Here is a 70,408-nt window from a genome sequence, read left to right on the forward strand (position 1 = left end):
GGAAACTCCTGGGGATCTTGGTCCTTTGCCTGTTTTCTGGAGGTGAGCTGGGAACAGAGGCCCGGAGTGTGATTTGGGGTGACGGGGAACAGTCAGGATGAGGCTAGGCTGAGATGGATGCGTAAGGACAGGGAGATTCTGGGAGATCCTGGGAGATGCATGTGAGGGGAAGAGTTAAGGGGACAGAGGTGATGTGACTAGGTGCATTTTAGCACAGAATAAACATTTTGCTGGTTTGGCTTTAGCTCCACGTGGCAATTTAGATCAGCATTCAGGTGTGCAGGCAAGTGTTCATCAGAGCTGAGTTCTCTGTTAAGGGGAGAAGGTCATTGTAGGGATGGGATCTGGGTGCCACATGGGGGTATACAGCTTTGGGACCTCAGACATGTATAGGGGTCCTCCCAGTGGGGTGTCCCAAACAGGGTTGGAGGGAGCTTATGTGGGGGAAGGGAGGTCATGTCAGTTTAAAGTTGGTCTAGTCAGTAGTTCAGGACAGGGTTTTATGTCATTTTAAGATTGTGTTGGTATTCTGCAAATGCGGGGAGAGTTACTTTTGAGTTTTGTTTGTTGGATCAGTTCAGGCTGTGGTCCATCGCAGAGAGGCGATGCTCCTGGGGTCCTAGCTGCCAGGAGAGGAGTGGACCCTCACAACCTCTTATCTTCCTCCTTCCTCCTCTACAGGCATCTCAGGCAGTGGAGACGACCCTTCTCCCTCATCCAGAGAGATCTCAGAGGAGGAGGGCCCTCCACCATTGCCTCAGGGCCCCCCAATCCCTGGTGACCCCTGGCCAGGGGCACCCCCTCTCTTTGAGGATCCTCCACCTCCAGGCCCCAGTCGTCCCTGGAGAGACCTGCCTGATTCTGGAGTCTGGCCTCCTGAACCCCCTAGAACTGATCCCCCTCAACCTCCTCGGCCTGACGACCCCTGGCCCGCAGGACCCCAGCCTCCAGAAAACCCCTGGCCACCTGCCCCTGAGGTGGACCACGGATCTCACGAAGAGCCAGACCTTGACCCACCCAGGGAGGAGTACAGATAACCGGGCGCCAGAGGCATCCTGGACCCCTGCTCTCAAACCCATCTCCACTCTTCTGATTCCCCTAGAATTCTCCCCAATTTAGCTTAACTCCTTAATTCCTTTCCTCATTCCTTCAGTTTTATTCTGAAGATGTTGTCCATATTTTCTGTCCCCTCTTAAGATGGGTATTTAAGCCCCACTTTCCCTCTCCTTTTTTCTCTGACAGCAGAACATCCCTACCTCTACCTCCACCTCCTCTTACCCAACCCTGGAACTCAGGGGCAGGGCTGGCAGCACTATGTTCTCTCTGCTGCCACCTGCTGGCCAACCACTGGGAACTATCAGGAGCCGTGGTGCTTCCATGAAGTGGAAAAATAAAAAACCATGTTTTCTTAATTTTGACTCTAGGCTGCTTCTTTGCCAATGAGCAGGTCTTTGCATGTTCAGATGCACTTGTCACAGCCACAAACCTACAGAGATCTGGAAGTCATCTGAGTTCCTGTCTTGCCCATATGCATAAGGATGGGGACTCAGCAGGAAGGTTGGAAATGCAACTATCAAGAGTTACAAGGAAATTCAGACCCATTCTGAGATCCCTATTTTGGAGAATGAGAAACCAAGTTAAGTCTCTCTTTAACTAGTTGATGGTTTGCCTACTCTAAGTGAACATAATAACTCTCCATGGGCTTTCATGGGCAGAACCAGGTTTTAAGGGGGATCAATTTCCACAAACATATGTGTTCCTTCGTAAAATGAATCTTCTTGAAAACTGTGTTTTCCACCTGCTTCTATTAACTGTTCTCCCGCTAGACAGAGGAAGGCTGAGCTCTCTCACCCACTGTGAACTGGAGTTCACAGTGCTCTTTCTGGAGCTGGTAAATGGAGTCAATGGAAAACAAGAATCAGCCCTTTCCATCTCATTAAGATGTGTTTTCAGTAAAATTTACTTTTTTGTTTTTCGTGGTTTTTTTTTTTTACTTTTTTGTTTAGTCACTGTCAATCTTTGTTCAGTTCAGTTCAGTTGCTGAGTCATGTCCGACTCTTTGCAACGCCATGGACTGCAGCAAGCCAACTCCCAGAGCTTGCTCAAACTCATGTCTATGATGCCATCCAGCCATCTCATCCTCTGCTGGCCCCTTCTCCTCCTGCCTTCAATCTTTCCCAGCATCAGGGTCCTTTCCAATGAGTCAGTTATTTGTATCATGTGGCCAAAGTACTGGAGTTTCAGCTTCAGCATCAGTCCTTCCAATGAATATTCAGGACTGATATCGTTTAGGATGGACTGGTTTGATCTCCTTGTTGTCCAAGGGACTCTCAAGAGTCTTCTTCAACATCACAGTTCAAAAGCATCAATTCTTCGGTGCTCAGCTTTCTTTACAGTCCAACTCTCACATCCATACATGACCACTGGAAAAACCATAGCCTTGACTAGACGGACCTTTGTCAGCAGAGTAATGTCTCTGCTTTTTAATATGCTGTCTAGTTCCATCACAGCTTTTCTTCTAAGGAGGAAGAGTCTTTTAATTTCATAAAAATTGTTGTAGTTTTGATCAACTGCATCTTTTAATAATTCTAATTTTAAATCCAGGACAGAGTAATTGTTTTTAATACTTATAGTCTTATGGTCACACAAAGTAAATTTAAATTTATGTACATATTTTTGTTAGAGATATACAATAAAAGACTTTCCAAAAATACACTAAAATACAAAAAAAGTGGTGCAATGGAGAAAAAAATATTTCATTAGGATAAAACTATAAGGGAAATGAAATGGAAAGAGAAACTAAAAAGAAAGATAAATGAGAGAAAAAAAAAGATAAATGAGGTAAATTTGCTGACTGGCTAATGGATTTGTTCACTTATTAAAAGGGTGTTAATGAACATGAAAGGGCTATGTGTCATATTCCATCCACTAGATTTAAAAGAGTGATATGACTTTCTAAATATATAAGCATTAACAATTCCCCAGAAAGTGTGCCCTTTCAAGTATTTAAACTTAAGATTAAAAATGTTAGTTGTTGACTTTAAAATGGGTAAAAGGTACATAGTTTCCCCAAATCCTTTCAGAGTGGATTTGCGCAGGAAAGCTGGAAGGGGGGGGGCCTAGAGATACCAAAGACCTAGGGTCAATCAAGTGGCTGGCTGGGTGGGATTGAAGAGGGGCTAAAAGAAATGAGGGTTCCCTGACTTTAAAATCCACCCCTTAGGACTCAGTTTGCTTATGTGATAACTCCCATCAAAACCTATATGTGATTGGTTTGAAAAACAAAAACAAACAGGAAAAAGACCATCTAAATGGAGAGTTTGGAAATAATCTTAAAACTGGTAAGAACAGTAGAGGCGAGTGTGTAATTTTATCAGCTTCAAAGTAGACTAGATTCAACCCATTCATTCAATCATTACCTCATACCCTCAATATATCCTCCAATGTTAGGTGCCACAGGGTAATACAACGAATAAAAATATACATTTCCCACTCTCAGGAAGCCAAAATTAGGTCAAGGGAGACAGAATCTACATGCAAAGTTAAATAACAATGTCACAGACTGTAAGGGTGCACTAACTTCATAATTACATGAGTAAACATCACAGTAAAAAGCCTTGGCAGTAAACGCCATGAGTTCAGAACAGAGTCGCCCTGGAGGAGCTGGAGTGGTCACCGGAGGCTTCCAGGAGGAGGCCCCGAGCCGGGCGCGGCAGGAAGGCCTGGTGCCAGAAGGGAGGACCCGCCAGGAAGGGGCGGGCGCGGGTTGCCCGCGCAGGAGCAGGCGCGGAAGCTCGGGCCTCGCAGCCCCACGCCCACTCGCTCCAGGAGCCGCCCTGAGCCTCTGCCCGTGTGCGTGCTGTTTCCGCTGCCTGGATTAATCCTCCTCTCCCCACCCAGTTGCGTTTATCTTCCGCGACGCCTCTCCCACGCTGCTCCCGGCCCTCAAGCGTGCCCCGTCTCGGGCCAGCTAAGTTCTGCGGTGCAGGTGTGCCTGGGACGATCCCAGGGGGCGGGGTTTATTGCCATCTCCCCTCCCCTCCCAGGCTCTGACCCCCTTGGGCAGAGACTGTTCCGCGCATTTCTTCTCGGCCCATCTTGGTGCCTACTGCCGGTGTGTTGTCACTGTCAGCAGCCCACCTGTGCCTGGAAACCTTTCTCCCCGACATCGTTCCGCTCTCCCACCCCGCAGCCCTTAATGGATGACAGATAAACACAGGAGTATCAATACTCTAGTCTTCTGAGCCCGGGTTGCCCTCCATGAGACTTCGCTTGGTTCCACGCAGTTGCTTGGCTTCTTCCCTTCCTGGTCCCACTTTCCCACTCCCTTTCTCGCCTAACCACCCTTATAACTTTGCTTTTTTTTTTTTTGGCTGAGCAGCCAGTCCTGTGGGATCTTATTTCCCCCACGTAGGATGGAACCTAGCAAGGGGATCCAACCAGTCCATCCTAAAGGAAATCAGTCCTGAATATTTATTGGAAGGACTGATGCTGAAGCTGAAACTCCAATACTCTGGTCACCTGATGCGAAGAACCGACTCATTGGATAAGCCCCTGATGCTGGGAAAGATTGAAGGCAGGAAAAGGCAGGAAAAGGGGACGACAGAGGATGAGATGGTTGGATGGCATCACCGACTCGATGGGTGTGAGTTTGAGCAAGCTGCAGGAATTGGTGATGGACAGGGAGGCCTGGCATGTTGCAGTCCATGGGGTTGCAAAGAGTTGAACCCGTGCCCCTTACAGTGAAAGCGGGGAGTCTTAACTACTGGACCGCCAGGAAGTCCCCATAACTGTTCAATAAATCCTTTTTACTTGGATTTTTATTTTAGGATTTGCTTCTGGGACATCCTACCTAAGACACTTAAGGTTTGCTACAAATCCTTGCAGCTACTTTTTACTGCGCATGTGCAGTAGGGGCACTGTTGCCTGAGGCTACAGATTCTCTCACTTAATTTGCACAATAACCCTATAGTTATCACCGTTTCTCAGAAGAGAGAAACAAAGGCCCAGAGAAGTACAGTGACTCATGCAAGGTCACCCAGTGGTAGGGGTTGGGGGGTGAGGTTGGGGGAAATGGCAAAACTGGGATCTGAACTGAGGTCTGTCCTGATTTTAACTACATTATCCCATCTCTTTAGTCATCTGTCTAACTCCCTGGGACTGCATGAGCACTTAATATGTTGTATTAGGGTTCTCCACATAAACAAAACCAATAGAATACACATGTTAAGTGAAAGTCGCTCAGCTGCGTTCGACTCTTTGTGACCCCATGGACTGTAGCCCGCCAGGTTCCTCTGTCTATGGAATTCTCCAGGCAAGAATACTGGAGTGGATTGCCATTTCCTTCTCCAGAGGATCTTCCTGACACAGGGATCTTTCCTGGGGGATTGAACTCAGGTCTCCTGCAACATGGAGATTTACTATAGGAATTGTCTCTTCGGATTATGAAGGCTGAGAATGCCCGTGATCTGCCGTCTGCAAGCTGGAGGACCAGGAGAACCAGTGCAGCAATTTAATCACAGTCCAAAGGCCTGAGAACCAGGGAGCCAATGGTTTTAAGTCCCAGTATGAGTGCAGAGGCCCAAGAATCAAGGGGTTAATGGGGGTAAATCCCAGTCTGAGTCCAAAGACCAAGAACCAGATGCCTGAGGGCAGGAGAAGATGGGAGTCCAGCTCAGAGAGCAGAGATGCCCTTCCTCCTCCTTTTTGTTCTATTCTGCCCTCAGATGGATGCCCACCGACCCTGATGAGGGCAGTCTTCTTTACTCAGTCTACTGACTCAAATGCTAATGTCTTCCAGAAACACCCTCACAGATGCACCTGAACTGTAAGGTTTCATCACGTCTCTGGGCATTCTTTAGCCCAGTCAAAAAAAATTTTTTTTTCAAATATATTAATTTAGCTGCCAGGTCTTACTTGCACCCCATGTGGGACCTAGTTCCCTGACCAGGGATCGAACCTGGAGCTCCTGCGTTGGGAATGCAGAGTCTTAGCCACTGGACCATCGAGGAAGTCCCCTGGCCTAGTCAAACTGACACATAAAATTATATCATCACATACATGTTTTATGAATGGCTGAATTCATTAGTGAGTGGAGAGTAGATGAAAATGGTGAGAGTGTGTGTGTGTGTACATATATATATATAATTTTTTTTTCCTGGCTGGCTGCACCATGCAGCTTATGGGATCAGTTCCTCAACCAGAAATTGAGCCCAGCCGTGGCAGCGAAAGCGCAGAATCCTAACCACTAGGCCACCAGGGAACTGCCCGAGTGAAGGGTTTATAGCCTGGAGAAGAGGGCGAAGTTGTGGGACAGGTAGGTTGAGGGGAATTAGAGAAGGTCTCAGTGCCCGGCTCAGGAGCTCATATCTGAAAGCCTTTCTCCTCGGATAGAACTGTGTTCTTTGTAGGGAGGTGTACATACCTGGCTGGTGTAGGGTGGCAGCGAGGTATGGAATGGAAGGGAATAAGGAAGTCTGAACCCCTCAAACTGACTCTCAGCAACTTCCCAAGCCAGTGTAGTGAAGTTCGTTGGGAATGGAAAGAGAAAAACATTCTTAAAACAGAGAAAGTGTGAAAGTGAAGTTGCTCAGTCGTGTCCGACTCTTTTTGCGACCTCATGGACTATATAGCCTGCCAGGCTCCTTCATCCATGGAATTTTCCAGGCAAGAGTACTGAAGTGGGTTGCCATTTCCTTCTCCAGGGGATCTTCCCAATCCAGGGATCCAACCCGGGTCTCCTGCATTGGAGGCAGACACTTTACCATGTGAGTGGAAAAACTGAGTCCCTGGAAAGGATCTCAGGCTCTTAACATCGTTTCCACATGTTGGTTTCCATGTCTTTCTCACCTTGTTAAGTGTGAGTTTCTTGAGGGCAAGGATTGTGTCTGGTCTGTCTTTGTATGCCTTACTTTTCTCCTAGTACTTGGCCCACGAGGTGTTCAATAAAGCAAATTATTAGCCCCATTTCACAGATGAGGAAACTGCTGACAGAGGTAGCTCACCTTCTAAGACAACACACGTGCTAAAGTCAACACTGGATGTAGGCTCTAAACCAACTTTTCCTAATTTGACCCAATAGGTGGATGAGTGGGAGAATGAAGGGAAAGCAAGAAGTAATTGGGGATTGTAATTCTTGTTACTAGGCAGAAGATATTGTCACCTAAAAATGCTGTGTTTATTAGCTGGGAGGAGGCCTGAGTGGGACTGGATGGTATGGAATATTAACACAGGGGAACCCATTGTGCCAGCTTATCCATTCAAATTAGACAATGCTGATTCTTCCCCACCTGCCTTGGCTGACCTCACCTAGGAGTGAATGCAGTGGGGACACTATTACATCTTATGTCAACATGGAGTCATAGAACTAAATAATAGAATAGGATCAGAAAATCAGAGAACAATGGCTCAGTACCTTGGACATGGTAGGTAGTCAGTAAATGCTTAGCCAATGAGAGAAAAGAAACTAGAACTAGTATCATGGTATAATCTAATTATAGAAGTTGAGTTACCTTGAGAAAGCATTGGGCACAGCCTTTGGGCAGACAAATGATGTCGTTGGACTAGACAGGAGAAATGGCTATGTGCTCTTCTTTGAAGATCTGTAGGCTGGAAATGCCAAACCATTCATTTGTTTATCCATTTGCCCATATAAGTTCAGTTCAGTTGTTCAGTCGTGTCTGACTCTTTGTGACCCCATGAACCGCAGCATGCCAGGCCTCCCTGTCCATCACCAACTCCCGGAGTCCATCCAAACCCATGTCCATTGAGTTGGTGATGCCATCCAACCATCTCATCCTCTGTTGTGCCCTTCTCCTTCTGCCCTCAATCTTTCCCAGCATCAGGGTCTTTTCACATGAGTCATATAATGGTTATTTATTGAGCATGAACCGTGTGAGGTGCTAGGTGATGGTGACAATCCCAAGAAGTTTCAGTCCTCCCTGCCTTCAAGGAGCTTTGTGTCTCAAGAGGAAACTAAGATGTAAATCATGACAATAAAATGTGATAAAAGTTAAATTAATAAGATACAAGCCCAGAAGGGAAGTCCTAACTCCTCTGCCAATTTCATGTTTCACTCATTTGATTGAAGACTTGTTTTGATCTAGTTCTCTAGGTAGAAAATCCACCTGCCAATGCAGGAGACACAGAAGATGTGGGTTCTATCCCTGAGTTGGGAAGATCCCCTGGAGGAGGAAATGGCAACCAGCTCCAGTATTCTTGCCTGGAGAATCCCCATGGACACAGGAGCCTGGTGGGCTACATTCCACAGGGCCGCAAAGAGTTGGACACAACTAAGCACATTCCTCTTCCTCCTAAGCTTTCTTGCTGTACATTTTATCCCTTTAGTCTTTAATTAAATGCCCACCAGGTGTCTGGTTCAAATAACTTGTTAGAAAGAAAGAAAGTGAGGGCACTCAGTCATGTCTGGCTCTTTGCGACCCCACGAACTGTAGCCTATCAGGCTCCTGTGTCCATAGGATTTTCCAGGCAAGAGTACTGGAGTGGATCGTCATTTCCTTCTCCAGGGGATCTTCCCAACCCAGGGATCGAACCCAGGTCTCCCTTGCAATAACTTGTTGAATTAAACCAAATCCACTTCCAGAGGTTTATCCAGCTAATACCCTTCTCTTTTATGGCATAACCTCAACTCCTGTGACGGAGGTAAAACAGGATAGTGTAGTGGTGAGAGCATTGTGTTGTGATCTGACTCGTTGTTCCTATTCTGCCATCTGATCTCTGTGTGGCACTTGGATGCTACTTTAGGGGATTTCTTTAGTAATCTGTAAATATCCACGCAAAGCTGAGAGCCTCAACTCCTCCTTTGTGGTGTTCCACAATCTGCCACTGGAGGGCAGCATAGAGACTCCTCCAAGGTGTTTTCCTCCAGAGTCCTCCTTGCTCCTACTTGAACGTCAACCACTCCCTCCGCCTGTGTCAGGCCCCACTAATGCCCTCTTAGTCGCCAAGGTGAGTCCTTTAAGGTGAGTCAGGTACATGAGGTGAAATGGGGCAGGCACCGGGGCCCTCAGGAAAATTCAGGCCAGGATGCTTGCCCTAGGGGTCCACACCTTCATTATCTATTTCATTATGAACTGAGTTTCCTCCATTAGCCAGGCAGGGCTCTGGAGCTGTGGAAACAGTGGTGAGTCAGAGAGGAGAGTCCTGCCCTCACGAGGCTTACCTTCTAGTGGGGGAAGTGAACAATGAGCAGATGCATACAGGATGTATGTGATAGGAAATCCGTGTCCTGAGAAGAGCTATGGAGAAAAAGAAGGCAGAGGAAGGACATAGAGAATGATGGTCCCTGAGTGTGGGGATGGGGATGGGGGAGTACAATTTTAAATAGAAAAATCAGAGAAGGCTTCTGAGGAGGTGGCAGACTGCAAAGGACAGAATGAAATGAGAGACACTGCCAGGTCATGTAAATATCTGGGGAGAAGAGGAAAAACTAGCTTGGTGCTAAGTATTGGCTACAGCATCAGGATTCCAGGTAAAGTCCCCAGCTTCTGGTAGTAACCGTCATCTTAACACCCTGAGCTTATGTCTGCAGCAGCAAAGGATAAACAATAACCTCGGTCCCCTAGGAGCATTGAGAGAATTAAGATAAATCCGGCATGTGCAGATGTTGGTGACGAGCTGATTGTTACACCCCATCAGGCGGGAGTCAGTGTCCTTCTCTGGTTCTAGTCCTGGGGCCCCAAGAGCAGAGCTGGACACAGGATGCCAACCTCTCCAATGGGATTCTGTGTTTCCTGCTGTGCTAACCTCCATGTACGGGTAGTTCTTCAGGCTCCAGAGACACACTGTGGGGTAAGAGATGCTCCCTGCCCGCAAAGAGCTCTCAGCATGAGAGACTGAGACAGGCGGGAAGAAGGAGGGAAGACTGACCCCTGCAGATCCCACCCCGGAAACTCCAAGAGCCACACCCTGCCTAGATGTCCCTCTGACACAATCCTTCAGCCTCACCCGAATACACATTCAGGTTGCACCGAGGTCCCCTCTCTCACCCTCTCCTGCTGGATCTGGAGGGAGCTGGGTCTGTAATTCTAGGTGACCAATAACAATAAAATGCATGAATGGCAACAGTGGAAAGAATGACTATTTAATAGCTGAGCGTAATGAGTGAACGATGAGCCTTGGTTTCCCTAGTGCTTGATCCACAGAACAGAGAAGAGGAAAAATATTGTTGTTACTCCGAGAGCTAATCACAGCCTCCACATTCACCTCCTCACAAGACAGGAAGGCCAGTGGCCAAATCAGATGTGGCTTAAACAGAGCTGTGAAGTCTCAGACTCAAGGAGCATGACCATCACTCAGCTGACTCCCTGATTCGTGCAGGAGGGCAGGAGGAGGAAGGGGAAAGAATGGGGCTGGGGGGACAGATAGCCTGGTGGGCAGAGTGCCCACCTGCCAAGTTCTTCCTCTGCGGGATTCACTGGCTGAAGTCCTGGCCCTGACCCCGGCCCTCACTCCCTGTCCCTGCTCTGGTACCCGGGTCTCTTGAAGTGTGTCAGCGGAGCTGCCAGGATGGCGAGGACAGGGCCAAGAGGAGAAAGGGGATGCTGACGTGCTGACCAGGCCAAGTTCCAGGGGATCAGTCTTAATGGAGAGAGTGATGAACCAGGTTGCTGAGGGTAGAAGAAGGGAGGGTATGGCTGAGTAGGGACCACATTGTGGAATATATATATATATGTATATAATATTTATTTATTTGGCTGCATCTGATCTTAGTTGTGGCATGTGTACTTTTAGTTACCGCATGTGGGATCTAGTTCCCTGACCAGGGATTGAACCTGGTCCCCCTGCATTGGGAGCAAGCAGTCTTAGCCCCTGGACCACTGAGGAATTCCCCCATGGAATGTATTTTGAAGATCACTCTCCAGAGCAGTGATTCTCACATTACGTCGGGGTGAGCTCCCCAGAGTCACATAAGGGATTTTCTGACACAGAACCACCCCAGCATCAGATGAATCCTTGTTCATGGGGAAATCCCAGGACTTCCTCCTCAGGGCCACGTGAGCTCTGCTCTCTGTTAATGGAAGTGTGCTGCGTCCCGCAGAAGAAAAAGCTCATCCAGGGGAGAGAGGAGAGGCTCAAGGGGGCCAGTCACTCATGAGGAATGAGGGCGGGACAGACGGGCCCATGAGAGAGCACGGCTGAGTGGCTGTGTGTCAGAGCCAAGTTCAAGTCCTCCACAGGTGGAGGAAGTGTGTTGGAGAAGCGGAGAGCAGGGGAGGAACATGGTTTTGGAGCTAAAGGAAGGGAGAGCCCACAGGCCCTGGAGCCCAGAGTGGCCCCCCTGGCCTCTCCACCTCTCCCCGACACAGAATAACCTCCTCTTTCAGGCTTTTTCTCTTCCTATCTAAAAAAATATATTTATTTATTTGATCTTTGTTGCGTTACTCAAGCTTCTTAGATGCGGCACGTGGGATTTAGTTCCCTGACCAGGGATCGAACCTGGGCCTCCTACATCGGGAGCACAGAGTCTTAGCCAAAGAGCCACCAGGAAAGTCCCCTATTTTTTTTTTTCTCACTCCTTTTCCCCCTCAAGCATAAGCCTTAGCTCTACTGAGGACTGCTGCATGGAACACTCATTCTAGAACTGCTGTTGTGACTTTCAGGCCCATGGGTGAAATGCAGAGAAGAAAAGGTTGAGTGGGAGGGACTTCCTCACTCAGGATTTAACTTCTGAGACTTCGATGACAGAGGAATTTGCACATCTTCTTACAGTGTTTAGTGATCCGCTGAAGCCTGTCCATGGACCACTGCCATTGATTTATGGCACAGGACCAGCTGCATGAAGAAATGAGACCTGAGTGGACTGGGTTTGAGTCCTTTCTAAACTCTTTTGCTTATTATCAGGTGGTTTGGGCGAATAATTTAAACTCAGTTTTGTCATCTGTGAAATGGGGGAGAAAAAACACTCATCCACAGGGCTATTGTGAGTATTAAACACCAGAGCAGGTGTTGGCTATGTGGGACCAAGTCTGGCCCACAGTCAGCAATCAGGAAACCGTGGTTCTCTACTCCAAACCTCCTCTCCCCAGGCTGTTCCCACTCAGACCCCTCAGTTCCCTCACCCTCCTCTAACCTGATTATGGTCACCGCCCTGCAGGTCCATTCCTCCGGCCTGCTATTCTTCTGTGTCTATGCTTCCCACACCAACCCAAGCCAGCGCACCTTCTAAATATTCTTTCAGCACCGCCAGGGCCCCGAGTCTGAGCCGCCTGCTCCCTCTCTTCTCATCATTCCTCAAGGGCCAGGGAAAGTCCTGCCGCCTCCTCGAAGCCAAAGCCGGCCTTCCTCCTAGGCTGTGTGTTCGCAGCTGGAACACAGCTCCTCAAGGGCAAGGATGGGTCATCATCCCCCACCCACCTTGCAGTTTAGGACGGTGGACACTGAACCTGCACTCCATGCAGAACACGACAGCCCCGGGGAGGCTTGGAGGGGACACAGCCTGCCTTCTTCAGACACGGGGCAGGGACCCTATGGGCGGCACGTGCTTTAAGCTTGACGTTGTCTGATGGGGGGCTATCCCCTGCCTCCCACACTCTCTCACTCCCTCCTTCCACGGGCAGGGCGCTTGCTGGCAGGTGAGGGGTAGACTCAGTGGCTGGAGAACACAGCGGAGCCACCTATGCCACGTGGGCCTCGTCTCACCTGTCAGTGTCCTGAGGTGGCCCTGACTTGGGCAGTCCCCGAGTCAGTGCCCTTCCCTGCCCTCCTGGGTGCCACCAGCTTCAGATTTTTGCTGCCTGAGCTGAGAGAGGGGTTAATGGGGAGATCCAGGGACATAGCAGAGTAAACCACGTCGGGGCTGATTTCAGAAAGAAACAAGGGGCTCAGAGGGCCCACATGTGGCAGGCGGTGGAGGGATGGGGCAGACGTGGGTGCGCGATGGGGTGGGAGGGTGGACAGGAGGACAGCAGTCGGGAAGAGGAATGTGGCCATACCACTGTGTCGTGTGGGTGGCTGGAGATCTGGCGAGAGGCCCAGAGAGACTGTGCCTCCTTCAGCCCCAGCCCCGCCAAGGTCAGGAGGGACGGGAGGGAAAAACAGGACAAACATCACCACCTCAGTTTGCGCTGGGAAAGAATAACCCACAGAGCTCGCTGTTCCTCCTCTTCTCGCCTCCCACGAGGCTCTTCTCCTCTCGGCCGCTCCCCTCTCTGCTCCCAGGGCCCCCTCCCTCCTTGCCCGCTGGAACTGGAGCCAGTGGGGCCTGAGGGTCTAGGAAGGAGCAGCATTTTAAATAGCACCCCTGTGTGCAATGTCTGCTGCCCTGTAGGAGGGGAAGGGGGCGGAGAGGAGCCTCCTCGAGGTCAGCTGGACTGGAGAGGGCCCGGGGCTGTGGGTGAGCCCAGCCTAGTCGCCTTCCCCCGGTGGAGGACATAGACAGGACACAGGCATCATTTAAAATACTCCCATTTTGCAGATGGGCATATTGAAGTTCAGAGAGTTTGGGTGAGGTACCCAAAGCTGGGAGGTTAGCTGGGACTTGAACCCAGGTCATCCTGATTCTGAAACCAGTGGGGGTTTTTTTCCCTCCCCACTGCATCAAGCCTCTTCAGGGACTGCTGTCTGGCTACCCCCACAGCCCGCCCTCTCTTCCACTGTCATTTTGGGTACTAGCGGACACTCAAGGGCTAGATTCAACCGACTGTAGCCACTAGGCACATGCAGCTGTTTACATTTAAATTCAAATGAAAAATTCAGGGCCACCCTAGTGGCTTCGTGGTAAGGAACCACCTGCCAATGCAGAAGATGCAGGTTCCATCCCTGGTCAGGGAAGATCCCACGTGCGGCAGAGCAACTAAGCCCATGTGCCCTAGAGCCCGGGAGCCACAACTACTGAGTCCACGTGCGGCAACTACTGAAGCCTGCGTGCCTGGAGCCCGTGCTCCGCAACAAGAGAAACCAGTGCAGTGAGAAGCCCATGCACTGCAACTAGAGAAAGCCCGCACACAGCAGCAAAGACCCAGCATAGCCATCAGCGAATAAATCTTTAAAAAAGATTTGGTCCCTCCAGTCATAGTAGCCCCATTTCACATGCTCAGTGGCCGCAACGTGGCGAGTGGCTACCATTTTGGACAGCACAGAGTCAGAACAATTCCATGGTTGCAGAAGATTCTGTAGACAGTGCCGGGCTGGGTCAGGACCAGGGCAGGAGATAGAGAAAAGGACAGAGGGGCCTGGGGCTCCGGGGGAAGGGCTGCCTCTGTGAGGAGACCGGGTAGTATGGGACTGAGAGTCCGGGTGAGGGGGCAGGGAGAGGCCTGGGTGGGCTTGGGAAGGAGGCAGAGAACCTGACCCGACTCCCAGGTCCCTCCCTCTGATACTGATACTGTGGGCAGTATCAGTGAGCAATTAATTGGCTGGGGTGGGGCCAGGGTTAAAGGCAGAGGGTGGGGAATACAGGGGAGAGGGACCACCCCCCGCTTAGCAGACCTCGGAGCTCTGCTCCTCCAGGTCTGCCCTTCATCCTCAGGGACCCCGGAGTCCGCTGACCCTCCTTTGTCCTACCTGGGATCCTACCCAGGCCGAGCCAGCTGCTTCCTGTTCGCTCATTCAGGCCGGGCAGCCAGTTAATGGGCGGCAGGGCCACCACCTTCCCAATTAGTCTTATTAGCCTCTTGCTCACCCACTGGAGTCAGGGTCACCCCTGGAGGAGGGGCTGTGAGTGGCCTGTGAGTAACCGAGGCCCAGCTATGACAGGGGTCCCCAGCCCAGGCCTGTCCTCAGGCTGAGGCCCTGGAGTCCAGCACCCACGTGCTGTCCTTGGAGCCCCCCAGAAGGGAGAGGTCGGGGGCTGGTTTTGGGGTGCAGACTCCGAAGGCCCACTCACTGATGGAACACAGAATAGGAGCGTGGCAGGCATGGGACCTGGGCTGTGACAGCAGGAGGTGGGGAGGGAGGAGGAGAGGGGAAGCTGAGTGATGGGTCCCCAGGACAGGGACGAATCCAGGAGCTGTGGGTGGGATCCCAGGCGGGGTGGGGGCTGCAGCTGGTACCTGAGGGCAAGCTGAAATTTGAAAGCTCTCCATCTGTGCACGGAGAGAGGATGGGGTGTCAGACACGCCAATACTGGGGAAGGCAGGAGAGTGAGGGAGCCAGGTGACTGGGCCCCGTGGTGAGAGTGGCCGCCCCGGAGTGGGCGGCCGCTGGGGCAGAGCGCCTGGTTCCGGGTTAGGCAACGAGGAGCCAGAGCCGGCCGGCCAACTGGCCCCTTGGCCAGGGCACACGCCACACACTGCAGCCGGCCCTGTTGCTGAGTAGGCAGATGCTCAAACTGATTGCTTCAGCTCCTCCCGGCCACACCAACTTCCCCCAGGCGCCTACCCCTCCGCCCCTCCTCTCCTCCCCACAGTGACTCCTGCCCCGAGAATGTCCTGCCCTGGCATAAAGGCCCCGGGTGTCCAGGAGCTGCCGTCAGTCAGGAGGCCATGCGGTCCAAGATGGGCTCTTCAGGAGCATCCCAGATAGGGTGTGTGGGAGGGCGAGGGGTGCTGGCTGTGCTGCTGGCTGGTCTCCTCCTGCAAGGTAGGAGGTTGGGGCCCTGGGAGCGGGGAGAGTGGGGAGAGGAGGGAGATTCAGACAACTGGTCAGGGAAGGCTGGAGGGAGCCCTGCGGGGTGAGAGTCCAGGAGAGGACCCAGAAATGGGGGATTGGGGGAGGGCTGAGGCTCTGGAACCTGATGCTTGAGTCTAGAGGCTGCTCCTCACTGCCTTGGCACCTCAGGCAAGCTTCTTAAACTTTCTGAGCCTCCCTTTCTGAAAGTTTAAAAATGAGCTTAATGTTAACACCTTGCTCTAGTTTCTCTATGAGCCTCTAATTAAGTAATGCATGTGACACTGCTGTGGAAATTCTAGACGGTTATATGTTGATGGATGTTGTTGTAATTATATTATTATTAGGGTGCTAGAAGATGAAGATTGGACATTTAGTAGTCATATTAATTGCTACCATTCATAGAGGCCCTTTTATATGCCAGACACTATTAGCACTATATTTATTTTTATTTTTTAACCATGCCGCGAGGCCTGTGGGATCCTAATTCCCCGACCAGGGATCAAACCTGTGCCCCCTGCATTGGGAGCACAGCAGTCTTAACCACTGGACTGCGAGGGAAGTTGCATGTACTAGCACTTTAAGTACATTAGCTTTTTTAATCAGTAGAAGTACATTAGCTTTTTTAATCAGTAGAAGAATGGTGTGAGAGATTTGTTAATTCCCACTCTGCAAAGGAGGACACAGAGGTTGGAGAACTGAGGAAACTGGCTCAAGATCACAAATTAGAAAACAGTTAAGCCGGGCTCCAAACCCCAGGCTGGGTGACTCTGGGGCCTCTGTTGGGTGACCACAGCTGCGTGGGATGGGGGAGCAGAGGAGAATAGTGGGGTGCTGGCTGATCGGTGCAGCGGAGTGGAGGGGGCTGCAAACAGAGCTGGGGGTTGGTGTGAAGGTGGATGTGTTGAATTTCTTTTTGAGGAGAGAATGGGGACTGCACGGATTGTGGAGACCTGGTTTTTGGTGGGGGTTGAAGGAGGAGTAATAAATCGTGGATAATGCTGTCTGTTTTTGTAAAGCAGCTTCTAATAGATGATCACATCCATGGTCACAGAAATGCTGTGAGGAAGGCAGGGCAGATCTGGCCTCTCCAAATGTATAAGCTGAAGCATGTGGCTCTTGGGACCGGAGGGGTTCGAGGAGGGGAGCAGAGGAAGGATGGGGGGAGGGTGTGCCGGGGTGAGGAACAAAGGGTCAGTTCAGGAAAGACATAAATGCAGGAGCAGTCAGATGTGGGCCTGGGGGCAGGCAGGCCTGCAGTACTGATGAAAGTCAGAGGCCTGGGGAGGGTTTCGTTCCCATATCCCTGGGCTGGGCTCAGGGTGCAATGTCCCATCGCTGCGCGGGTACCAGCAGATTCTGAAGCAACAGTGTGTGCCCCCGTGTCCTGGCCCCCGCCCAGGCTTCCTGGCATGGCATGCTGAGATGGAAAGCAGGATTTCTATCCTGTACCCGAGTCTGGCCTTTTGAGGGAAGCGGGTGACCAAATCATGGTCCTCACGTGTCCTGTCCTTTACTGCTGTCCCTTTCTCCTGTTTCTCTTTTCCCTGTTTTCTTGTTTCCTTTCCCTGTTTCCCTGCTTCCTTTCCCCTGTTTCTCCTATTCCTCAGCGTCCCTTTGACTATTTCCCCTCGCTTCTCAGTCCTCTGTCTTCCTGTCTTTCTTGTCCTCCTTCTATTTGGTCCTGAGGTCTCCCCCACCTCTCAGAGCCTCACTCTCCCCCACTCTCTGTCTCTTTGCTGTTCTGTTTTTTAGACCTATTCATTCCTGCAGCTTCTTCATTCCCTCTCATCTTCCTCTGAGGCCTCCTGCTTTGGAGTCTCATATTCTTTTTCTCTGGTCGACCTCCGGCTTCCCTCCTGCCTCTTCTCCCAGAATAAGCTGCCATCTCATTTTTCTTCAGCTGTGAAAGCCACTTCTCCCCACCTTTCCCACCCCAGACTCTCCCCCTGGGCTCCTCTCAGCGAGAGATTAGAGTGTCAGAAGTCTGAGGTGGGCCTGGGAAGGGAGGGAGAAAGCCCAGCCTCTCTGGCCCTTACTAACCACTGCTTTCCTCACCAGGGACCTTGGCCAAGAGCATCGGGACCTTCTTAGACCCCTGCAAGGACCCCACACGTATCACCTCCCCCAATGACCCCTGTCTCCTGGGGAAGGGGGGCTCCAGCAGTTCCAGTGGTGGTTCCAGTGGCAGCTCCAGTGGATCCAGTGGCAGCTCCAGTGGCTCCAGTGGCAGTTCCAGCAGTTCCAGTGTTGTTTCCAGTGGCCCCAGTGGTCGCCCCAGTGGTGGCTCCAGTGGCAGCTCCAGTGGCGTCTCCAGCAGTGTCTCCAGCAGTGGTTCCACCGGACCCATTGTCGTCCATGGTGGTTCTTCTGGATCTTCGTTATTTAAGCCAGGAACGGGGTATTCCCAGATAAGCTACTCCTCTGGATCAGGCTCTACTCAACAAAGTGCATCGAGCTCCCTCCAGTCAGGAAGCATCAGCTCCCAGTCAGGAGGAGGCTTGAGCTCTTCTAGCTCCCAAACCTCCTGGGTGTCCAGCAGCGGGGGCCAGAAGGTCAGCTCCAAGCTGCGGCCCTGTGGTCCCGACATCCCTGACTCTCCCTGCAGCGGGGGGCCCATCGTCTCACACTCTGGCTCCTACATCTCCAGCTCCCACTCCGTGTCTGGGGGTCAAAGGCCAGTAGTGGTGGTGGTGGAGCAGCATGGCTCTGGTGGTCCCGGTGGCCCCGGTGGCCCCGGAGTGGGTCAAAGGGTCCCCTGCCTCAACGGAGGCCCTCCAGGCAAGCCCTGCCCCCCCATCACCTCTGTGGACCAATATGGCAGCTATGAGGTGGTGGGTGGCTCCTCCAACAATTATCTGGTCCCAGGCATGACCTACAGTGGGGGCAAAATCTACCCGGTGGGCTACTTCACCAAAGACGGCCCCATCAAAGGCTCCCCAGGAGTGCCCTCCTTTGCTGCTGGGCCCCCCGTCTCTGAGGGCAAGTACTTCTCTGGCAACCCCATCATTCCCAACCGCAGCTCTTCTAGCTCCAATATCTACCAGTCTGGAGCTTCCTCGACTGCAGTGTTCCAGCCAGTGGGCTCTGGTGGGGTCCAGCCCTGTGTGGTTGGCTCCCTGGGCTCCAAGGGGCCCTGCTCCCTCTCCAGCTCTGGAGTCTCCAGCAGTTCCAGCGTTTCCAGCAGTTCTGGTTCATCTTTCCATCCCTGTGGTGGTGTTTCTCAGGGGCCCTGCTCCCCACCAGGCACTGGCTCCCTCGGCAGCAGCTCTAGCTCCCTGTCTGGTGGCAAAATCATCCTTCAGCCCTGTGGCAGCAAGTCCAGTGCTCCTGGTCACCCTTGCATTTCTGTCTCCTCCTCGACCCTAAGTGGAGGTCCAAATGGCTCTCCCCAACCTGACCCCTCAGCTGGTGCCAAGCCCTGTGGTCCTGGCAACTCTGGAAAGAACCCTTGTCGCTCCATCCGGGACATCCTAGCCCAGGTGAAGCCTCTGGGGCCCCAGCTAGCTGACCCTGAAGTTTTCCTACCCCAGGGAGATCTACCTAACAGTTCATAAAGCAGATTTTGCCTCCATGTGTGTGCAGGCATACACCCACACCCACACACACACACACACTCCATCTCCCAAGTGGGAGAAGTTCAGGGGTAGTCCAGGCATGGGGTAGTTCAATTTCCCTCCTCCCTCCCAAGAGAGCTGCCCCCACTTCCCCCATTGACCCAGTGACTCTCCCTATCACTTCTTTTTTTACCTCCCCAAACTGTAGGCTCCAAATCCAAATCTCCTCTTCTACCGCAGTGGCCCCCCACCCCCACCAGATTTCCACTCCCCAGAATTTCCTCTGCCATTTCTTTGAGATGGTATAGTCTACTGGCTAACCCTACCCATTCAGATTCTTAACTGGGAACCCCCGAAATCTCCTAGAGTAATTGTGATGCCTGGACAAGTCATCCCCTCCCCACCCTCATCCCTGCTTTGCCACATAAAGCACAAACCAAACGATTATTTGAAAACAATGACCATTTTTCACTGATCTCATTCCACCATCTGGTCAACCAGCGAGATATGCTATTGGGTTCTCACACTCCCGGTTCCACTCCCACCCTCCATTATAGAGCTCACCACGCCCTTTGTGAGTTCCCAAACACTCCTCCTTGTCTCTCAGTCTTCATCTCCGTCCCCTCTTCCTGGTTGCCACTTCCGTCAGCACTCAGATGCTTCATGCCGTTCGTCGGGGGAGATACCAGGCTCTCTGCGGAGACTGGGACAACCTCCCTGCTCTCATTGGGTCTGGCACAGATGTTTCAATAAACTGTGAGAACTAGATTAGACTCTTTGCCTTCTTGGTGTCCAGGGTCTCCTCTTAGGACCTGGGTGATGCTCTCCTATACCTCTAAAGGTCCTGTGTCCCCCACTTTTGTTTGTAAATTGGCCCCAGTATTTCTTATATCTTATATCTCCTGCCACAAAGGAGGAAAACAATAAATATTTGTTGAACCGAAAGCAGGAGGCCAAGCAACCTTGGTCTCCCAGATCCTTCCTCCCATGTCTCTTCTCTCTCACTCCCCAGGAAATTCATTCTCTCCACCGCCCATTCACCCAGGGGTCCTCCCCTCTCCTTACGAAGAGCCCTAATGATTTCCTCCCCGCCCCACACCCGCTCCTTCTCCTCTACCTTTAGTTGGCCTCATCTTTCAGACGCCATCCTCTCTGAGTGTCCTGAGCATTGATTTCCTAGGTTTCTGGGACACCTGGAGCCTTGGGAAGGCTGGAACACAACAGCCCAGACCAGATTCCTGGGGCCTGAGTAGGAGCCCAGGCGGGTGTTGTTTTGGGAGCTGTGGGTGGAGAGAGTAAAAGACAGAGAGGACGAGAGCACGACGGGTGTGCAGCCCAGCGCGGTGACTCACTGGCCTACACTGACATGCCCCAGCCGTGGCAGAACACAGCCAGCACTGACCTTTCCGCCTTCACTCTCCTGCTGCCTCTGCGGTGGGTCTAGAGTGAGAGATGGAGAGGTGAGAGGGGAGCGCTACTGTGGGAAGGGGGGGTGACCTCCCCCAGAGAAGACCAAGATTGTGGAGAACGTACCGAGGGCCATGTGACTCTGTCCTGGAGACAGCAGGGGAGATGCCAAGGCCAAGGCAGCTCTCACACCCCAAGGAGGGGACGGTGAACTGTGCTTATCCCTACAGGAAGGGCCTCACCCCAAAGCACAGGGCACCTCCCGGAGCCTCTGCTTGGCTGCAAAGGAACTGACCCTTGCCCTAGGAGCCACTTCATTCTCTCCTGTTGAGATGGTATTCAGTTCAGTTCAGTCGCTCAGTCATGTCTGACTCTTTGCGACCCCATGGACTGCAGCACGCCAGGCCTCCCTGTCCATCACCAACTCCTGGAGGATACTCAAACTCATGTCCGTTGAGCCGGGGATGGTGTTAGCTGGCCCCAAATTTTGGACTGTTGTTGAGATTCCTGAACCAGCAGAAATATGTTATATTGATCAGAAGTGACCTGGAGCAGTGAGCCAACCTGCAGGGTTGACTGAAGACAGAGGAGGGTTCCAGAACAGTCCTGTCTGTGTTATCACTCTGGAGTTGCCCTTGGTTACTATTACCTGGACTGCAGCCAATGACAGGAGTCAAGACCCTCACAGGCTCTGTGGACCACCACTGTGGGAGGGCTGCAGCCTCTGACCTGGACGTTCCTTTAGTTTCTGGTGTGATCCAGGTCAAAAAGTTTTGTAAAACTGATGGATGTCATCCCAAAAGGCTGCTGTCCTATACCACTGGCCACATCTGCATCTTCTATTTTTCTAAAATTTTTATTGGAATATAGTTCCTAGTTTTAAAAAATTAAGCATTATTAATATTTACATTAGGCTATTCAGATTTTGGTCTTCCCTTGTGGCTCAGTGGTAAAGAATCCTTTTGAAAATGTAGGAGCCTCAAGTTCAATGCCTGGAATACTGGGAAGATAGTCTGGAGAAGGAAGTGGCAACCCATTCCATTACTCTTGCCTGGGAAATCCCATGGACAGAGGAGCCTGGCGGGCTACGGCCCATGGGGTCACAGAGTCAGACACTATTTAGCAACTAAACAACCATAAATGAGGATGAAATGGTAAAGTCTAGCAGCTAATATTTAGACTTCCTGCAACAAGGGAAGCCTAGTCTGGGTGTGTCCTGGAAACAAGCAATAGAGTAATAAAGGCATTTAGATACTTTTTATTGTAAAAATATCAAGCAGATTTAAGAGTAGACAAAATAGTTAATGAACCCCTATGTTCTCATCACTCAGCCTTAACAATGATCAACTCCTGGCTACTTGACAAGTGCATATCAATGCCCTCCTTCTACTTAGCTGGAAATATCTATTCTCTCTCTGTCTCTTTCTCACTGTATCTCTTGTATTCTGTGGACATATTTGACCATCTGAGGCAGGCAGAATGGTGCCCTCCCCATCAGCTAAGATGTCCATGTCCTGATGCCTGAAAACTAGAGTATGTGAGGTTACATAGCAAAGGGAAATTGCAGGTGGAATTAAGGTTGTTAGTCAGATGACCTTAAAATAGGAAGATTATCTGGGATTACTTGGGTGGGCCCGATGTAATCATAAGGATTTTTAAAGAGGAAAGAAGAGGAGGTCAGACTGACGCAGTATGAGATCCTAGTATTTATGGCTTTGAACATGGAGGAAGTGGACCATGAGCCAAGGAGCCTGGGTGGCCTCTAGGAGCTGGAAGATGCAGGGAAATGGATTCTCCCCTGGGGGCCTCCAGAAAGGCTCTACCTAGACTTCTGATCTTCACAATTTAAGATAGTAAGTTTGTATTGTAAGACATTCAGTTTGTGGTTACTTGTTATAGCAGCCATAGGAAACCAATATACCACCATCTTTTAAGGATGGGAACCAGGTCTATTTCCCAAGACACAGGGTCTCATCTAGGAGCAGCCCCTCAGATGGGGGCCATGCAGAAGCTCCTGCAGTTCGAGGCCACGATGATGGAGCTTTGGGGGTACACAAGAAAGGGGTGCTGGAAGGGATAATCTGGATCCCAAACAGAATCAAGTGTTTCTATTGCTGAGAAGTGAAGAGTTGGAGAGAGACCCCAAGGGTGAAGGTCCTCATATGGTTGGCGTAGGGAACCAGGATGAATAGGGCTGGCAACCCATGATGAGATGCAAGCCAGAGCACCTGGATTCGGAAGGGGTGGGGAGGTTGAGGAAAAGAGCAGGGTGGGAACACCTAGCTTCCCTGGGTCATTCAAGTGGCACCTGTTGCCACAGGATGAATTAGAAATGAGGGTGGAATGTGGGGATTTATTGTTTCCATAACCACTGGCTCAGCCTGTTTCTGATGTCCCCCGCCCCACTGACAGGATAAAGGGCTGGATGTCTAGGGGCTGAGGGAGATGCAGAACAAGATGCAGGGCCGTGTGGTGAGGAGCCGGGCTCCTCTGGGGCTGCTCCTAGTCTGTCTTCATCTCCCAGGTAGAGAGGCTCTGCCGCTCCTCGGGCAGGAGCGGACTGGGGGTCCTTGGGGAAACTGGGAATTGAGGGAAGGGGTAAAGGCAGGAGGCTATACACTTGGGTCCCTGAGGAGGTAAGAGTTGGCTCAGGGGAAGTGAAGGGACTTGAAAAAAATGGGCTCAGGGAATCAGGGAGGGGAGGGCATTGGGACCAAACATCTGGTCCACTGGCTGCCTCCTCTTCCCCTTTCCCAGGCCTCCTTGCCCGGAGCATCGGTGTGATGGACGAGAAAGTTCCTCGAGACCTGGGGATCAGCTTGCCCCTGCTGGGATCACCTCCCTTGACCGGCCCCTCCAACGCCGAGCATCCTCAACCCAAACCAGCCCCTGGGCCTAATGATTTGGCCAGGGCTGCTCTGAAGCCCAATCTTTCTCCACCGCATGGCTCTCAACCTGTAGGAGGTCCTGGGGTTCAGGGCTGGCCCCCCTCTGGGGGGCTGCTCTCCATGGACTCCTGGCCCTCGGAAGACCCTTGGCCGATGATGGCAGCTGCTGTCGAGGACCACGTCGGGGAAGTGCTGCCCGGAGAACTGTCTTACCTTTCTAGGGTGGCTGCCCTCCCGGCGGGCAGCAGGCCTTGGCCCACAGGGCCCTCTGCACACCTCGGAGACCCCTCACGCGAGTCCTCACTCTTCCACCGGGACTCTGAGTCTAGACGGCCACTCCGTCCTAATGTGCTGGGCTCCCCGGGAGACATTCTTGCCCGATCCCCACTCTGGGCTCTCATTAACAGATTACGACAGCCACTTCTGCCTGGTCACCCCTGGGGGACCCTGAATCCCAGTGCGTCCTGGGGAGGTGGAGGTCCTGGCACTGGATGGGGAACAAGGCCCATGCCATACCCTGTGGGAATCTGGGGTAACATTCATCAATACCCAAGTACCAGCTGGGGGAATATGCCTCTATACCCAGGTATTAATCGATTTCCTCCCAGAGTTCTCCGTCCTCCTGGCTCTTCTTGGAGCATCCCAGCTGGCTTCCCCAATCCTCAAAACCCTGGGTCACAGTGGAGTTAGGAGGATGGCAGAGCGGGGAAAACCCTAGTTAGAAGTCAGAGGAGGAAGTCTGGCTCCCTCCCCTTGTGGCATGAGCTAAATCAAGATCCTATCAGTTGTTTTCTAGCATCATCCCCACTATCATTGCCTCCCTGCTCTCTGTACGCTGATCTCCAATAAAACACAGCACTTACTGAATCCACTCCTTCTCGGTGTCTTTGTTTCTGGGTGCAAACTGGAGTTTTGTCCATCCCCATTTTCTAGTCATCTCCATGTCCCCCCAGGGTCCTCCTGATGCTCTCTTTCTATCCCCATCTTTTGCAAAAGATCAAAGCCCAGGTGTCTGAGGGTAGGGTCTCATGGTCTCACCTGGGCCAGGTGGGAGAGCTGGCTCCACTGTCCTGGACTCTGAAAGGGAGAGGAGGGGCAGCAGGACGAACTGAGATGGCACCTGTGGCAGGAGGGAAGGATGAGGTCCAAGTGGGGAGTGAATGCCCTTTCATTCAGCGACACAGAGGGGCAGAGAAAGTCATTTAGTCCACATTTGTCTTTCTTCCCAGAAAGTCACGGTTCCTGGAAGTGAAGGAGGCACTGATCTCCTCCCTTACATGCATCACTTGGTACATTGTACCCCAAAGAATCATGGGCTTAGGGCATTTGCTGAACAAAGGGCAGACTTCTATGGAGGAAGAAAGAAAGGGAGAAGGGACAGGAACAGAGAAATGTGGAGCCAACAACCCTGCCTGTGGCTGCATTTGATGCTTTTGTCCCCACGTGATGACTTGGCCTCTTCTTCTGGTCACACTGCCCTCCCTCTGGTTTTCCCAGGAGCTCTGCATCCTTGTACAGGAGTTGGAGGGCAGTGATGAAGGCTCACTCTAAGAAAGTGCAGAAGGAAGTTAACAGAAGTTGGCAGGGGTGATGGGGTTTCTAGAAGGTGCAATCCCTGGTGTCCACCCATATCCTCCCATCACCAACCACATGACCCTCTATCAACCTCCTCCCTCAATCCTTTCCCACCCTGGACTCTCAGTTTCTCCCAGTGCTGGGGCAGGCGATTCTGGTTCTGATTTCAGCACCTGTCTCTTCCACAAGCCCAAGTTCATTCTCTCGGGCTTGGTTTCATTTCTCTCTGTCCCTCTCTCTGGCTACCTCCTTCTCTCTAAGTCACTTCTATTTGCACTTTTATTTTTTTGGTTACACCATAGCTTGACTGATCTTAGTTCCCCAACCAGAGATCGATTCCACACCCCTTGCATTGGAAGCACAGAGTCTTAACCACTGGACTGTTAGGGATTTTTAAATTCTGTGTCAGCACTCCCCTCCTCTGTTCCCCACAAACTCGGTGGGAAAGGGGGTTTGTTTGGTTCACTGAGAAACTGCCAGCACCATGGACAGCGTCGGGACCAAGGTCAGCACTCAGCAAACACTGAGGCAACACTCCGGTTTTCTCTCTTCTTCCACTTTATTCCTGAGCCTCAAGCCTGCAGGCAGACTCCCGGATGCTGCCCAGCCAGTAGCATCTGGACTGCTACCGTGCCCTTCCCAGAGCCTCACTGCCATCTCCCCAACAAAGCCTTTCTCAATCAGGAATGCCCTGTACATTCCATCCTTTAACCTTCATTAACATCTCTGAGGAAGGCGTTGTAAGTAAGATAAAGCAACTGAGGCTCAGAGAGATTAAGCAATTTACACAAGGTGACACAGCTAGCGTGTGACAGAGTCAGTGACTCAAACCAAATATTTCTCATTATCTGTCCAGGGAGTGTTCAGGTATAATATGCAATTAACAAAAACCCACCTAATTTTTATTGAGCACCTGCTATGTGCCAGACTCCAGATGAGGTGCTTTCATAATATGCTTCCAGCTAATCCCCAAAACAATTCCACTGGGTAGGCACTGCTGGGCCCATTATACAGGTGGAGATACTGACGCCCAGATACAGAAGTGAGCCAAGGCTGACAGGGTAATATAGAGCCGAGGAAATGGACTTCGTCCACTACTCGGTGCAGATGGAGGGTCCTGGGTAGCTGTGGTCACCTTTGTTGGACTGGTCTTTGCTTTAAGGTTGTCTTGCTTTAAGTTGTTGCTATTTAAAATAGTGGGATTGGTCAGTAATCTGTGATATAATAAATGTCCTGAGGTTTGCAGTGAGAGCTGCTGCTCATGTACTGATTTGTATGCTTCTTGTTGTTCAGTTGTTGAATCATGTCTGACTCTTTGCAACCCTATGGACTGCAGCATGGCAGGTTTCCCTGTCCTTCCCCATTTCCCAGAGTTTGCTCAAACTCAAGTCCATTGAGTCGGTGAGGCCATTCAACCATCTCATCCTCTGTCGTCCCCTTCTCCTCCTGCCTTCAATCTTTCCCAGCATCAGGGTCTTTTCCAATGAGTCAGTTCCTTGAGTCAGGTGGCCAAAGTATTGAAGTTTCAGCTTCAGCATCAGTCCTTCCAGTGAATATTCAGGGTTGATTTCCTTTCGGATTGACTGGTTTGATCTCCTTATAGTTCAAGGGATTCTCAAGAATCTTCTCCAGCATCACCGTTCAAAAACATCAGTTCTTCGGCACTCAATCTTTTTTATGGTCCAACTCTTATATACATACACGCCTACTAGAAAAACCATAGCTTTGACTATATGGACTTTTGTCAGGAAAGTGATGTCTCTGCTTTTTAATACGCTGTCTAGGTTTGTCAGAGCTTTTCTCCCTGAATTACAAGGCAGAGTCTTTTTTTTTTTTTTTTTTACAAGGCAGTCTTAACCACTGGACCACCAGGGAAGTTCCATTGTGCTTCTATTAGTGGTTAACTGGTGGAAGTGGTGACTGGAGTAAAGTCATTTCTTCTGCCCCAGGAGGGAAGGTCCCATAGTAGAGTGTGCTCGTCTGGAAGCTGGAAGATGAGGTTCCCTTTCCATGTGCCTGGACGGCTCTCTCAGCTGTGTCAGGTTAGCTGATCACTTGCCTCTGCAGACCTTGGTTTGCTCATCTGTAAAATGGGATGAAAGCAGATGTCCAATCTACTTCACAAGGTTGTGATGAAGTTTAAGATAATAATAAAGTAGATTAGAGACTGAAAATGGAGCAGTTGTGAAGATTAGAATGCAGGATGTTGTCTCAGTTCAGGAGATCCTGCTGGCATCACAGAGAAGGAAGTGTCTGTAGTTGATGTCACAATTGACAGTTGAGTGTGGTGTGATGCTTCCCCCTGGGAATTACACCCAAGAGAATTATCCCAAGATCAAGAAGGGAGAGTCGGCTTCTACTTGAACTATTTCATTCCTTGAACTGTTCTCTTAGATGTTTTTCACTGATGCACTTTCAGGTGGTCATAATAATGGCATCGATTAATCACATATATACCATGAACAAAACCTGTTACAGGGTCATCTTACTTCTCACAAACAATTCTAGGATGCACTTACTCTGATTATTTATATTTTACAGGAGAAGAAACTGAGGCTCAGGAAGGTTAGGTAACTTACCAAAGGTCACAGCCAGTGAGGGGGAAACTTAGGTATGGTACCATTTGGAAATAGCAAGCAAAGGCGGGCCAACTGCACAGAGCAGGTGAAAGCGGGATTCTCCAGTTCCCATGGCTTAATCACCACCTGGAATCCTTCCTTCAACAAGTTCATCTTCATCCATTTTCATGTCATCTGAAGACCAGCAGCCAGGCTAGTGGTTTCATCTCTCCGTCAAGGCCAAATGTCTCCTATGTTCCTCTCACTCCACTGGAAAGATGTCCCATATTGCTTATTTATACCACTTTATTTCTTTCTTCCTACCTCCCTTCCTTCCTTTCCATTTTTTGGGTACTTTCAGGATCTTAGTTCCCCAACCAGGGATTGAACCTGCGTCCTTGGCAGTGAAAGTGCTGAGTCCTAAGCAGCGGACCCCCAGAGAACTCCTTCTACCCCTTTCTAGGTTGGCTTTCCCCTTTTGCTGTCAGGAAACTGGTGAACACATCCAGAAGACACTCTTACGAACCCAGATCGTCAGACCTGAGAGTGAGTACACCAGCCCTTGGGAAGACGGGCCACATGCCAGGGTTTCTAGTTCCGTCCACTCACAGAATATCCTGGTCAAGGAGGTCTGCACAGGGACCTCCCTGGTGGTCCAGTGGCTAAGACCCCGGCTCCCGATGCAGAGGGCCCGGGTTTGATCCCTTGTCAGGGAACTAGATACCACATGCCACAACTAAGAGTTTGTATGCTGCAGCTAAAGATCCTGTATGCCACAACCAAGACTGCAGATCCGGTGTGCTGCAACTAAGACAAGTTGCAGCCAAATAAATAAATATTAAAAAAAAAAACAACACAGCTCACTCTAACCTCTAAAAAAAAAAAAGAAAGGATTTCTCTGAGTGGAGAATGGACTGATGGAGAGTGAATGTGGATGAGCCAAGAGGAAGATTTTGAAGATGGAGAAGCTTCAGTCATATGAAAAATGGGTGCAGAAAAGGGCTTCAGATTTGTGGGCTGCTTGACTCCAGCTGGACAAGTCACCTGGAGAGGAAATGACTCCTCAGATGCCTCCTCGGGGCCTGGCACCATGCATGTTTCATGCACAGGGAGGTGCTTTTGTTTAATTATTAAATTTGTTTCCTGTTTGTGTTCTTCTTTCTCACAGGGGGATCCTCATGGCCTCTGGCCTGGGTGGTTCCGGCCATCTCCTGATCAGCCTCTTACACACAGGCCTCATCTCCTCCAGCCCATCCTAAGTCAGCTGGAGCTGGGGAGAGCAGAGAACCGGGAGGTATGGTTTAAAAGGTATAGGCTTTCAGACTTACAAGATGAAAAGAGTTACGGTGATGGATGGTGGTGACAGCTCCACAACAATGCAACTGTTTTTGATATTACTGAACTGTACACTTAAAATGGTTAAGATGGTGTATTTTATGTTATGTGTATTTTATAATAGTAAAACTTTGAAAAAGTCAGCTCTAGTCAGGCCACTCCCCTGCTCAAGGGTCAGCCAGCTGCAGAGCCCAGAACCTGCACTGAAGGTCATCACCACGTGGCCAACTGCCCCTCTGACTTACTCTGCTCCTCACCCTCATTCCTGGCCCTGCTCTCTGCCAGGGCAGACACCACTGGAAGAACTCAGAGAGGCTTTAGAACTGATGAATGCAAGCAAGCAAACACCTAGCTCCCTGCCCTGCGCACCCACACAGAGCCCAGCCTTCAAGCCCCTGGCCATTCTGTACCCTTTACTTCTGTCATCCACCCCTCTTTTCAGTGAAAATGAGGAAAGAAAAAAAAAAAAAAATGATACCCGGGGAAAAAAAGAGAGACATACAGCTAGATCTCTTTCAAGTAGTACATTCATGGAGAAAGTTCAGTTAGGATGTTATTCAGCGGTTACTCCCTGCTAGTGGAAGCTGAACTTTGTAACCATAAGCACTGTTCGAACTTTTTCAAGGAGCAAATACATACAATCCTAGGTTTACAATGAAAACAAAGAAACCAAACCAACAAACAGGCCAACCCATCTGTAAATGACTCCTGGTTCAAGAAGTCTTTCCTGACCCCTCACTGAACTCTCCTGCCCTCTGCCTTTTTTGTGACATTGAACCATTATGGTTACAACTGCTGTAACTAATGGGCCAGGTACCAAACTCTCCAAACCTCAGTTTCCTAATCTGTATAAGGGGGACAGTCAGTTCCCATGTGATAGAATTGTTGAGATGACTCAAGCAAATAACTGCTTGTTAAGTGCTGACCAGAGCATCTGTCAGAATAAGAACTTAATATATCTTTGGTTGTTTTTACTATTTTAAGAAAAAATTTATTTATTTACTTTTATTTTTTGGCTGTGCTGGGCCTTTGTTGCTGCACATAGGCTTTCTAAATTTGCAGCGCGCACAGACTACTTTTCATTGCAATGCTCAGGCCTCTCATTGCGGTGACTCTTGTTTCAGAGCACAGGCTCAGTAGTTGTGGCTCATGGTCTTAGTTGCTCCACAGCATGTGGGATCTACCCAGAACAGCAATTAAACCTGTGGGCTCTGCATTGGCAGACGGATTATTAACCACTGGACCACCAGGAAAGTCCTGCTCTTACTATTATTATAATTTATTCTAATTCCAAACAACCTTTTAATGTAGGCATTATCAACATTATAAATGATGAAAATAAGGCTCAGAGAAGTTTGGTAACTTGCCTAAAGTCACAAAGCTAATAAAGGGCTTCCTTTATTAGTTAGATGGAAGTTCATCAGGCATGAGTGAAAGTTGTGGTGAATTTGCACAGTATATGAGAGACACCATTTGGGGAAGGAATTGTAGAGGTGCTAAGGAAGTTTAGGAATAACTAAATCCAAACAAAGGAAACATGCCTGGTTGGAGACTAAAACTCAGGAAGAAAAAATTGATTTCAGGGTACAGGACTCTATCTGAAGAAAAAAATGTGGCTGCAGAAAAGTGTGAACTTCACGGGATCCAGGAAAGGGAGACCCAGGGGATACAAATTGTGAGTTGTTTAATTGCTCCCTGTAGGGAGGCAGGCTTGTTCTGGCCATGAGTATTCTTTCTGTTGTAACCTACTGTTAATCACACCAAATGGCTGTGATGTCAAGTGTATAATAGCACTGAACCAACATTCATGCTCTATGTATCAAAAGATGGGTGGAGAGAACTTCTTATGTCAGTTTGATGAAGAATTCATGATTACACTAGAATCTCTTGATGGGTTAAGCTGGACCAACAGCAGAGGCACATGGATTGTGTTATTTTGAGCGACTCTGCCTAAACGTGGTACCACCAGCCATCACAGGGACACTGGAAGAAATGAATAAATCCTGTGAAACTTGTATTCATGATAAAGATGTGGCTGGGATTTTGTTCACTTTATCCCACCACTTCCATTGGGACCTCCTTATCCCAGGAAAAGGAATAGCTGTGCACCTCCTGAGAGACTCTGGTCTCTTTTCTTTTTAGTTTACAGACGTTGGGTGCCAGTTAATGACTGTGTTTCCCTCTTTGAACTGGCTGCTAGAGAGCTCAGTTACAAACTGTAGTTTTCCTTCCAGCATGATGTATTATATTAACCTTACTCTTGGTTTTATACCATTTTTCTAACTCTTCATTTCCCTGGTTGTAATTTTTATTTGTTTAAGCTATTTTAGATTATGTTTAAAACAAGACCCTCCTCCAGGGGACGTCTTCCTAACCCAGGGATCGAACCTTCGTCTTCTGCAGCTCCTGCATTGCAGGCAGATTCTTTACTGTTGAGCTACTGGGGAAGCCCTGTTTAAAACAAGGCTGGTATAAGTGAATACCATGTTTATTCCAGGACTGGTATTTACTGTAATCTGGATGAAATGTTTCCAAAGAACCCACCTCTGTTGATTCTGATTTCTTGGTCACCAAGCAATATTCTGATTGGCAGTCATCTTTTCCCTTCTAGGAATCTTACTACTAGGAGGGCTGCATGCTGGATAGTGGGCAAAAGTATTCCATCTCAGAAGCTAAATGGTTTCTAAACCAGAGATTCAACAATATCTTGCGTGTGTCCCAGTTTCTCTTTGGGTGTGGGGATTATTCTAGAGCTCAGAAGGGAGCTTCCTGAGCGAAAGCACAGTATAACTGAAGGAGTCTTTTGGGCCTAGAAAAGAGAACAACAGTCTCAAAGGCCCCTTGCTGAATCATCTAACTTCGGAGAAAACAAAGCATAACTTTAGTTCCATCCTGATGCTCCAGGCCAGCTGCATCTATCTGGGACTTATCACCCCCTGTCCGGAAACCTACCACCCCCTACACCCGCCCAGAAGACTTATCACCCCCTGCCCAACTACAAGTGTCATCTCAACAAAAGAATACTCAAAATATCCCACTTGATTGACGTTTCCCTTATCGCTTCCACAAACCTCCCTATAAGTATGAAGCCTCCCTGATCCCTTTCGGCGCTCAGCCTGGTCATTAGGCCGACTGTCGCCCCTCCTTGCCTGAATAAAGGTAACCTACTTCTGTTGAGGTCGTCTTTCCTTTTCTGCCTCGCCGGAACCATGCCTTACATTTTTGGTGCCGAAACCCGGGAGGGGGCGAGGCACTCGTCTCACTCTCTCTCACTCTCCCTCCCTCTCACTGTTTTCCCCTTTTCCCGGAGTCTGGGAGCGCAAACATCCTCCGAGCTCACTTCTCTGCCAGGGCTCTTAAGTTCCCCTCGGGGACGCCTAGTGCCTTCGTGAGCGGTGCAAGTCTTGTGCTAAGGCTTTATTGATGATTTGCGTACCCCCAGGCCTCGGCTTTACCCCCTTTTCTCTCTCTCTCTGACGACCTCCAGAATAGGGACCTCTTGCCATTCGACCGCTCTACATGCAACACTCCACTCCAGCCGGCCCCTAGATTAAGGTAAGATCCGATCCGGACGGAGTTCTAGAGGCGCCCTAGAATTCAGTCCTCTCCGGGTCCCAGGGACCCCCGGCCCAGGGCCACTCTGTGGGCGACGGTGGGGGACGCTCCACCTCGACACAGAGCTCTCTTCTCATAACTCCTATTGCGACTGCGGGTGACGACTCGAGTTCCCAATAGGAGCCTCTGCTTGCCTTTCAATTATGGGGTCTGGCCACTCTGTCCCAAAAGATTCCCCTCTGGCCTGTGTTCTCAAAAATCTCAAACCACTCTCACTCACTGAACTCAAAGCTAACCGCTTAAAGCAACTCTGTACACAGATTTGGCCTCAATATCAATTAGACAATCAAGACCGCTGGCCTGAGGTCGGCACATTTGACTTTAACATTCTCCAAAATCTCACTGACTTCCTTAAACGGAATGGCAAGTGGTCGGAGATCCGCTATGCCCAAGCCTTTTGGGCCCTTCGGAGCAGGCCCTCCCTATGCCAGGCCTGCTCCACCCACGAGGTCCTTCTATGCACCTTGCCTCCCAAGCAAAAGGGCTCTTCTTCCTCAACTAACCGCAGACCGCAAGCTTCTGTACCCCCAGAGTTCGACCCCGTGGACGAGCCCCTCCCTACCCGCCACCCCGCCGCCCCTCTCCTTCCCCTTCATCCAACTCACCTACTGGCACTGAAACCTCTCCTGACTCTCCCTCAACCCTGCTACCCCATCTCCCCGACTCCCCCTCCCCCCTTCCTTCCCCCCCTGCCACACGGTCACGTACCCAACACATGTTTCCCCTAAGAGAGGTCGCAGGGCCAGAGGGCCCCACCCGAGTCCATGTGCCATTTTCATTGTCAGATATGAGCCAGATAGAAAAAAAGTTAAGATCATTTTCTGAAAATCCTACCAGATACAGAAAAGAATTCCTGAGACTCTCCCAGGCCTATAACCTCACATGGAGTGACGTATATTATATCCTAAATGCCACTCTCACCCCAGATGAAAAAGACTGTATCTGGCAAGTGGCAAAAGCCCATGCTGATTATTTACATAACCAAGACCGGAACAGCCCAGTTGCTGATGAGGCTGTGCCTCAGTTAGATCCCCGCTGGACTTACCAGCCCGGTGACCCAGGTATCAGGAGACTCAATCATATGATCACCTGCATTCTAGAAGGAATGCAGAAAAATACTCATATCCATGTCAATTACGATAGAGTCAGGGAAGTCACCCAAGGGGCAGACGAAAATCCAGCCTTATTCTTGGCACGCCTCACAGAGGCAGTCCAAAAGTATACCAACCTAAATATCACTACCCCTGCTGGGTTACTGTACCTTCATGTTCAGTTCATCAGCCAATCTGCCCCTGACATCAGACGCAAGCTTCGCCAACTAGAAAAGGGCCCTGAGACCACCCCCAGAGAGACCTTCTAGAAGTAGCCTTCAAGGTGTTCAATAATAGAGAGGAGGAGGCTAAGAGAGAAAAAGAACGTGAGAGAAAAGCTAAATATGCCCTTTTGGCAGCAGCAATTAAAGAAAAAAAAATCAGCCTGGCCCAAGTCATCCCAGAACGAGTCTTAAGACTCCCCCCGGACCCTGCTTCCGATGCAACCAGTCAGGACACTGGGCAAAGGCATGCCCAAACCCGCGGCCCCCGACAAAAGCATGCTCAACCTGTGGCCAATGGGGACACTGGAAGATGGACTGTCCCCGGGAGTGCCTTGGCACCCCTGGGGAGGTCCCCACCTCCCAGACCTGGAGAGTGGAATGTCCACAGGGACGCCCTGGCGCATCTGAGGAGATCCCCACTTCTCCCCGGAACCCCAGCCCAACTCTACAAGAATTGTTCCAATGATGGGGCCCGGGTTCCAGCCCCCCGGCCCATGTCTTGAACACGGGCTCGGAACTTAGGGTAGACGGGGTAGTGGCCGGAAAAAAGACCTCTTTTATAATAGACACTGGAGCCACTTTCTCTCTCTTAACTTCCTACTCTGGCCCAACTCAAGACTCAGAAATCACAATCAAGGGGGTCTCTGGAGTTCTCCTAAGGCCAAAAATCAGCCCTCCATTACTCTGTCAATTTAGAAAATCAACCCTTATACACTCATTCCTTATAATGCCTCAGTGCCCAATGGCACTTCTAGGGAGAGATGTGTTATCCAAATTGGGGGTCTTTATTACCATACCCCCCTCGATATAGTCTCTATATTCTGCATGCAAATGGCACCTGGACAGTCCCTATCCCTCACCCCTGACCTTCCCTTAGATCTACCTGCCTTAGACCCCCAAGTCTGGGACACTGATCACCCCTCAATAGCCAAACATCATCCCCCAGTCCACATTACCCTAAAAGACCCCTCGACTATAATCACCCAACAACAGTATTCTCTCACCCCAGAGGCCCACAAGGGACTTAAGCCTATCATAGACTGTCTTCTTCAAGCCTCTATCCTAATTCCTACCCATTCACCACACAACACCCCTATTCTGGCAGTAAAAAAGGGACCAAACTCTTGGAGACTGGTCCAGGACCTGAGAAAAATCAATGAGGCTATTATGCCGACATTCCCAGTAGTCCCTAACCCTTACACCCTTCTGTCTACCATACCCCCGACTGCAACCCACTTCACAGTATTAGATCTCAAAGACGCTTTTTTCACTATCCCCCTCCACCCCCTCTCCCAACCTCTTTTCGCCTTCACCTGGCAAGACCCCGAGACTCACGTTTCCCAACAGCTAACATGGACAGTTCTCCCCCAGGGGTTCAGAGACAGTCCTCACTTTTTTGGACAGGCTTTACAAAAGGACCTACAGACTCTCAACCTAGCCCCGAGTCATCTCCTCCAATACGTAGATGACCTCCTCCTTTGTAGCTCAACCCGAAAACTCTGCCTCCAACATACTGCCAAACTCCTTGAGGCCTTGGGATCCTGGGGTTATCGGGTATCCCAATCTAAGGCCCAAATAGTCCAAACAAAAGTCACCTACCTGGGACTTTCCATATCCCATCAACAAAGAACTATTCCCCCAGATAGAATCCAGGCCTTAATTAACTGTCCACTTCCAAAAACAAAAAGGGAACTCCTGTCTATCCTCGGCCTCCTAAATTTTTTCCGTATCTAGATCCCCAACTTCTCCCTCATTGCAAAGCCGCTCTATGAGGCAACTAAAGGATGTCTAGATGAGCCCCTCTTTAATCGTTCCTCGCTGGCCAATCCTCTTCACCAACTCACCCAGAGCCTCCTCCGAGTGCCAACTCTCCACCTGCCAGATCACACCAGACCATTCTTTCTCTTTGCACATTCCAGCCAAGGACAGGCCCTGGGGCTTCTATGTCAGCGGGCTGGAGACAGCTGGGCTCCCATAGCCTATCTATCAAAACAGCTAGACATGGTGACCAAGGGGTGGCCTCCCTGCATACAGGCCATGGCTGCTATCGCAGCCCTCGTACCCAAAGCAAATAAACTCTCTAGACATGCCCCTTTAACAGTCTGTTCTCCACACACCTTCCGAGACTTGCTGTCACATCGGGCTTTCCTCTCCCTTCCCCCTTCCAGGGTACAGGTCCTACATGCCTTTCTCCTCGACCCTCAGCTCTCATTCTCCCCCTGCTCTCCCCTTAACCCCGCCAGCTTATTACCCATGTCCCCTACAACAGACTCCCTCTTACATAGCTGCAGCCTAACAGTAGATCTTACCCAAAACCCCTTCCAACATGTAACAGATCAGCCCATCCTAGACCCAGACACCCCACACTGGTTCGTTGATGGCAGCTCTCAAAAATCCCCACCGTTTGCAGCAGGATATGCCATCATCCAGGGGGACCTTCGTCACAATCATAAAACACAAACAATTGAAGCTTCACCGCTGCCACCTCACACCACCTCCCAACAGGCAGAACTGATAGCTCTCACCAGAGCTTTAACTCTGGCTAAAAATCTAAGGGTTAACATCCACACAGACTCCAAATATGCCTATAACATACTTCACTCAAACATCCTAATATGGAGAAAAAGAGGTTTCCTAACCCAAAAGGGATCCCCTATTATTAATTCAGACCTGATTCACAAACTTCTAGAGGCAGCACTCTTACCAAACAAAGCCGCTGTCCTCCACTGTAGGGGACATCAAAAGGGAAGTCTCATATCAGCCTACAACAATGCTGCAGGCCAGAAGGCAAAGGAGATAGCACTGTCCCATCCTTCCCTCCAGTCCCCTGTCATCTTAGCCCTGACTCCATCTGACCCTCCCACCGCCAGAGAAATTTTCTCTTATCTACACTCACTTTTTCATCCCTCATCCAAGACACTCCAGCAGTTCCTCCGTAACCACTTCCCCATATCCAATACTGACCAACAATATTTAGATAACCTTACCCGCTCCTGTCAAACATGTCAACGTACTAACCCCAATTCCAACCTTAAACCGACATCCTTTCCAACCCATCAAATGCGAGGCAGCCTCCCAGCACAAGATTGGCAGATAGACTTTACTCATATGCCCCGGGTCCGGAGAGTCAGATACCTACTAGTCCTTGTAGACACATTTTCGGGATGGGTAGAAGCATTTCCCACTACAAACAAAAGAGCCCACACAGTGGCCCAAATCCTCCTCACAGAAATTATCCCCAGGTTTGGGCTGCCTTCATCCCTACAGTCTGATAATGGCCCAGAATTTACATCCAAGGTCACCCAACAACTTGTCCAATTCTTACAGATACCCTGGAAATTTCACATTCCATACCGTCCCCAGTCCTCAGGAAAGGTGGAAAGGATGAAGAGAATAATCAAAGAAACCCTTACCAAATTAACCCTCGAGGTACATCTGGATTGGACTAAACTTTTACCAATTGTTCTCCTCAGAATACGGGCTTTGCCCAGAAAGCCCCTGGGGCTGAGCCCCTTTGAGGTGATGTACGGAAGGCCAGTGCTCCCTCCTGGACTCCCCCCCCCGAACCTCCTCCCATACCAAGCTTCCTACACTCCCCTCTGCTGGCGCAACTCCGCAATGCCCTCTGGAGATACGTCAACCACAATCTGCCTGCCCCTGACCCCCAAGCCTCCCTGCCCCCTTTACAAATTGGGGACATGGTCTATCTGTCTGATAATCCCCAGGGTGACCTAACCCCAAAGTGGCAGGGACCATTCAAAGTCATCCTCCTTACCCCAACTGCAGCTAAACTCGAAAAGGTCACCTCCTGGGTACACCTCTCTCATCTAAAATGGGTCACCTCTAATCCTGCGCTGCCCTCCTTAAATGACACCTATCAGGTCTCCCTCACAGGACCCACCTCCTTAAAATTCACCCGGCGACAACCCCTGTCAACCATCGGAGAGGACACTGAATGACCTGGACTCTCTTCAACCTACAACTGTTCCTGACCCAACTACTACAAGACCTCTGGATCAGCGCCCCGACAGGAACCTCCTTCAAAGACCTGACTACACTGGTGTCTCAACTGTGGCTCCAGGGAACCTTCTACAACCTGACTCCAGACGAAATTGATTTCTTTACTCTCATTCTCTACATCATTCTACATCCTAATGAGCACTGTTCCTCCTCAGATTCAAACAACCACCAACTCGGGGCCTTCTGCCCCTCACCCTGACTGGCCTCTCCCTGTCTCTCTAACCATAACTGCACTCCTAATCTTAATCCTTGCTATAGGCCTAGTAACTGTCTCCCCTCAAGACATTCTCACCGCAAAAAAGAGAGAGACCTGCCTTTTCCTAGGAGAAGACTGCTCCTATTTTGTTAATGAAACGGGCATAGTCCAGGGCCGAGTCAAAGAACTTAGAGACAGAATTGAACGCCGCAGGAAAGAGTTACAAAACCTTTACATTCCCCAAAACCTGTTCCAACAGATACTCCCTTGGTTGCTCCCTTTCCTGGGACCATTGGTACTTATCATTCTATTCCTCTTATTTGGACCCTGTCTCTTTAATCTCTTTCAAAGGTTTCTCCAAGAACGGATTCGGGCCATCTCTTGAGATCAGGTAAAGACCATTCTTCTTCTCGAGAGCCTCACCTCAAGCTCAGAAAAAGGAGACTGTGGGCCCTAAGACGATCCTCCATTCCAGACCCAAAACCGTCGCCCCTATCCAGCAGGAAGTAGCCAGAGAGATACGGCGCCCTTTTCCCCTTTTTCTTATGATTTCAGGGTCTGGAATGAAGGAGTCTTTTGGGCCTAGAAAAGAGAACAACAGTCTCAAAGGCCCCTTGCTGAATCATCTAACTTCGGAGAAAACAAAGCATAACTTTAGTTCCATCCTGATGCTCCAGGCCAGCTGCATCTATCTGGGACTTATCACCCCCTGTCCGGAAACCTACCACCCCCTACACCCGCCCAGAAGACTTATCACCCCCTGCCCAACTACAAGTGTCATCTCAACAAAAGAATACTCAAAATATCCCACTTGATTGACGTTTCCCTTATCGCTTCCACAAACCTCCCTATAAGTATGAAGCCTCCCTGATCCCTTTCGGCGCTCAGCCTGGTCATTAGGCCGACTGTCGCCCCTCCTTGCCTGAATAAAGGTAACCTACTTCTGTTGAGGTCGTCTTTCCTTTTCTGCCTCGCCGGAACCATGCCTTACAATAACCAGTTCTCTTACTTCATTTTATATGAGGTAAACCCTTCTGTGATGCTTTCCAGGGGAAGACAGAGGAAGGAACCAGCATTAAGGAGAGACGGAAAGTACTAGTCAGCTTACTGTGTGAACACATTCATTTTGGTACTAGTAGCTGCTGACCTGGGGCAGGTTAGAGAAGCTAAGTGGAGATAAAAAATGGAGATAATTTATAAAATGGAGATAATAAAGTCGCCTCCCAACTTGCAGCTTCCCAGGTGGCGCTAGTGGTAAAGAATCGGCCTGCCAATTGCAGGAGACGCAAGAGAAAGAGACGCAGGTTAGATCCCTGAGTTGGGAAGATCCCCTGGAGGAGGAAGTGGCTACTGACTCCAGTATCCTTGCCCGGGAAAATCCCATGGATAGAAGAGCCTGGTGGGTTACCGTCCATGGGGTTGCAAACAGTCGGGCACGACCGAGCACCTGAGCACCCGACTTGTATAGATTAAATAAGAAGACTCATGTAAATCACTTAGCGTAGCTGCTACAACTATTGCCATTTCTATCGCTGCCAAAACTATAACCATCAGTGATGCTCACTACAATTCTACGAGGTAGGTTGGGTGAAGCGAAAGTTGCTCAGTCGTGTCGGACTCTTTGTGACCCCATGGACTATACAGTCCATGGAATTCTGTAGGCCAAAATACTGGAGTGGATAGCCTTTCCCTTCGCCAGGGGATCTTCCCAACCCAGGGATCAAACCCAGGTCTGCCTCATTGCAGGCGGATTCTTACGAGGTAGGTTAAGATGACATATTTTGAAGACTGGACGCGGGTAATGCGCGTTCCTGTCACTCCGCAGGCTGCCACTAGAGGGCAGGCTGAGGTAGGGTGTGCGGGAAGGAGCAAGGCCTATGGTTAGTTCTGTAAGCAGGAACAAGCGGCAACAATGGGGAACAGAAGCAACCAGCTCTTATCGAATAAGTGTGAGCCCCGGAGTTTTAAAAGTACTAGCCAGGGCTCTGCCTCTTTCTCCCCGTCCCTCTGCTCCTGAAGTCTGTCTGTCCGTCTCAAGGTCTCAGGTGGTCTTTTCTTTTCCGATGACTCAGCTCACAGGACACCTAAATCCACCCCCTGTCATTCATTCTTCTCTCCATATTCTCTGGGACTTAAGGACTCTTTTACCCTCAGATTTCTTTCGCTCAAATAAGTAAATGAGAGACAGGATACCAAATCCCCACTCCGGGGCAACTCAGGTTTCTCCTGTAGGCAGAGCGACAGCAAATAGCATGCATCATTCCGTCCTGCAGACCCTTAGATCCGCAAACTCACTTGATTCCACCACCATAATTCTGGTGACGACCCCCGTCTAGAGCCTTGTCCCATCCTGCCTTCCACCCACACGCTCCAAGCCCCAAGGGCAGTCCGTATGCAGAAGCTTCTGGTAATAGGGTGAGTGTGGGGAAGGCCTCATGCCCTTCCGGGTGCAAGATAGGCAACATCGAGATTTAAGGAGTTACTGCTAGTGTATTCTAAGCACAATTCTAAATGCACCAATAGTTGCTCTTTCAGTCCTGGATTCTACTGGTAAAAATTTCTGTGAATGCACGCTGTTTCACTTTTAAATGTCTCAGGCAACAGAAGGCATCACAGATTCTTCGGACCCACTGAGAAAGCCCTGGGCTGTCCATTTAGCAAGAGGACATTTCAAGAGGGGACTCTGGCTCAAGAGGATTCTGGCCAGTCTGGTCCCCAGACTCCTAACACTGGAGCCCAGTGAGGATCCAGTACAGCAAGTTTGGTTCTGTGAGCACCACAGGGAAAGGGCCTTTTTCTGCTTCTAGGAGGAACAGCTATTCCTGTGTGTGGCTTGTAAAGATCACATACAGCACAAAGGCCACTGGGTGCTGCAGAAGGAAGATGCTGGGCCTCATGAGGAAGGTAAACCCTTTTACTGTTAAACCAGGGACAAGCCCCGGGGTGACTGGCTGTATTACTGACCTATGTGCTAGTACAGAAAAATAAACTGCTCTATTCTCTAAACACAATTCTAGATGCACTAACAGTTGCTCTTTCAGTCCTGAATTCTATTGGTAAAACTTTCTGTGAACATACACTATTTCACTTCTAAATGTTTCAGGCAACAGAAGGCATCACAGCCTCTCTATCTGCAGAATCTATAACTCTGAGTGCTGCTCTGAGATTTCACACACCCTCCAGAATCCCCTTCAGATTTCTGAGTGTGAAGCGGACGTGATTGGACGTGAAGTTGTACAAATAAAAATGCTCACGATAAATAAGGCTTTCCTTGAGGTTGGCTCTATTATTTGGGCAAATAAAAGCTATGTTATTTCTAGAAAAATGAAACCAGATATATTCATCAGCTGTGTTTCTACTGAAAGGCAGAAATCTGACTCAGGCTTGTCAAAGGGTGAGTCATTGTCTTACTGAACAAACCAAAGAAAAGCCAGGGAGCAGGTGAACCTCAGGTACAACTAGAACCAAGGGCTTGAATGCAACTAAGACTCCCCATCTCTTGTTTCCTCCTCTCTCCCACAGGGGAGCTGTATGGCTCCTCCCTGGGAGAATGAGGGCTCTATCCTGCTTAAATTAAGGCTATTAATGTCTACCACATTGATACAAAGTGGGAAAAGTTATTTTCCTAAAACAAAATCTTCATCATTCTCTACTTATTTCTTGGGATCTATATATTGGAACCTTGGGCAAGTAGGCCCTACGTTTTCCTTCAAACAGTAAGATTCTATTCCTAATCTCCTGTTGCTTCAATTGCCTGGGAAACCATGGAGGTATTAACCTTGAGTTATACCGGTTCCATTTCTTTTACAGTTTCTTCTCTTCACTCTCAGCACCTGACTCTCTCCTTCCTCTACTACGCCCGCTGGCTCACTCTGCAAATCATCCTCTCAGCCTGCAGATCACCTGCTGTGCCGGATGCAGGCTCTTGATGTCATCAGTGAATCTGAGAAGCCATGATAATCCTGAGAACCAAGGAACACTTTTCTGCAGGATTCCAAATCCACGAATTAGAGAGTAGAGGCTTTTCCTCTCTATTCCAGGAGATGGCGCCAGAGGACAGGTTTCCGCCTTCACTCACTCGTGTTCCCTGCCTGTGAGACTGGGCACGTTTCACCCGTGCACCTCACTCAGTCCCCGTCAAGGGTGTGGCCCCTCATTGCTTCTTGTGCCTCCAAAGTCTTTGGTTCCTTGTTGAAGCCAGTGCCGCTGGCATCGTTGCCTGGTAAACTAGGATAGTAGGTCCTTCGCTCGTGTCTGGGATCCTCTGACCCATAGCGGGAATCAGTGAATGGAGGCGGCCGGGATGGTGCAGGCATCTCTGCCATGTCCTGGGTTGTCAGGTTCTCCTTCTCCGCTGCTGTGAGTTGGGGGTGGAGAGGCCGAAGCCATGGGCATCTCAGTAGCTGGTGGTTGGGGCCCCAGGACCCACTTGTGTGGCTGCCTTGTTACCTGGGGCTCTGGGCACCACTGAGGCTGGAAGGCTGGATTCCGGGGTCACCTTGCTGCTACTGGGGGTTCTGGCTCTTCCGGCTCCGTGGCCGCAGCTGGAGAACAGGATCGGGGCGCCGCCTCGGCCCTTCCCTCGGTTCCGCCTCCTCTCTGTGTCCCTGTCCACCCACCTTTACGCACAGCGTGGGATTCTCCGCATCCTGGGGTGTTGGGCAGAGGCACCTCTGTTTTACTGTGCATGTTTACCGGTTGTGGATGGAAGGGGAGAGACAAAGCCAGCTTTTCGCTCCTCCTTCTCCTCAAGTTCCAGTTTTATGTGCAGAATCTGCTGATCCTGTTTAGCTGGAGGCCTGGCTCAGCTGGAGCCTGAGGGGCCCTGGGGAGCCTCCCTGACCTGTGACCCCCAAAGTCCTAGGTCACCATCAAGGCCAGAAATTAGATTTGGGTGCAGGACTGCAGGGCCTTTAATGTCAAGTTGGAAAGTAATCCACACACTGGAGATTTCTGGCCGCCTTTTCTTTTTCTTGTACATCTTCCTGCTGCTGCCCAAGTGCTGGAGCTTTGTCTCTCTAAGGGGAGGCGCTCAGACCTCAGTGGCCTCATCCTGCACTCTCCAGATGCCACTTCCTGGGTCAGCTCACTCTCACACCTCCTGAGAGGCTGTTCTCACCTCCATCTCCCTCCTCAATCCTCTTCACTGCCTCCCACTCCCTGTTGTTAATAGTGAGCTTTTTAACTCAGAAAAGGAAAAAGAACTCAGGTGAGAAGTCCATCCTCATCCCCCACACTCCCACCCCTGCACCTGCATCCTCACCTTCCACAGTGATGATGGACTGGACGATGCCCTCCTGTCTAAGGCCACCCCTCAGCGTGGGCACAGGATCCAGCTTCATCCTCCCCTGTATCATCAGTTTCCCACGTTCTACTGGCTCCTTCAGTCCCGCATACAAATGTGCTGCAATTCCTTCCACTAAAAAAAAAAAAAAAAGTCCAACAAAACTAAATAAATATAACAAAATCCTCCCATAAACATCCACCACTCTGTGTCCAGTTTCCTTCCAACTACTGCTCCATATCTAGGACTCCCCTTGCAGAAACAGTTCTCTTACCCACTGGGTTGTCTTTTTATTTTTATCTAATGAATATATGCACGTAGATTTCAAAAGTAAAACTCTTCTGTAAGACTTGATATCAAGACTGAAGTCCCTAATCTTCCGTGTCACCCCATCTCTTGAATCTCAGAGACAGTTGTTTTAGTTCTTTTGGCTGATTCTCTGATTGTCACCTCAATGCCTCTGAATAGCATGCCCCTTACCATACTCCTCTGTTTTTCAGTTTTATGTATCATTTTTCATTCTGGTTCTTCTTTCACAGACCCCTCTCCTTCAGATATAACTAGAACTTTATTTTCCCTGAAATAAACAATATTTTAGCTTTGTTGTACTTATTTTAACTCATTCCCACCTCTCCCTAGAGTCCTGTCTTCATGAGTATCTGTGAACACTTTCGATGTTTCACCAACTTCAACTGTTTGCACAGACTCTCCTGCAAACCTCAGCGCTGCCCCATGGGGACAGGTTTCCGGCACACCTGGGGTCAGATCTCCTCATCTCAGCCTGGGCAGCCCTCTGCCGCTGGGTTCTGCTCCCCTGTGATCCGTTTATGTTTATCCAGTGAAGGAAAACAACACCAAAAGCTCAATGTAATATAGATAAGGATTATCTCTAGTGATGGGCAGTTTTGAACAATTATAACCTTAAGGTGAAAAACTTCCTTGTAGCTCAGTGGGTAAAGAATCTGCCTGTAAGGCAGGAGACCTGGACTCAATACCTGGATTGGGAAGATCACCTGGAGGAGGAAATGACAACCCACTCCAGTATTCTTCTCTGGAGAATCCCAGGGACAGAGGAGCCTGGTAGGCTACAGTCCATGGGGTCGCAAGAGTTGGACACGACTTAGCAACTAAACTATGACAACTTAGCAACTAAACTATGACAACTTAATGTCTGAACATGCTAGTTGTTAGAAAACATATTAATGAAATTTTCTGTGCATGCTGCATTTTAAGACTCTTAAGAATTTCTATGTGAAGATTGTAATTTAATATGTATCAGCCTATGAGTCACACAGTATCCTTTGAGGGGAAGAAACTGAAAATTAAGAACACTCTAGATATGCACTATCCAATGTGCTAGCTACTAGCCACATATGGCTATTTAAATTAAATAAAATTAAAATGAACACAGACTTACAGATATAGAGAACAGATCTGTAGTTGCCAAGGAGGCGGGCTGGGGGAGGGATGGACTGGGTGTTTGGAGTTAGTAGATGCAAATTATTACCTATAGAATAAATAAACAACCAGGTCCTACTGTATGGTACAGGGAACTATATTCAATAGCCTGGGATTAAACCATAATGGAAAAGAGTATAAAAAAGTATATATATGTAAACCGAGTCATTTTGCTGTACAGTAGAAATTGATACAACATTGTTAATCAACCATAATTCAATAAAATAAATAAAATATTTTAAAACTAATTAAATAGAATTAAAGTGCTCAGCACAATGGCCACTTTTGAGGTGCAAAATAGCCATGTGTAGCTAGTGGCTACCTGCCTGGACAGCACAGATATAGAACAATTCCTTCATCACAGAACGGTTTGTTAGACCGGACTGCTCATCATGATTTGTGGCCCTCAAGTCAGATACATCAGACACATGGGAGATGAAAGGGCTAATATTATTTCTCTTAGACACTATGTCAGATTTCTGTATGGGATATGAACACATATTAAGCTGGTGTGTAACAAAAGCAGACTAGGTTGTGAGTAGGTCTGGAGCCTTCAAGTACAAACTCTTCCCAGGTCCAAAGGAAACACCTGTCCCTCCACCTCCCTTCGCAGACTGAGGACACTCTCTGGCATCACTTACTAGGGGCTGAGTTCTCTCCTAGAGAACTCAGGAGAGAGTTCTCCTCTCCTGAGGAGAGGAGGGCAGGGCAGGGCCCTCAGCTAAGTTTGGGGAGGCAGTGAGTCCAGCTCAGGAGGAAGGAGTCTTTGAAATGAAGAGAAGGCAAAGGCAGGGATCAGCTGGGAGATCCCCTGGTTTATTCAGAAGAGCAGTTCTCAGTGTGTGGTCTGTGGAACCCTTGACATCAGTGAGACCATTTCATGAGATCCATGAAGTGAAAACTACTTTTAAAACATCACTAAGATATTATTTGACTTTTCACTATGTTGAAATTTGCTTTGAGGTATAAACAACAATAATAGAGACTATGGCAGGATACAAAATTAATGCACAGGAATCTCTTGCATTCCTATATACTAACAGCAAAAGATCAGGAAGAGAAATTAAGGAAACAATCCCATTTACCACTGTAATAAAAAGAATAAAATATCTAGGAATAAACCTACCTAAAGAGGCAAAAGACCTGTTCTCAGAAAACTATAAGACACTGATGAGTGAAATCAAAGATAACACAGATGGAGAGATATACCATGCTCTTTGATTGGAAGAATCAATATTGTGAAAATAAATATACTACACAAAGCAATTTGCAGACTCAGGGCAATCCCTATCAGATTACCAATGACATTTTTTACAGAATTAAAACAAAAAAATTGTACAATTTGTATGGAAACACGAAAGACTCCAAATAGCCAAAGCAACCTTGGGAAAGAAAAATGGAGTTGGAGGACTCAGGCTCCCTGACCTCAAACTATACTGCAAAGCTACAGTAATCAAAACAGTATGGTACTGGCACAAAAACAGAAATATAGATCAATGGAAATGGATAGAAAACCCAGAGATACACCAACACACCTATAGTCACCTAATTTATAACAAAGGGGACAAGAATATACAATGGAGAAAAGATAGTTTCTTCAATAAGTGGTACTGGAAACCTGGACAGCTGCATGTAAAAGAATGAAATTAGAACACTCCCCAATACCATACACAAAAATAAACTGAAAGTGGGTTAAAGACCTAAATGTAAGGCCAGACACTATAAAACTCTTAGGGAAAACATAGGCAGAAAATCCTCTTTTTTTCTTAATATATATATTTTTTTCTTGAAGTATAGTTGACTTACAATGTTTCAGGTGCACAGCAAGATGATTCAGTTATATAAATACACATATATTATTTTTCAGGCTATTTTCTGTTATAGGTTATTACAAGATATTGACTATAGGACACTTTGACATAAATTATCAGCAAGGTCTTTTTTGATCCATCTCTGGTAGTAATGAAAATAAAAACAAAAATAAACAAACGGGACCTAATGAAACTTAAAAGCTTTTGCCCAGCAAAGGAAACTAAACAAGATGAAAAGATAACCCTCAGAATGAGATAAAATGTTTTCAAATGAAGCAACTGATTAAGGATTAATCTCCAAAATATACAAACAGCTCATGTACCTTATTATAACAAAACAAACAACCCGAACTTTTTGTTAGAAGTGGACAGAAGCCCTAAATAGACATTTCTCCAAAGAAGACAAACAGATGGGCAACAAACACACGAAAAGATGCTCAACATCACTAATTATCAGAGAAATTAAATAAAAACTACAATGAAGTATCACCTCACACTGATCAAAACGGCCATCATCAAAAAAATCTATGAACAATAAATGCTGGAGAGGGTGTGGAGAAAAGGAAACTCTCCTACACTGTTGGTGGGGAGGTAAATTGATACAATCACAATGGAGAACAGTATGGAGATTCCTTAAAAAACTAAAAATGGAGTTATCGTGTGCATACTAAGTCGTTTCAGTTGTGTCTGACTCTTTGCAACCCTATGGACTATAGCCCACCAGGCTCCTCTTGTATGTGGAGATTCTACAGGCAAGAATACTAGAGTGGGTTGCCATGCCCTCTGGCCCAGGGATCGAACCTGTGTCTCTTATATATCCTGCATTGGAAGGTGGGTTTTTATTATTTTTTTTAAACCACTAGTGCCACCTGGGAAGCCCAGGACATATATTAAGTTAACCTCAAAAATGCATTCCAATATACATTGGGTGCAGAAAATTACTGTTTGATTCCACTTATATGAGGTACCTAGAATAGTCAAATTCATAGAGTTAGAAAGTACATTGGTAGATGCCAGGGGCTAGGGAGTGGAAAGGTGGAGAAGAGGAATGGGGAGTTACTGTTTAATGGGGACAGAGCTTCAGTTTAGGAAGGTGAAAATTTCAGGAGATGGATAATGGTGAGAGTAACACAACAATGTGAATGTACCTAGTGTCCCTGAACTGTACAGTTAAATATGGTTATAACGGTATGTTTTACATTATGTGACTTCCACCATAATAAAAAAACACTTTTAAAAAGTGGAGACTAGGATAGCAAACTGACATAGTAATTATTTTCACCACCACCTACATGCAGAAAAAAAGCAGGTTTGCTTTAATAACTCCTGATTGACACATTACCAATTCTTATATTTCCTTAATAAACCACAATGGTAAAAATATGAAAAATAATATATGTATAAATGAATCACTTTGCTGTACGGCAGAAATCAACACAACATTGTTGTACTTCAGTAAAACAAAATTAAAATGTATAAAAATTCTTATCTTTCCTAAATTATCATCTTAAATCCACATTGTGAAAGTATCTTCTGAAGCCTCTGAGATGCAGGAGCTTCTGGAAACCCGCTGTCTGAGGAAAGGGAAGCTGGAGACTGAGTTGATCCCCAACTACATGACGCTTCCAGCAGGGGAGCAGCACAAAGATGCTCAAATGATGCTCAAAAGATGCTCAAAAAGCATCAAAATGATGCTCAAAGATGCTCAAAAAGCAGCACAAATGATGAAAGCATCATTCTTTGAATAGGTTGATACAGAGCCCTTGTTTGAGTTTCCTGAGCCATATAGAAAATTCCCATTGGCTATCTATTTTACGTATGGTAATGTAAGTTTCCACGTTACTCTTTCCATACATCTCACCCTCTTCTCCCTTCTCCCCATGTTCATAAATCTATTCTTTATGTCTGTTTCTCCATTGCTGCCCTGTAAATAAATTCTTCAGTACTATTTTTCTAGATTCCATATATATTGCATTAGGATACAATATTTATCTTTCTCTTTCTGACTTACTTCACTCTGTTAAATTCCCTTTTTCAACAGTGATCAGAATCATTTATCTAATGTAGCGGAAGGAACCCAGATATCTGGTACCTAAAACACAGGTGCAAAATTTTCCTTTTGTCTTAAAGTTTATTCCTCAACACTTCCTAGGGAACAAACACAGCAGCCACTGTTGAAACTTGCTCTCAACTGGATGCAGCATAAAATGTTCTCATTTCTTCAGAAACAAATATAGGAATGTCCTTTGCAACAGTCAGACCATGTGTCTTCTGAGTTAGCAAGCAAATGCATTTAGAAGGTTAGAGGTGTGCAAGGTCCAAAATTGAAATCTGAGAGACAGTGCTAGAATTTAAGCAAGGCAGGATTTTTAGAGACTACTCAAATGAAAATCTAAGTGAAGCATATAAAAATTCAGTTCTTTTTATTATTTTTCAACTGGTAATTGATGACAACATTCCCTGGTAAGGATGGGTAAGTGGTGTTATCGCCAGGTACAAAATATCCCAACTACTTAAAGTAGGGCCCCCAAGAGGAGAAAGACACACAGTGGTCTCTGGAATTGTTTTTTGCCTTTTTTTTTTTTTTTTTTAAAGAAATAGTAGTGTCAGTTGCACACCACTGGCTGAAGGGGTTTTCATCCAAATGAGAAACTCTACCCCTTATCTCTAGTGGGACAGGCACCAGGTTCCCAGAAGCAGCAATTCCCATGTCCTGCAGCATGTGGTCTTTGACCCTGGCATGAAGAATAAGCTGGCATAGAGCCCTGACTGCTGGCATCCAGGCTAGATGATGTTTCATGGTGTGCAATTGTGTGTCAAAGCTTTCAGGTTGGGGGCACTGGTCTGGTGACTACAGCTCCTGTGAGAAGTCACATCCACCTCAAAAACCTCATGAATAGCTTTTCGGAAACAATGGAATTTATAGTCTATTAAGCTTTTTCATTCAAAACTTTCTTCCCTATGGATGCAAACCAGTGCCAAAAATTTAGTCACCTCCTTTAAATACAGGACATTTGTGTTATTCAGCTTGATGATGGCCTTGGACTCTTTGTGGTAAGCACTTCCACTTCTATCTTCCTTTAACCCAAATACACAACACACATCAATTACAATATCAATCATGTCACAGCAAAGTTCCTATGACTGCATATCCACAGGAGAACTGTCTGTTGCAATGTAGATTTTGCTGACAACATCAAATAGAAAAGCTTTTTCAATACCTGAATTTGATATAAAGATATTTAATAGGTTTTCCAAGGTCGGTAGCTGTGGGAAAAATTTCTGCAGCACCTTACTAAAGGCTGCAAATATTGAATGGTCATAAATACTAGTAAAATAAAAGCTAAGATGGAGTTTTTCTAGCCCAGCATCTGCAAGGTCATCATTGGCCCTTTGATGAATGTCCCTCTGTATTTATATTTTGTAACCATCAGACAGACCATCAACTTTGTGAATAAAAACCTCAAAATTCATGTCTAGGTTAACTTTGTAGGCTTCAGAAACAGTAAAGTTTTGTTAAAGCTTCCATGTAGTCATCCTGTGCATCAATGACATATATCAGTATTTCTGTCCCCCTAAAGATGATCTCAAACCAAAAGCTGGGTCAAAAAAGTCCATTTGCCCAGGAAAACCCCATATTTGGAAATTCACAAAGGAGCTATTAGAAATGTCATCTCTGTAAGTCTTGATGGTCCTTTCCAAAAAGAGGGTCTCGTTGGGTGACATTTTATAAAACACCACCTTCTGAATGCAGGACTTGCCCGTTGCTCCGGAGGCCCATGAGCAGAATCCTTGACTTGGAGCTGTCAGCACCCCACTCGGGCCACAACCTCCCCCGGCCCCCGTCCCAACTCCGCCGCCCGCCGCCTCCCCTTCCTCCTGCTTCACGACATAGTCAAGTCCTTTGGGAACGAATCCGCCGCGAGGTACTTGCCCGCGAGGGGTGTCTCCTCCGCCCGATACTGCAGGGACAGGGTGCTGAAGCCGCAGCCGCCCGCGCCCTGACAGGCCAAGCCAGACTGCTGCCTCCCCAGTCCGCCGCCGCCTGTAGGCAGATTCATTACCATCTGAGCCAATATAAATTTAGATGAAATCACACAGATAGATTGAGTGATAATTTTCTAAAATGCTTTATTATTAATATAAACAGAAAAGTGCCATAAATTGCTTTGCTTGGGTAGACTAACTTCTCCCCAGTAGACCACAGAGCTGGGGTGTAGACAAGTGAGCCCAGGGTGTTCCCATCCTCCCCCTGCAGTTTCCGTGAGGCAGTGACCTTCTCTCTAGTCTCCCCTCTAGGGCCTGACCCAGGGCCTGACTCAGGGGCTCAGTCAACACTCCCTGAAACACTACACTTGGGAAGTGGCCTCTTGTGTCCTAGTCAAGACAGTGACTTCCTCCAGTAGGCACCCCCAAATACTGACTCTTACAGAACTTTTGATTTGCTCTAACAGCAGGACTGTGAAGGTGGCAAGTGGAAACGTTGGCTTCTTTTGCTGATAAAACCATGGAGCCGGCAGCACTTGTGCTATTTCACAGAAGGCCACCAGAGGACAGAGAATGGCTGCTTATGACAAACACTCAGCCCCGCGACCCCGCCCCAGCCCCCCACTCAAAAGTTGTTTTTTCCCAAGTTAGCCTTAATCAGAACATGTTTGAACTTGGAGGATTTCTTGAAGGTGCATTGATTTGCTTTTCTTCTTTCATCTCACTTGGAAGCTAATAAAAGTCCACTATAAATAACAAATATAAGTTGTCATAAGTTGCCCTGTGACACATGGATGGTAAAATTATGTGTCCAGTTCTCAATCTGTATCTAGCCTCTGTCCATCCTCTCTCTCTCTCCATCCATAAACATCTATCTATGCAACAATCTATGTAATGTACTAGAGATGCTTTTCAATCATGTTACCAAGGATTTGTGACATGAGTCTTTGTGTACTAAGTGTTCTGCTCAGAAGACAGTGGGAATGTCCCTGACGCCATGTGAAGGTGGGCAGTAGGTCTCAATGGAAGTCGTCCAAAGTGGAAGATCCACTCAGTGTAGTCAAGGTCAAGTCCATACTGTCTCCTGTTCCCAAAGCATTGAGTCTGCCTTCCTGGGGGAACTTTGTTAAAATCCTTCATATTCTAAGAAACATCAGGGTACAAATAATGAGCAATATTTACAATAACTGTGGGAGAGAGAGAAAGTGATGGTTTTAATTACCTGCTACTATGTCAACAACAACCTTCACGGTATTCCATTACAACCGCTACTCAGCCATGTGAGAGCAGAGTCTATACCTCGGTTTCGAGTGTATTACAGACTCTCAGCCCAAAGCATGAGCCAAACTGGACAAAGCATGTGTCAATACTGCTGGATGAATACATTTGGGATCAGGACCTGACAGATTGGAGAATGTATTTGATATCAGAACTCTTCTGGAGCCGTCCTGACAGGAAGTAATCATAAATTGTCTGCTACCTCGCCTGCCAGGCCCTGGACACTGACAACCTTCCCATATCACCCCTCAGCCAGGACAACCCTGATCACAGGTATTCCCCACATGAAATCTCACTATCAACTCTAACTTCTTCGGCTCACTTTGTCCTCCTTGATTGTCCTATTGTGTGTTTACCACTCTAGGGATTCAGGGACACCTCTGATTCCCTTGGGGAACTAATATCAGATCCTATGGTTCCAAATAGGAAAAGAAGTACATCAAGGGTGTATATTGTCATCCTAATTATTTAACTTATATGCAGAGTACATCATGAGAAATGCTGGACTGGAAGAAGCACAAGCTGGAATCAAGATTGCTGGGAGAAATATCAATAACCTCAGATATGCAGATGACACCACCCTTATGGCAGAAAGTGAAGAATAACTAAAGAGCCTCTTGATGAAAGTGAAAGAGGAGAGTGAAAAAGTTGGCTTAAAGTTCAACATTCAGAAAACTAAGATCATGGCATCTGGTCCCATCACTTCATGGGAAATAGATGGGGAAACAGTGGAAACAGTGGCTGACTTTATTTTTCTGGGCTCCAAAATCACTGCAGATGGCGATTGCAGCCATGAATTTAAAAGACGCTTACTCCTTGGAAGGAAAGTTATGACCAACCTAGACGGTATATTAAAGAGCAGAGACATTACTTTGCCAGCAAAGGTCCATCTAGTCAAACCTGTGATTTTTCCAATGGTCATGTATGGATGTGAGAGTTGGACTATAAAGAAAGCTGAGTGCCGAAGAATTGAAGCTTTTGAACTGTGGTGTTGGAGAAGACTCTTGAGAGCCCCTTGGACTGCAAGGAGATCCAACCAGCCCATCCTCAAGGAGATCAGTCCTTGGTGTTCATTGGAAGGACTGATGCTGAAGCTAAACCTCCAGTACTTTGACCACCTCATGCGAAGAGTTGACTCATTGGAAAGGACCCTGATTCTGGGAGGGATTGGGGGCAGGAGGAGAAGGGGATGACAGAGGGTGAGATGGCTGGATGGCATCACCGACTCCATGGACATGAGTTTGAGTAAACTCCGGGAGTTGGTGATGGACAGGGAGGCCTGGCATGCTGCCGTCCATGGGGTCGCAAAGAGTCGGACACCACTGAGCGACTGAACTGAACTGAACTGATGGAGTTAAAGTTTTATGATGAGACTTAATTGACAAGGCAAGAATTACATGGACAAGTAAAACTCTACATGACTTAACTAGATGGTGTTGTTTTCCTGGAGCAATGAATGGTAAACTTGATGGCATAAAACAGATTATGTTTTTTTCTTTGAAGTGAGTGTGCTTGGTGAACATTAGCTTTACTCTGATGATGCTGAAAAGGATCTGATACACTGCAAGAAGTAAGTATATCATGTTATAACAGGGCGTAGAATGGTATGTTAATTCTACAATCTGCTATTATTTTGTTAGAGTAATTTAAGAAAACCTGGTGTGACTATCAGCCTGTCAAAATTCTCATGCTTAGATGAAATTCAAAAGATGGTGTTCTAATCTTAACATAGGCCTTGCACAAATATTGCTATGTTGTATTTCCTATTGCAAAAATGAGCTGCTTTTTTTAGGAAAATCAAAAGGTTTATGGTCATATTTCAAAATGCAAATTAAGTTATTTTTCTAAAAAAAACTTCTAAGATGACATAGGAAGTACATATCAAGCACTTCTGCTACATTCCAAAGCATTATGTCGCAAGAAAAATAATTTGAGCTGAACTAGCCTCTTTTTCATGGAATACAGTGTTTACTTGAAAAAATGAATGACACTGGAAGATCTACAAAACTTAGTGAAGCATTGTATTAGTTTTAAAAAATCTGTTAGTATAAGAGACAGTCAATGTGCAAAATAAGCTTATGGATTTTAGTGTAATAGAATAGGAAATATTCAATAATATCATTTCAGGTCCACTTTGAAAATAACCTTTGAGGAACTACCACTTTTGTAGTTTTAATTTTGGATCAAAGATGAACTTAGATAATTATCTGAAAAGTGATTTAAAATACTATTACGTATGTGTGGGCTTTTTATTTTCATAGATTTCAACCAAAATAATGGATTTAACATAGAAAGCAAACAAAAACATCCAGTGATTTTCTAATGAGTGACAGGAAGAGACTTGCAAAAATACAAAAATGTAAAAAATCCCACTGTTCCCACTGTAGTGTTTATTTGGGGAAACAGTTATATTCCATATTAACTGTGTGAGTTATTAATATTATTCTAAATAAATGAATAAACAAATTCTATCATTTCTACTATGGAAAATATCGACAGAAGTAACTATAAAAACAAAATTACCCTTGGGGTCCTCACTAATTTGTTGGATTGTATAAATATTCTGACCAAAATGTTTTGAAAATCGCTGACTACACAGCCCCTGGACCAGGACTCAGGGAGTGGGACAAAAAGCTCTCGGTGCAGGAGAGGAGGGATCAGGACAACGTCCCAGGTTCCCCGGAGGGCGAGGCTCTCAGAGTCTCAGGGTCAAGGGCCGTGTCCGGGGCCGGGACTTTCCGTCTTGGGAATTCCCGTCTTCTCGAGTTTCACTTCTTCTCTCACAACCTGTGTCGGGCCCTCCTGCCTGGACACTTGTGACGCGGCCCCAGTTCTCACTCCAATTTGGTGTCCAATTTCCAGCTGCCAATATTCATCTCCGCGGCCCCGGGTTACAAAGTGTTCATCCACCCGCTGGACTCGCTTCTCCCCAGACCCCGGAGATGCGGGTTATGGGGCCGAGAACCCTCCTCTTGCTGCCCTCGGGCGGCCTGGTCCTGACCGAGACCGGGGCGGGTGAGTGCGGGGTCTGGAGGGAACGGCCTCTGCGGGGAGCGGCGAGAGGACCCAGGGAAGGAACCATCCCGTCGCCCTCGCCCAGACCCACCTCCTCCGCCCTGTCCCGTCGTGTCCCTCCCTTGTTCCCCCCCTTCTCTGCCCCCCAAGTCCTGGTCCTTCTGCGACCTTTTCCGTCTCACGAGCCCTTCGCCCCTCCTCCCCTCCCGGCCCCATCACCTCGGACCCGGGACCCGAACCGCGAGGAAGTCGGGCCGAGTCTCACCCCTTCCCGCCCCCAGGCTCCCACTCCCTGAGGTATTTCTACACCGCCGTGTCCCGGCCCGGCCTCGGGGAGCCCCGCTTAATCACCGTCGGCTACGTGGACAACACGCAGTTCGTGCGGTTCGACAGCGACGCCCCGAATCCGAGGATGCAGCCGCGGGCGCAGTGGGTGGAGCAGGAGGGGCCCGAGTATTGGGATCGGAACACGCGCAGAGCCAAGGACACCGCACAGACTTTCCGAGCGAACCTGAACAACCTGCGCGGCTACTACAACCAGAGCGAGGCCGGTGAGCTACGCGGGACCGGGTCCGGGTCACGAGCCCCACCCCCAGGGACCGGGCGGGGTCGCCCCGAGTCTCCGGGTCCGAGGGTCACCCCAGCACTGCGGAACACGTTCGGCACCCCGACCCGGGAGGAGCCGGCGGGACTTGACCCAGTTTCATTTTCAGTTTGGGTTTATTTTAATCACCGCGGGTGGTCGGGGCGGGTCAGGGTCTCACACGGTCCAGGAGATGTACGGCTGCGACGTGGGGCCGGACGGGCGCCTCCTCCGCGGGTACGTGCTGTACGCCTACGACGGCAGAGATTACATCGCCCTGAACGAGGACCTGCGCTCCTGGACCGCTGCGGACACGGCGGCTCAGATCACCAAACGCAAGTTTGAGCAGCGCGGTGCTGCGGAGCGTGTGAGGAACTACCTGAATCGCGAGTGCGTGGAGTGGCTCCGCAGACACCTGGAGAATGGGAGGGACACGCTACTGCGCGCAAGTACGAGGGGCGCGGGGCCTCCCCGATCTCCCCTCGGGCTGGAGCTGGCTTCCCACGAGGAGAAGAAAGTGGGGTCCCTGTAGGAACAGCACCCCAACTTCTTATCTGGAGAGGGAGGAATGCACCCAGGTTTTCATGTTCTGTACAAGACAGTGATTCGCCAGTAGCTTCATTTCTCTGAAGGACAATTAAGGAATCCAGTGTCTGGAGAAGAAGCAAGAAACCATCCTTGAAATAACTGGTCAGCGGTGCCCTTTCACCCTGCCCGCCATCTTGTGACTCATGACTTTCTCAAGGCCTGTACTCAGCCTGAGAGCATCATAAGAAGCCAGACTCCAGCGTTTCTGAGTCATTCAGTTTCCAACAAAGTCAGGACCATTGCTCTGTATTCTCCCCCTCAACGTGGAGCGTCCTACCTTGATTCTCACCCTGACTCCAGAACTTTACAAGGACTGGGAGATTTTCCCAGACCCCAGAGCCCAGGCTGGTGTCTGGTGTTTGTGCTTTTTCTTTTCAAACTCATTTTCTCATCATTTCTCAGAATGGTCACATGATGCTTCCTCCGTGGCCCATGAGAGTAAAATAAAGTGTGAATTTTCTGATTCTTCCTCAGACTCTCCAAAGACACATGTGACCCATCACCACATCCCTGGCAGTGGGGTCACCCTGAGGTGCTGGGCCCTGGGCTTCTACCCTGAGGAGATCTCACTGACCTGGCAGCGTGATGGGGAGGACCAGACCCAGGACATGGAGCTTGTGGAGACCAGGCCTTCAGGGGATGGAACCTTCCAGAAGTGGGCGGCCTTGGTGGTGCCTTCTGGAGAGGAGCAGAAACACACGTGTCATGTGCAGCATGAGGGGCTTCAGGAGCCCCTCACCCTGAGATGGCGTAAGGACGGGGATGGGATGGAGCTTATCTCAGATAAAGCAGGAGCCCTTCTGGATACAGTTCAGCAAGGTCAGGACTCAAGCCTGAGGTCAGGGCCCCTTCCTTTTCCTCCACAGAACCTCCTCAGCCTTCCATCCCCATCATGGGCATCACTGTTGGCCTGGGTCTCCTCCTGGTGGTTGTGGTGGCTGGAGCTGTGATCTGGTGGAAGAAGCACTCAGGTAGGGAAGGGAGGGAGGCATCTGAGTTTTTGTGTCTCACTGAGGGGTTTCAAGCCCAGGTAGAAGTTTGCCTGCCTTGTTCCTGGGAAATGCCATCCACACATATGGGCTTGCTGGTCTAGAGCTGATGCTAACATTGACCCTTTTGTCAAGTACGAGTGAAAATGAAAGATAGATTTTTCACCTTCATAATTCCAGTTGGGGCCTGTTTCTCAGCACTTGAAGGTCAGAGGGGAAGGTCCCCACTTAGGTCAGACCTCTAGAAGGGTTGGAGATGGTCCGTCCCCCCAAATCTCCTTTCTTTATATTCCTGATTCTGTCCTGGATTTTTGGTTACAGTTCCAAAAAGTTCTCTGGGGTCCAGAAGTAGGGGGTTTCTCTAGGATATCATGATTCAGTCTTCTCCATGGATTCTCACGTGATGTTTTCTTCTTGCAGGTGAACAAGGAGGGAGCTACACTCAGGCTGCAAGTAAGTACAGAGCGGGTGTGATTCCTGAGACCCTTGTGAGGATGCAGACAGGAGGCCATGGGGGCTCACCCTCCTCAAAGTTCCTTCTCTAGTGTCTCTCCTGTGGGTTCTGACCACGTCCTGGTCTTGTTCTCCCCCAGGCAGTGACAGTGTCCAGGGCTCTGATGTGTGACCAAGGCTCTCATGGATCCTAGAGGTGAGACCCTGGAGGGTCCTGACTGGGAAAACAGGACTGTTGGTGCAGGGGGGACACACTGGGTGGTGGGGGTCTTTGAGTGGGACATGTGAGCATGTGGAGGGCTGTTGAGAATGTGAGCTTACATGACTGACCTACACTGGTTCATGATTCTTTTCTTTCACAGTGTGAGACAGCTACCTCGTGGGGACAAGATTCCATGTCCCATCCTTGCATTATGACTTCAAGGTCTTCTGACTTTTTCTGCAGAAGTCATCTGAATGTGTCTGTGCTGCTATTAGCATAATGTAAGGAAGTGGTGAGTCTGGCCCCCCTCTGTCCACCAGGACCCTTTCCCATACTGGACTGTTTTCTCTGATGGTCCTTCCTGATCCAACAGAGGCAGGGGTTGGGCTGTCTCCATCTTTGTCTTAATTTCTTTTGCATTTTCATATCTTATTGAAAATTGGGATCCAAACTACAGATTTCCCCCATGGGTCCTCATCTATCTTGTACCCTAGTGTTTGTCTATGTTGGTCTGTTTTGTAAAATTGTACAGATGTTTGTACAGTTTTCGTATGTCTAAATGTCTTTAGTAATATTAAAAGCAAAGAAATTGCTTTTCCTTTATGATCAGTTTAGTCATCTTCATATATGCTTTATCCTTACTAACCAAGTATTTTATTTCATTTTGCAGTTTTTTTTTTCATTTCCCTTGAAATATCAATGTTACTGGTTTCTAAGAACTCATTTATGACTAAGGATAGTAGCTATTTGTCATGCAGTTTAAATGAAATACTATGTCTTATTGCCACCTGGTAAGCCCTTAAAGCAGAGTCTAATTTAGGTTTATATTTGGTTGGAAAAGGACGACTCCAGGGAGGGTGAGGCAGGAGGCAGAGGGGCCTGAGGGGCTGGGCTGTGGCCCCAAGAGAGATGAAGGTGGCCAGTAAGCTGGGGGAGGTGAAGGAGTGGGTCTGGGCCCAGAGTGCAAAGAGGCCTGGTGAGGCCCCTGGTGGGGAGGTGGCTGCACCTGCCAGTGTCCCCTGGGAGAGGAGTCAGTGCAAGCGCACAAGGGTCATGGGGAATTAGGAGTAGGGTGGCAAGAGAAGATAGAACTGAAAGCCAAGGTGCACATTGAAAGGACCTACATGGTAGGAGCAGTTAGGGGGAGTCAGGTGACACCTCCACAGAGGGTTTGGGTCAGGCAGGCAGCACAGGGGGCATGGGGCTGGGAGAAGAGCCCCTCTAGGGAAAGACCAGTTGACCAAGTGGCATAAAACAAAGATTTTGTTGAGGTAGTGAAAGCCCACTGGGATGATGGTGATGAAGAGAGGCTGATGAAGGCCAAGAAGTAGGCAGTGGACCAAGGGCAGTATTCCTACTGTGAAGGAGGGGCAAGAGGATGCAGAGGAGATAGTGGTGAGGGTCTGGGACTGGGGGACAGGGGGTGAACATGGCTCAGGGGTGACCCACCTTGGGTTAGGGTGAAGACAGGAGAAGAGGGGTGCCCTGGGTGAGGGAGGGTGAGGGTGAGGTGGTGATTTGGGGAACCACAAGAGGGGGCCTGTGATTAATTACTTGGTGAGGGCCCAAGGCACTCAGACAAGGGTGGGAGCAGGGCAGGGTGCCATGGGGGAAGCTGCAGAGGGACCAGATCAAGTGGACTTCAGCACCTGTGGCCTGGAGAGTGGAGGATGCAGAGGGTGAAGTTTAGGATGCAGGAGTGGGGGAGGGGCCGTGTTGGGTGAAAGGCCCCCCCCTTGGAAGAGGGCCAAGAGCAGGTGCCTGCATAGGGGGCAGAGGTAAGAGGATGGGTGTCAAGTGGGGGACAGGTCCTCCCCCAGGGGCTGGGCACTGTGCTCAAGGCCCAGGGATCATTGGCAGGTGAGCTCCCTCTGGTGATGAAAATAGGGCTGTGAGGATGGAGGGAAGTGCCCCTGAGCAAAAGTCACCCTGTGGGAAAATAAAGACTAGTAAAAGCTGAGGGGAGGTAGGAGCCTTGCAGGTGACTGATCCTTGCAGGTAAAGACCCATGAGGGGAAGAGAGGGACCTGTGGTGGGAAAGGGGATACGGGAGTGGGGACTCCCTAGGAAGGGATCAGGGAGCTGTAGGGAGGAGGGGGCAGCAAGGAGGGGAGGGCAAATCCCGAAGTGGCACAGGCGATGGCAGGGGAAGAGGTAAGAAAACAATTGTAGGAACACCAACACAGCAAAAAGTTTGAGTTCACATTAGTGGGGAGGTGGGATGTGGGGAGGTGGGATGTGAAGAGGGAAGTGGGGAGTGGAGACCACAGATATCGCAGGAAGAGTCTTTTGGCCACAAAACTACCAGGCTAATTTCTGTCTATGAAAATAATCAATAAACAGTCTGTAATAATAGAATGGAGTTTTATTTGAGCCTAATTGACTAGCCTGTAAACCAGCTATTCAGATAATTCTGAGAAGCTGCTACAGAGATGCAGAATTTTCAGCACAGTTGATTTTTTGTTGTTGTTGCTGTTGGTTTATTTTGTTGTCTTCTGTTTTTGTTTTGGGTTTTTGTTTATTTTTTGGTGTTTTTTAGGCACACCAAAATCTTAGTTCCCAGACCAGAGACTGAACCCGGGGCCAACAGCAGTGAAAGTGCGGAGTCTTAACCCCTCCACCACTAGGGAATGCCCTTTCAGCAGAGTGGTATCTCTTGTCACAACAGAGAACATTAAACAAGTTAGGAACAGATTTCTCCAAGGTTCAAAAAACAAAACCCAGACCACACGTGCGGCACATGCAGCGGGCCTTGGCCCTAGGAGGTGAGTCTTATCATGAAAGGAGGACCAGGGTCTGCGGCCCAGAAGAGGGGCATTTAGTTTTTAGGAAGTGTGCTTCAGGCCCTTGTGTCCGTCCCAGAGCTCCTGGTTGCTAGAAAAAGACCTTTAACTCCAAGGACTGAGGGCCCCTGAGCACAGTCAGCCTGGAAACTCCCTGATTCCTGAGACCAGAAATGAGAAGAGGGCAGAACTGGGAACAGGAGAAGACAGCACTCAGGGGCGTCGGAGGGCGCCCCACGACTGCTGGGAAGTGGTCACCTGAGCCTTGGCCTTCCAGGAGCCCTTGCATGCCTCTTACAGGAGCAACGGGGGAGGTGGGGGGCAGCCTTCTCACCCAGGGGGGTCAGAGGATGGAGGTGTGTGAAGAGGAGGAAAGCGGGCAGGGGCGTGCAGCAGGGAGAGCAGCGGTTGGAAACTGGAAAGAGACAGAAAAGCGGGATGTGCTGTGGTGGCAACAGGTGGTCGCAGCAGGCGTGTGTAGACCTCGGCCGCTTCTCGACCTTACTTTGCCCCCCACGCTCCCCATCCTCGCACTCCCCCCACCCCCTCCCCAGGCCTCACCCCTCCCCGCCCCGCATGTGAGATGGTCCCCACGACACTCACCGAATCCCACCCACACCTCTGAAGCCGCCCCAGGCTCCCAGCTGAGGATCTCAGTGAACCCCACTCACCCGCGCGGTAGCCAAGAGTATAAAAAGGCAGCGCGGGCCAGAAACGGCGGGACAATGAGCCGCCCCGCCGGCCGCGCGGAGCTGGACCGCTAGGGGGCGCTGCTTCTCGCCGGGCGATGCCGCCTCCTGGTGTGTGGTCAAGTGTAATCTCTGAGCCCTCTGCTCAGTTCCTTTGCCACTGGCTTCTCCTTTCTGCGCCTTCTTCCTTCTAACTTGTTCTGTTCTTTTTCCCTTTATACACTCACCCTCAACCGTTGGAGGGTTTTAGCTGTGCTGGCCCAGGACCTGGGCGTTTTATCTTTTCTGTGGCAGCTTCTCAGCCTTGTCTCTGCTTGCTTCATCGCTACGTCGGACTGGGGCTGTTAGGCGAACACCCCAACTAAAGCAGATACGTGCTTGAATTTAACACACACGGTTGAGTTCCTGTGTTTCTGCGCCCGTCTTCTTCAAAGAGAATAGTGTATCTCTTCAGACGGAATTTCATCCAGCAAAAATAAGTGGCCTGGAATTACTGATGTTCCAGGAATTACCCTCAGAGCCTGGACTAGACATGTTTCTTCTGTTTCAATGATATTTTACACCACCTAAACTCATTAGGAAACCCACTGAGGTGGGAAATGTCTCTCATTAAAAACAATCCAGGTAACTTCTCCAGTAACCACCTGCATTAGCCCACTAGCTCCCCTCCTTGCTGAGGGCCATCCCTGGGTTATCTTCTAAGATCCATCAGTTCCACACTCTCTGGTGACCCTTTAGTGGTTCTCAGCTCTTCACAAGCTAACTAGACCAGAACACTGTGGAGTCTTGTGCCACAAGCATTGGCTTGGATTAGACTCAAAGCACTTCCTCTTCAAAGGGCAGCACTTTGAAAACTAGGAATCTATCATGTTAGTCATGATGGAAAGAGATTTCTGGAGTTGCAAGTACCAAGTCTACCCGAGAGGGAAAAAAGGATTGATTCCCGGTTTCGATAACATGCCATAGTACCTGAGATGCTTTCGTTGGGGTAAGTTGGTTGAAGGTTGAGTGGGACATCTCTATTTTTGCAATGATTTTTGATGAGTTTAGGATTATTTCAAAACGAGAAGGAGGGAGAGAATCAGGGAGAGGAAGCAGAGAGAAGCGAAAGGAAGTGGAGGGGAAGAGAACAAAGAAGAGGCGGGACATTAAATATGTCCTTAATGAAAAATTTAGGACATTTCAGGAAAAGGGGCTCTCTTTATTCCTGAGGTTTTGGCCCCAACTCTATTGTGACTTCCCACCTGAGTGAGTGAACTGGATTAGTGAACATGCCTGCTTACAGTGACTTTTTCCTAGACGAGGCTGGGCTGTGTGGAAGCCCACCTCACCATGTCTGTCATGCCCCATAAGTCCTTCCTTCTTAGGCCTCCACAAGAGGGGCACTGAGCCATCAGGAAGACCGTGGAGCTTATTTTTAAACCCACTATATGTCTTAGTGCTTTTACATATATTATTTACCAGATGTGTTTTTGCTTATTTGACTGTTTTTTTAAACTTTTACCAAACTTGTATATATTTTTAAAAGGCAAAAAAGTCCTACAAGCCATAATGAAAAGCTGTGGTGCTTATACCACTTTCCAAATCTCTGATTCTCTTTTCCTAGATGCAAACATTTCAATAATCAATTGGCTTTTATCTTCTTGTTTTAACAAGTTGTATCACAGGAGGAGAAATTGGGAGGTTGGGATTAACATATACACACCACTGTATATAAAATAGATAACTAATAAGGACCTACTATATAGCACAGAGGATTCTACTCAATACTCTGTAATGGCCTATATGGGAAAAGACTCTAAGAAGTGTGGCTATAAGTTTATGTATAACTGGTTCACTTTCCTGTACACTTGAAACTAATTGTTGTTCAGTTGTTAAGTCATGTCTGACTCTTTGTGACCCCATGGACTGCAGCACACCAGACTTTCCTGTCCTTCATTATCTCCCAGAGCTTGCTCAAACTCATGTCTATTGAGTCAGTGATGCCATCCAACCATCTCATCCTCTGTCGCCCCTTTCTCCTTCTGCCCTCAATCTTCCCCAGCTTCAGTGTCTTTTCCAGTGAATTGGCTCTTTGCACCAGCTGGCCAAAGTATTGGAGCTTCAGCTTCAGCACCAGTCCTTCCAATGAATATTCAGGGTTGATTTCTTTTAGGATGGACTGGTTTGATCTCCTTGCAGTCCAAGGGACTCTCAAGAGTCTTCTCCAGCACCACAATTCAAAAGCAGCAATACTTTGCACTGAGCCTTCTTTATGGTCCAACTCTCACATCCATACGTAACTACCAGAAATACCGTAGCTTTTTCTATAGGGACCTTTGTTGGCAAAGTGATATCTCTGCTTTTTAATACACTGTCTACGTTAGTCATAGCTTTTCTTGCAAGGAGCAAATGTCTTTTAATTTCTTGGCTGCAGTCACCATCCACAGTGATTTTGGAGCCCCAAAAAATAAAACCTGTCACTGTTTCCACTTTTCCCCCTTCAGTTTGCCATAAACTGGTCGCACCAGATGCCCTGATCTTAGTTTTTTAAATGTTTAGTTTTAAGCCAGGTTTTTCACTCTCCTCTTTCTCCTTCATCAAGAGGCTCTTTAGTTCCTCTTCACTTTTTGCCATTAGGGTGGTATTATCTTCATATCTGAGATTGTTGATATTTCCTTTGGCATCCTTGATTCTACCTTTTGATTCATTGAGCCTGGAATTTAGCATGATGTACTCTGCATAGAGGGCTTCCCTGGTAGCTCAGCTGATAGAGAATCCCCTTGTAATGCAGGAGACCCTGGTTCCATTCCTGAGTGGGGAGGATCCCCTGGAGAAGGGATAGGCTACCCACTCCAGTATTCTTGGGCTTCCCTGGTGGCTCAGATGGTAAAGAATCTGCCTGCAATGCGGAAGACCTGGGTTTGATTCCTAGGTTGGGAAGATCCCCTGGAGGAGGGCATGGCAACCTACTCCAGTATTCTTGCCTGGAGAATCCCCATGGACAGAGGAGCCTGGGCTACAGTCCATGGGGTTACAAAGAGTCGGACATGACTAAGCAACTCATCACAGCACAGAAATCTGCACAGAAGTTAAATAAACAGCATGACAATATACAGCCTTTACATATTCCTTTCCCAATTTGGAGCCAATCCATTGTCGCATGTCCAGTTCTAACTGTTGCTTCTTGACCTGCATACAGGTCTCAGGTTATAGGTAAGGTTGTCTGGAATTCCCGTCTTTTTAAGAATTTTCCACGCTATGTTGTGATCTACACAGTCAAAGGCTTTTGCATAGTCAATGAAGCAGAAGTGGAGGGTTTTCTGGAATACTCTTGATCCAACGGATGTTGGCAATTTGATCTCCAGTTCCTCTGCCTTTTCTAAATCCAGGTTGTACATTTGGAAGTTCTTGATTCACATAATGCTGAAGCCTAGCTTGAAGGATTTTGAGCATAACCTTACTGTCATTCGAGATGAGCTCAACTGTATGGTAGTTTGAACACTATTTCGCATTGCCCTTCTTTGGGATTGGAATGAAAACTTACCTTTCCCAGTGCTGTGGCCACTGCTGAGTTTTCCAAATTTGCTGGCATATTGAGTGCAGCACTTTAACAGCATCATTTTTTAGGATTTTAAATGGCTCGGCTGGAATTCTCAGTCCATGGGGTCACAGTCGGACACGACTGAGTGACTTCACTTTCACTTTTCACTTTCAGCTGGAATTCCATTTCCTCCACTAGCTTTGTTCATAGTAGTGCTTCCTAAGCAACTAATACAACACTGTGAGTCAAGTATACTCCAGTTTAAAAAAGAAAAGTTGTATCAGTCAAGGTTGAGTGAAAGAACTAGAGGTTACTCTACATATGTTAAATAAGAAAGGGTTTTACAAAGGCTGTTAGGAGCTTTTGACATCTTTAGAAGAACTGAGGGAGCAGATTGCCAGCTAAGGCTGATGAAACTATAACCAGAACAATGTAGATATATTAGATGTTCCTTTGACAGCTTGTCTATAGATTTGTCAGTAATTTGTCACCAAATTCTCCTTCAACAATGTAATTTTCCTCTCCATTCAAATGCATGCTAATTAATCAGTTTCATCTTTTTCTTGGACATAGCTTTCTGTAGCTAGTAAAAGAATTCTTTTTATTCCTGAGGTTTTGGCCCCAAACTCCTGTTTCAATTTGGACCTGTTGACCCCTGCTTAACATCTGAAAGTGACAAGTTATTTCAGATTAGACATTTATGTATATAAAACAATACTGCTTAACACTTGAAGGTGACAAGAAAACTCTGGAACTTTCTTGACTCAGAACAGAAAAGAAAGATAGGACTGTTGGTTGCCAAGGACACTGTTTCCATTGCAGTTTTGACTGTCATTACATGTAGTTTGAAGGATTGTCCTATGGAGAAAAATGTAGCTTTTCCTCAATATAACAGTGATCTAAACTAAGGTTGAGAGAGATTACACTCTATTAAGAAGTGGAACTAGATTAGAACCCAGGTTTTCTGACTTTCTCTTCTCTGGTGTCTATTTTCACTCCATAACTTACCTACACTCAAAAAATGACTGACTCATTTGTGGCAAAAGTCATCAGAAATCCTACAGTCACTAGAACAAAAACCCCTGCAGAAGTGGGACACCCCGTCACTACTGTAGCCTCAGTGCTGAAGTCAATCCCTGTCCCAGAGCAGGTGCTTAATAAATGTGTATAGATGAATGAATAGGTAAACGAATGAGTGGTGTGGCTGTTTATAAGTGGGAAAACACAACTCCTGAAATGTTAAGTAACTCGCTGAAAGCCAGTTATATTTTACAAATTACAAGACGTGTGTGAACATACGCTGTGCTTCAGTGCCCAGCAAGTGCAAGACAAGGAGGGAGCTGGGGTGCGACCCTGTGAGATGTAATGCCAGCCGGGCCTCCCCTGAGACTACAAAGGTGATGCATTTCCAGGAGAGGCTCACCTCTCAGAGGACCACTACCCAGCCATTGCCACTAGAGGGCGCATCGAGACATTTCATTAGGAAGATACTGGCAGCCCAGGAGCCTCTTTTTGTTCAGGCCATTTGTTGTCATTGTCAGTTTCTTTGACGTTTTTTACTATCCTTGTATTCCTTCTCCCTCGGCCCCCCGCACCCCCTACTCCCCACCTCCCATTACTTCCTTTCCTATGCTGACTATATTTTAAAGTTAAATCTTCGATTTAACAATTTTACCACATCAAAATTTTCCTTATGCCAGTTTTTATCATCCTGACATTTATGTATTTGACTTTACTAGTGAGTTCTACTTTTTAGATACTTGCAGGTCTGTGATCCAGTTTCCAACCCTGCATTATACCTCAGTGCCATTCACAAATTGGGTATCAGCTGCAGGCAGCTAAACACAAGCAGTGAATACTAATCAGAACAAGGAAGAATGGATCTGCTGTGGTCTCAGTGTGAGAGAAAACGCCTCTACTCAAGCGTGCATCCAAGCTCCCCTTGCCTGCTGCCCTTACGGTTACATGACTGATAGTAAATGTCACTGCTGAAGGCTCCATGACTTTTTTTAAGGTTCCCAAATAAAGTGTAGCACATTAAGAAATTTAACAACTTTTGCATCTACCTGACAGTAATGTCCACCAGCTTCCCCCAGGCACCTTTGAAGGCAGAAACTGTTTATATGGCTCTCCACTGTGTCCTCAGAGCCACACAGAGTAACTGGCATATGTGTCCTTAGTAAAGATCCGATGGATGGTTAAATGAATCACCACACACCATCTCTCCCACGGGTAGAGCACGGGAGCTGAAAATCTCTCCTGAGTGGAGAAAGTCACAGTTCCTTGAATCCACCCTGATTCAGGGCTGCTGCCTTGAAAACTCTTGGGGTGGGGTCCTGAACCAAAAAATGGAGCAATTCAGCTTGTGTCCAGTCTTCAAATTCTTTCGAGGGTGGGGCCTGAGATGCTGCAACTATTTTAAAAAGCAGAATGCAGCTGTCAAATAAATGCCCTCAATGTCAAAACTGAAGACACATTTCCTATTGTTCATTGCTCACATGAGCTCAGATAAGTTTATTTGTGTCTGTGTGTCCCAAACTCATTTTCAGGCTGGGGTCTCCCCAAGAATGGGGAAGGTGTCCAGGTTCTCTTGCTTGGCTCAGAACTCAAAATAGGTTAAACACTAGGTCCGAGAACCTGTCACTGCAAGCCTGAAGAAGAAGAGGCTGAAGGATAAAGGTTTGCTGAAGAGAGTGCTGAGGTTTCCTTGAGATTCAGCTCTAATGAGGAAAACAGTGAATGAGGACCTGAGTTTTACTCCGCCTCTTTCCGTCCCACTCTGCCACTCACAATTCACGTGTTGTTGTTTAGTCAGTGAGTCATGTCCAACTCTTTGCGACCCCCTGGACTATAGCCCGCCAGGCTCCTCTCCTCTGTCCATGGAGTTTTCCCAGGCAAGAATACTGGAGCAGGTTGCCATTTCTTTCTCCAGGGGATCTTCCTGACCTGGGGATGGAACCCAAGTCTCTTGCATCTCCTGTATTGGCAGATGGATTCTTTACCACTGAGGCACCGTTTGGGGAGAATTTATTTAACTCCTCTGAGCCTCAGTCTTTGAATTTCAAAAAGGGGGATGATTTTCCTACCTCACAGAGCCGATGTAAGGATCAAAAGAGACCAAGTGTGTGAAAGTGGCCCAGAGTGCCCGTAGACATGTCATATACCTCAGGTCAATTACCCTCTCTCCCTTGGGAAGATTTTCTGCGTCTGCAGCAGCTGAGGGACCCATCCTAGGCTTTGGGCTTCATCCCAATACATACCTCTATTAAAGCACCTTATAATGGAATTGTTGGTTTTCTTGTCCTCAAGGACAAGAACTATGTCATTCACTTCTGTTAGTCTGACATCCTTGTTCTCAAAAGAATCTACTGGACACTCATTAAAGAAATCTTAATTTCTTTGTGTTTCTGAACAAGACCAAAACTGAAGAAACAGCATCAAAAACAAGCATGTGTTCATTTGTTTATTCCAAAATATGTTTATTTCATCAACTCTAAAAAGACACTGAGTTTAAGATACACCATTACTCATGTCACACTAAGAAAGAAAATGCTGCCAACTGAATGAAGTAGGACATACTGCCAATGGTAAGACATGTCTCCTAGTTCTTTATTTATTTGCACCTCCTTTCCAGTGTTCTATTTTAATGTCAAATTGAAATTTCAATTTAAAATGATTTGTTTTATAATTTTGAGCGCACACACAGATAATAAATCCCCTAGAATGTAGTAAAGAATTAATATGGGAAAGACAATTAGCTAAGTGTTCTGAAGTTGTTCCAAAAGTGGGGAGGAGGGTGGTATATAGGTTTTGTATTTTTAGATTCGGGCATTTGTTTATGACGTTATTAATTGGAAAATTTTTGTTCAATACAACATTGATCTAATGATAATTTCGTTTAATATTTTTTTAGAAGGAAAACTGTTGCCTTATTAGTTTGTTTAGTAGAATATAGTATTTTTTATTTCATCAAATTTTGGTGGAGATTTTTGATACTTTTAGATTCAGCACTTATGTGTGGTTAAGATTTAAAATCTTAAAGCTTCTGCTCTCTGCAATATCTTACTATTTGTTATGGGAGCTTTCATTAATATTAGACAAAGGCAAATGCAGCAGTTAAAGGAAAGAGCTTAAATTGAAACTTTTTTTTTTAATTGAAACTTTTAAGATGAGACTACTCTTTTTTTTGAAACTGAGGTATAGTTGAGATACAATATTATATAAGTTTCAAGTGTACAACATAGTGATTCACAATTTTTCAAGGTTATATCCTGTTTAGAGTTATTATAAAATATTGGCTATATTCCCTGTGTTGTATAATATATCCTTGTTGGATATATTATAAAGGATATAAAATATCCTTTTATTTTATACATGGTAGTTTGTACCTTTAAATCCCTTCCCTTATCTTTCCTCTCCCCTCTGCCTTCTCTCTGCTGGTAACCACTAGTTTGTTCTCTATATCTGTGATCTTGTTTTTGTTGTTGTTGTTGTTATAGTCACGAGTTTGTTTATTTTTTAGATTCCACATATAAGTCATAGCATATGGTATTTGTCTTTCTCTGTCTGACATTTCACTTCTTATATTGCAAGTTCATCCATGTTGTTAGAAAAGGCAAAATTTTATTCTTTTTTATGGTTGAGTAATATTACATTGCATATGTATACCACATTTTCTTTATGCATCCATCAGTTGATGGATAGTTATGGTGCTTCTATATCTTGGCTATTGTAAATGGTGCTGCTATGGACACTGGGGTGCATATATCTTTTTGAATTAGTATTTTGGGGTTTTTTTTTTCTTTGATATATACTGAGGAGTGGAATTTCTGGGTCATATGACAGTTCTATTTTCAGTTTTTTTTTTTCTATTTTCAGCTTTTTGAGAAATTTCCATACTGTTTTCCACAAGAGGCTGCACTAATATACATTCCCACCTACACTGTACAAGGGTTTTCTTTTCTTCACATCCTTGCCAACCTTGGTTATTTGGTTATTTTTGATGACAGCTACTTAGATTATGTTTAAAACTCTAATGTAATAGGGGAGAATGAAGAAAATGATTATTGAATGCCAACTCTTATTTCTTATATTGCTCTCAAGATCCCTATTCTCAAGGAACTAACATTCTAATGGAAGGAGATATACAGTGAACAATGGAAGGAGATATACAGTGAAATGAAAATAAAGATTCAACTTGCGAACTTCTGTTGGAATGCTCTATAAAGGAAAAAAGTATGGTGATGTATAGACTCTAGAGTTAGGGGTTTTAGATAAATCACAGAAAAGGTCATGACTAGATTAGACAAATAACTATGTGTTATGAAGGTATCAAACAACACCTTCTGTAGGGAGAATGTTGAATCACTTCTGCTGGACAACTTCACCAAACATTCTCGTTTGTAAAGACAGGAGACTGGGCTGGAATGTGCACTCACAGACATTTCTGTGACACAGGGGTGTCACACCCAAACGGGCATAAATCCTGTTCAGGCACAATTCTTTAAGGGGTGTGCTTGCTCGGTCTTCCCAGTCTGGGCAGCACAGTAACAGCATCTGGCAGTTGGGGTCACCTGGATTTTGTACTTCTGTGTAACAATACCTAAAGAAAGACTTTCTCAATACATTGGGCTAAAGAAGAAAAGAGGATTAGGTGAGTGGGGCTGGACTCATACTGGATGAACTGTATACAGTCCCTGAAGAGATGACACGCATAGATACGTGTAATCAAT

The 70,408-nt window shown here is 47.8% G+C and overlaps 4 protein-coding genes and 1 pseudogene across 4 annotated transcripts in view; 4 read left to right on the top strand and 1 right to left on the bottom strand.

Annotated features, from left to right (window-relative positions):
- The window catches only part of PSORS1C2 (psoriasis susceptibility 1 candidate 2), a 1,484-nt gene extending 72 nt beyond the window's left edge, over window positions 1-1,412 (top strand). Inside the window, exons 1-2 of the mRNA XM_043907993.1 lie at window positions 1-42; window positions 682-1,412. The exon at window positions 1-42 is cut by the window's left edge and continues 72 nt beyond it. Coding sequence (XP_043763928.1) covers window positions 1-42; window positions 682-1,037 — 398 coding nt within the window. The 3' untranslated portion in view covers window positions 1,038-1,412. The remainder of the gene's footprint in view (window positions 43-681) is intronic.
- Window positions 1,413-15,406: 13,994 nt separating this feature from the next.
- Window positions 15,407-19,892, top strand: CDSN (corneodesmosin). Its single transcript, XM_043907939.1, has 2 exons — window positions 15,407-15,540; window positions 17,629-19,892. Exons 1-2 carry the CDS (start codon window positions 15,444-15,446, stop codon window positions 19,122-19,124), a joined length of 1,593 nt encoding a protein of 530 aa, XP_043763874.1. The 5' UTR covers window positions 15,407-15,443; the 3' UTR covers window positions 19,125-19,892.
- A 3,086-nt stretch (window positions 19,893-22,978) lies between these two features.
- On the top strand, window positions 22,979-24,286 carry C7H6orf15 (chromosome 7 C6orf15 homolog). Its single transcript, XM_043907992.1, has 2 exons — window positions 22,979-23,055; window positions 23,289-24,286. Exons 1-2 carry the CDS (start codon window positions 22,989-22,991, stop codon window positions 24,107-24,109), a joined length of 888 nt encoding a protein of 295 aa, XP_043763927.1. The 5' UTR covers window positions 22,979-22,988; the 3' UTR covers window positions 24,110-24,286.
- A 25,096-nt stretch (window positions 24,287-49,382) lies between these two features.
- Window positions 49,383-50,647, bottom strand: LOC122696801 (annotated as a pseudogene).
- A 4,030-nt stretch (window positions 50,648-54,677) lies between these two features.
- Window positions 54,678-59,646, top strand: LOC122697307 (BOLA class I histocompatibility antigen, alpha chain BL3-7-like). The gene is made up of 8 exons (XM_043907989.1): window positions 54,678-54,866; window positions 55,148-55,417; window positions 55,623-55,898; window positions 56,512-56,787; window positions 56,904-57,008; window positions 57,447-57,479; window positions 57,620-57,675; window positions 57,842-59,646. The coding sequence occupies exons 1-7, from the start codon at window positions 54,794-54,796 to the stop codon at window positions 57,649-57,651; spliced, it is 1,065 nt and encodes a 354-aa protein (XP_043763924.1). The 5' UTR covers window positions 54,678-54,793; the 3' UTR covers window positions 57,652-57,675; window positions 57,842-59,646.
- The last annotated feature ends 10,762 nt before the right edge of the window (window positions 59,647-70,408 follow it).

This window comes from Cervus elaphus, chromosome 7 (assembly GCF_910594005.1).
Source record: "Cervus elaphus chromosome 7, mCerEla1.1, whole genome shotgun sequence".
Classification (NCBI taxonomy): domain Eukaryota; kingdom Metazoa; phylum Chordata; class Mammalia; order Artiodactyla; family Cervidae; genus Cervus; species Cervus elaphus.

Excerpts from the sequence above, each read along its gene's own strand:
- LOC122697307 (XM_043907989.1), top strand. The coding sequence starts at position 54,794 with ATGCGGGTTATGGGGCCGAGAACCCTCCTCTTGCTGCCCTCGGGCGGC. Across the intron at positions 55,899-56,511 it reads GGACACGCTACTGCGCGCAA|ACTCTCCAAAGACACATGTG; the intron begins GTACGAGGGGCG and ends ATTCTTCCTCAG. Across the intron at positions 56,788-56,903 it reads GCCCCTCACCCTGAGATGGC|AACCTCCTCAGCCTTCCATC; the intron begins GTAAGGACGGGG and ends TTTCCTCCACAG.
- CDSN (XM_043907939.1), top strand. The coding sequence starts at position 15,444 with ATGCGGTCCAAGATGGGCTCTTCAGGAGCATCCCAGATAGGGTGTGTG. Across the intron at positions 15,541-17,628 it reads GGCTGGTCTCCTCCTGCAAG|GGACCTTGGCCAAGAGCATC; the intron begins GTAGGAGGTTGG and ends TTTCCTCACCAG.
- C7H6orf15 (XM_043907992.1), top strand. The coding sequence starts at position 22,989 with ATGCAGGGCCGTGTGGTGAGGAGCCGGGCTCCTCTGGGGCTGCTCCTA. Across the intron at positions 23,056-23,288 it reads AGTCTGTCTTCATCTCCCAG|GCCTCCTTGCCCGGAGCATC; the intron begins GTAGAGAGGCTC and ends CCCCTTTCCCAG.